Genomic DNA, 53020 nt, shown 5'->3' with positions numbered 1-53020 from the left:
AGAGTGAGTTCCAGAACAACCAGAGCCACACGGAAAACCCTGTCCAAAACAAAACAAAAGAATGAAAGAAAAGAAAAAAATGAAAAAAGAAAATTCTTAGCATTCCTGGTACAGGGACACACAAGAATGCAATCTCCAATCTTTAAGATGTCACCTCAGGATGGCAGCGTGCATACTAGTCTTCTCTGCATCTTCGATGACTCCAAGTGTATCGATCACCTGTCTAGGTGTCTGTCTCACACATTGCACAGGACAAACAGCGAAAGGACAAACTACGTCAGGAAGCATAAAACAACTGATTTTCTGTCAAATCCACAGAACTTAATTTGGCAACATAAGAAAGAACAATATTAGCCGGGCAGTGGTGGTGCACCCCTTTAATCCCAGCACTCGGGAGGCAGAGGCAGGATCTCTGTGAGTTCGAGGCCAACCTGATCTACAAGAGCTAGTTCCAGAACAGGCTCAAGAAAAAAAAAAGAACAATATTATGAAGTCCAGAAATCCCAGAATATTATCACTGTGGTCCATGAGTAATTTGGTGGAGGAGAAGAATGGAATTTAGGGTTGGGTTGGGAGACCTGAATTATGTCCCTAGATAAGGCCCTGAGTCACTGTGTTACTTCCTGGTCCCGTGTTCCCCTCCCCCTTCTCCTCAACAGTTTTTTTTTTTTCTTGATAACTTTAAGGATGATTGTTTCAATTATTTAAAGAAATCTGCAAAATACCTAGTTCCTTCAAATAGCAATATAGGATGGGATTGTTCAGTTTATAATCACCAGTGCCGAAACTTCATATTTGTTTTTAGGGTCCCCAGAGAGGAATGAAGTGAGTAGGTGATCTGTTTCCTCTTCTTCGGCATTTCCTGTTTGAGATGACACAGCCACGTGGCTAGCACAGAGGAACCCTGGAGAGATAGTCTGAGAGATGTGACTGAGAAGCACCCAGCTAGGACGGAGAATGAGTCAGGGCTCCAGGCTTGGTACCAACTTCTCCCGCTTGGGCCAGGAAAACTCTGGGGTGAGAGAGTGATGGCAGAAGCCAAGGGGCGGGCCTGTCAGCTGCCTGCCCTGCGGCCTCTGCCTTGTGGCTTCACCCTGGGTTGCCCTGCAGCTGTAACGTGTCTGCTGACACGCAAGCCCTGAGCACGCTGTTCCTCCCCTCCTTCGCAAACCTTCCCTGGACTAGGAGTCTCCCGAAGTGAACGGAGAAGCCATGAGAGAGGGAGAGGAAAGGGAAACACAAGGCAGAGTAAAAGAATAAGAGAGGCTTTTCATGGAGGCGTGAGCTGGAAGTAACTTACCTCCCTAAAAACCAAGATAAAGGACCGAGGAGCAGCACTGTTAGGCTGCGGTGTGATGAGAGTCACTGAGGGATGAGCCGAGCCACCAGCAGCATCGGCCTCAAAACCACCGTAAGAGGATAAAATGGCAAGAGGGGCTCTGTGCTCCTGCAGACCTGTATATAACACCACGATTCCCCACCTGCAGTAGGTCAAAATTCTCCTCTAGCACTTAAATAACCCAGTCATCTGCGCTATACCGGTCACACGATCCCTATGCTATCACTCAGTGAGGTCAGTTTTGCAATTCCCATTTCACCAAGGGTATGGGGCCACAGCAGGTTTAAGCAATTTGCTCATAGAATTTGGAAATCCTACCACAAGGTCTGTATCAGTTGCCGGAACCCCCATGGATTCCGCCATACTAAGCCGCGTTTGACCTGAGATCAAATCAACTTAAAATGATGTCAAAATAGTGGAGGCTTTTTAAGACTATTTTTTAAGCTCAGTAAAGAGCAAATGAGGTGATGAGCACTAAAAAGAGCTCTGTACTTCCCAGCTCAGAGACTGAAAGGTCCCGAATTGCACAGCGATTGCGATCAGAGATCCCAGTGCAGCCCTGGTGCCCTCTAGTGGAAGTTTCCCGCATTAGCCCTCATGAAGCTCGTCGAGAGCGTCTCAAACGAATACCGTTTTCGGGAAAGTATATTTGGATGTTGGAGCTCTGTGGGTGTGGAGGATGGGGTACAGGTTAGAGAAAAAGTGTAGTAAGCACCAGAGATATCACACAAGGTCCGCAGAAGAGTCATGCTGGTAACCGCTCCGGGGATCTGGTCTTTGTGTGTTATAAATAGGAAGGAGATCCATGTACTTGGGAATCCGAGCTTTTAGGGTTCATGAGAGAAACTTTCCCCTCCTTTTTGTTAGGGCAAACTAGTGATCAGAGATGCAAAGTGACTCGTGTAAAGCCACAGGGCAAATGGAAGCCAGCACGGGGGGAGGGGGCGTGTTTCTTTGTCCTTAGAGAGCTTCTCACCGCACCACACTTACTGGTTGATGGGTTGACTCTACCCATAACTTGAGCATATAAAGTCGTGAAACTTGGAGATACAAGCAGGGACAGCGTTTACCTTCATCTGCCCACAGGCCATGAAATTTCCAGTTTTTCATTCAGTGCCTGTTATTGCCAAACCTTACTTCAGGCTCTGCCTTTCCAGCCTGTGGACCCTGGGAAGGGAGGGAGCTCCCAGGTGGACTCTCCACGCCTACAGCCCTCAAAGGCGCATCTGGAGTTTTCTCTTCACTCTAAGGCACAGAGATTTAGTTTTCTTTCCCTCTCCCTTCCCCTCCCCCTCCCCCTAAAAGTAATCCCTGAGAGTGGAAGTGGGTTAGAAACAGATTACTTTGATCCAAAGGGCTTTGGTCTCTCTCCCTATACACAGCGTGTATGCAGTGCGGTGGAGGTAGGGAGTCACAAATAGCCTGAAATTCCCTTTTAGGATGATCGCTTGATTTAGCCAGCTGGGAGAAAGTGGAGCAAGGAGAGGGATTAATTCTAAACCTCACTCTCTCCAGCAGCAGCAGGATGCATGGGGTTCTTTCCCGGCGGAGCGGGGATGAATAATATCTCTCCCTAAACATGCCTTCAGAACGAGGAATCTAGGGCAAGCACAAAGGCAAAGGCTCTGTCTCCAGCAGCAGCGGAAAGCAGAAGAATAGATGAGACAGAAAGGCAGCCTTGAGAAGAGAGTTCTGCAGCGCAGGCAGAAGAGATCACTCTGGGCCATGGAAACTTCCTGTGTTTCTGTGGTCTAGCGTCAGGAGAGACGAGAACTGTAACTGCGTGTTAGCGCTCCCCGAGGAGCCAGTTCGTGTCTTGGTCTGGAGATTTCTTGTTCAGGGGCACTGCATTGTAGGGCAGAGTGCCCCTCTCCTGTGTCCAGCATATGGGGCAGCCACACTTCTTAACATTCCACTAGGCAGATCCTTTCCAGGACTGACTCAGCAGGCTGGAGCCCTCACTAACCAGAGTGGAACTCATTTGATTTTATTGAATTAATAATTTTGTAATTTAAGAATTGGATCACCACCTTTGTATAGCTGAGAATCAGGCATGGCCAAGAAGCTGCATCAAGCACTATCGAATTCCTAAGCACTTGTGAGAGTCCCAGGGAGTCACCCTGGGTGACAAAGCAGCTCTGCTGACATCCTTAGCTTGAGAGTTGCATGCTAAGAGTCACCATTCTTGTTTCCTCTGGGGCACCTGACCTTGGATAAGTCCCTTTCTTCTCCGTGCTCCTCTCACCTTATGTCAGAGAAGCACAATGAGCACATGCCAAGCCTATTGCTTGTAATAATCCACACATTATCATGTTTAGAATCGGATTCTTCCAGTTCTCCAGAAAAAACGTTCCTGTTCAAATCCGTTGTGCTCTTCTAGATGTAGGTCACTCAGAGAAATCTCAGAACTTCCAATCTTTAAAAACCAAAGCCAGAGCCAGGCATGGTGGTACATACCTTTGATCCCAGTACTGGAGAGGCAGAGGTAGTCGGATCTCAGTGAGTTCGAGGCCCAGCCTGGTGTACTGGTGTATGAAGTGAATTCCAGGACAGCCAGGACTGTTACAGAGAGAAACCCTATCTCAGAAAAATAAATAAATAAATATATATATATATATATATATATGTATGTATGTATGTATACATGTGTCTATGTGCACACGTTGGTATGCATATGTGTGTGTGGGTACCTGCAGAGGACAGGGGTGTTGTATCCCCCTTGCGATGGAGTTACAGGCAGTTGCAAGCCTCTTGCTATGGGTGCTGTAAATAAAACTCAGATGTTCTTAACCACTGAGCCGTACCTCCAGCCCTTATAAGATTCAATCCTGATGTTACCTGCCACTGGGAAGGCAAAAATACATATAACAAGGAGTTCTATTCTCTTTAGGCCTGTGGTAGTTTAAATGTAATTGGCCCTCATAAGCTCATAGGAATTGACACTATTAGGAGGTGTGACTTTGTTGGCATGGGTATGGCCTTGCTGGAGGAAGTGTATCACTCTGGGGTGGGAATTGAGGTCTTATATATGCTCTAGTTATGCCTAGTGTCTCAGACCACTTCCTGTTATGTGTGAAAGATGGAGGACTCTCAGCTTCCTCTCCAGCACCATGTCTGCCTGCATGCTGCCTTGTCCCATCATAACAATAGTGGACTGAACCTCTGAACTGTAAACCACCATAACAAATGTTTTTCTTTGTAAGAGTTGACGTGGTCATGGCTGTTGGGTCCAGGGTGGGTCGCACAAAGATGGGGATAGACCACTGAAGTCTAATAAACCTGAATAAACCAGATTCAAGGAAAACCAGAAGAAAACTTAAAAAGAAAAAAAGAAAAAGAAAAACACTGCGGGGCACAGAAGCTTATCAGCTAGCTGAGACCACAGCCAGAGATGGTGTTTGTTAGGCTGTGGCAAAAGGCCGGTTTCTTGCCGGGCGGTGGTGGTGCACGCCTTTAATCCCAGCACTCGGGAGGGAGAGGCAGGAGGATCTCTGAGTTCGAGGCCAGCCTGGTCTACAAGAGCTAGTTCCAGGACAGGCTCTAGAAACTACAGGGAAACCCTGTCTCGAAAAAAAAAAAAAAAAAAAGCAAAAGGCCGGTTTCTGAACCCACCTTTTTATAGTACGGGTACCAAGCATTAGGTCTGACAAAGGAATTTTTATAATCTTGTCCCAACCCGCAGGTCAGTCAAGGGAGACCCTAAGGGGAGGAGTGAGAGTTGAAAGGGACAAGAGATACAAGAGATGGAGACAAGATTCTGATCAAGTTTCATTTATTTGGGGAGTAATTGAGGTGGATATAGGGTAATGGGAAAGAGGGAGTGGGTTCTAACATCAGTGGGTAACTAGACAGCTATCATGAAATAAGTTCCAGAGGAGAGTACAGCAAAAGTCACTATTGCAAGGAAACGGATGTTTTTAGCAATTAGTCAGAAAAAGGGACTGCTAGTAATATCAGAAGGTTAATAAATCAGAATAATTGGTTCTTAGGCTTGGAACTTAGAAGATAGCAAAAGGCTTTTCACACAATCTCAAGGTAAAACTCAGACATAGATTGCCTTACTTTACAATCTTCATTTTCCACTTAAACTAATGTTTGTGTTTAACCTATTGCCTTCCTTGGTATTCCAGATAGTGTTTACTGAAGCCCTATGCCTTCCCTTTGATGCTGCCAGTTTCACATAGCAGGGATAATGCGTAACCCAGAGGCCATATATCTATTTCCTAAAAGTTGACTCAGCTCATATCCGTAGGCTAGCTCTCAGTTTGCAGAGAGGTGCTTTGGCCTTGTAAATATAACTGTGGGTTGTAAAGTGAAGTAACCCACTGTTAATAGTTAATCCTTAAGCTACTGAGAAAGACAGTCTGTTCTCATTCTCCTAGGCTTAAAACTTTATATTTCTTTATTTTTACATTCCTATTTCTGGAATCTACATTTTTTTTTTTTTTTTTGGTTTTTCGAGACAGGGTTTCCCTGTAGTTTCTAGAGCCTGTCCTGGAACTAGCTCTTATAGACCAGGCTGGCCTCGAACTCAGAGATTGGAATCTACATTTTTATATTCTTATTTTTGGATCCTTTCAATGGTGTCTCTTCATGGCAATAATTAAGACAAGGTTCCATTTGAAAGTTGAAAAATGGACTCCAGGAATACTTTGTGTGTTGATAGATCTGAGGAAGAAACTTCTGCCGCATGGTATTTCCTTTTCACTGTTGTTGAAGATATTTATTTTATTTTTATGTAGATGTGATGAGGGATTCCCCTCTTTATTCTGTGAATACCATTGGTGAATAAAAAAAATGCTTTGGCCTCTTGATAGGGCAGAATAGAACTAGGCGGGGAAAACTAAACTGAATGCTGGGAGAAAGGAGGCGGAGTCAGAGAGAAGCTATGTAGTCCAGCCAGAGACAGATGTCAGAACTTTACCCAGTAAGCCACTGCCATGTGGCGATATATAGATTAATGGAGATGGGTTAAATTAATATATAAGAGTTAGCTAATAAGCCGGGTGGTGGTGATGCATGCCTTTAAGCCCAGCACTTGGGGGCAGAGGCAGGTGGATTTCTGTGAGTTTGAGACCAGCCTGGTCTATAAGAGCTAGTTCCAGGACAGGTTCCAAGCCACAGAGAAACCCTGTCTTGAAAAACCAAAAAAAAAAAAAAAAAAAAACAGTTAGCTAATAAGAAATTAGAGCTAATAAGCCAATAAGTTTATAACTAATGTAGACCTCTGTGTGTTTATTTGGGACTAAATGGATGTAGGACCTGGTGGGACAGAAAACTCTCTCAACAAATGGTACCCAACATGTGGACAACTGGATCCACAGAAAACCTGAGAGAGCTTGGGAAGTAATTCTAAACAAATAAAAAAACAAACAAAAACAGCATTAAGCATAGCTTCTTGGTAGCAGCAATTTCTCAGATTTACTCTCTTTGCTAGAGGCAAGCACATCTCATTTAAGAGAGGCTTCCTGACTCAGCTTTAGCTGAGAAAGCTTACAACTCTTATAAAAGTCCCTGTCACCAAACACTTAAATGGTGTTCCGACAGCATCTTTCTTGAGGGTGGCAGGGACCTTGAAATGCCATAGAGTTGTGAAAATAAACATGGCTCTGGTGGTTCCTCTGCCATGAGGCTAGACCCTCAGAAAGCTAATGGGCTGGATCCAGTCATCAATGCCACAGCTTTAATCCTAGCCATACTGCTTAGCAAATTAAAGACTCATGTGGTGAGAAAACGAAAAATACAGAAAAAATAGTTTCAGAAGAAAAAGCCTCTAAACATTTTACAATGTGTTTAAAAATATATGTAGGCTTGGGAGAGAAAAGAAGGATAAAGTCCTTAAAATAAAAAAGAAAGAAAGAGAGTAGTTGGGTATGGTGGCACACACCTTTAATCCCAACATTTGGGAGGCAGAGGCAGACAGATCTCTGTGAGTTCAGGGACAGCCTAGTCTACAGAGTGAGTTCCAGGACAGCCAAAGATACACAGAGAAACCCTGTCTCAAAAAGCCAAAAATTATAAATAAAAGAAATAGAGTTTAAAATAAAGCCACGTAAAGATGGAAAATACACAGAGTGTCTGGATATGTATGTTGTTGTGTTGTCTTTGAATTGTTTGATGGCTGGGGAAGGAGCAACAGCTGTTAAAAGACATTTTATTATAAATGCTGCCGCATTAATTCAAGATAGGGATTTTTTGGGGGGGGGGTTTCGAGACAGAGTTTCTCTGTGGCTTTGGAGCCTGTCCTGGAACTAGCTCTTGTAGACCAGGCTGGTCTCGAACTCACAGAGATCCGCCTGCCTCTGCCTCCCAAGTGCTGGGATTAAAGGCGTGCGCCACCACCGCCCAGCTCAAGATAGGCATTTTGAAAATGCCTTGAGGGCTGTAGAGTTGGCTCAAAGGTTAAGAGCATTGCCTGCTCTTCCAAAGGTACTGAGTTCAATTCCCAGCAACCACATGGTGGCTCACAATCATCTGTAATGAGGTCTGGTGCCCTCTTCTGGCCTGCAGACATATGCACATACAAAATATTATATACATAATAAATAAATAAATATTAAAAAAAGAAAGAAAATGCCTTGACTTCAAAATTGAAGTCAAAAGATACATTACTTTGGAGAAGAGGTTTTGCTTTTGTTTCCACAGGAAATAAGAGACTATGGACTCATTCCAGGTTAAGAAAAATCAGGTTTGATCAAGGAAGACACCCTCCCCCCCCGGGAAATCTCTGATAGTAGTGGATGGCCCAGATGTATGAGTTCTACATCCAGAACAGTTTCAAGACTTCTGACTGAGATGATCAAGCCTCACAGGATACTCCAGTCAGGACTTAATAGTAATTCTAAATTTCCTTTAGGTTCCCATAAGATTATCAGTACCCCCAATCAGCAGGAAGTAGCCTAGAAAACTATGCTCACATTCCTAAAAAATGGATTATGGATATTCATCTTTGTTTAGTGTGTTGGTTACAAGATATTATGGATAATGATCTGGACAAAAAGCTAAACAAAGGATATTAGATTCAGAGTTCTTGTTTTAAAAGAATAAAAGGGGGGAAGTGCTGTGGGACAATAGTCTTTTATCCTGTCACTTGTATTATTTTTAATAAGACGCTGATTGGGCAGTAGCCAGGCAGGAAGGATAGGAAGTGACCAGGCAGAAGGATGTAGAGGCGGGGCAATGAGAAGAGGAGAACTCTGGGAAGAGAAAAGATTCAGTCTGCAGTCGTCACCCAGACACAGAGGAAGCAAAATGAGAATGCCTCACTGAAAAAGGTACCAAGCCATGTGGCTAACGTAGACAAGAATAGTGGGCTAATTTAAGATGTAAGAATTAATTAATAAGAAGCCTGAGCTACTAGGAAAACCAGTTTATAATTAATGTAGACCTCTGTGTATTTCTTTGGGACTGAATGGCTGCACGACCTGGCAGAACAGAAATCTCAGTTAACATAGATGAGTGCTTGTCTGAATGTTTCTATATGCCCCACATGCATGTAGTGCCATCAGAGGCCAGAAGAGGGCATCAGACCCCCTGGAATTAGAGATACAGGGGGCTATAAGTTGCTATCTGAGTTCTGGGAACAGAACTTGGGACCACTGAAAGATCAGCAATGGCTCTTAACCCCTGAGCCATCTGTTTAGCCTCTATTTCCATTTTTCTGTCTTTTTTTAAAAGCAAATAACAAAGACTTGGTTTACCAGCTTTTTAAAACCAAAGCTTAATGGTACCTATTTATTTATTTTGTTTTATTCATTCATTCATTCATTCATTCATTTATTGTGAGAGGTAGGGGTATGAGACAGGGTTTCTCTGTGTAGCTCTGGCTGTCCTAGAACTTTCTTTTTAAATGAAATTTAACTTCTTTTTTTAAGATTTATTTATTTATTATGTATATGATATTCTTCCTGCCTGTACACCTGCACACCAGAAGAAGGCACCAGATCTCATTATAGATGGTTGTGCGTCACCATGTGGTTGCTGGGAATTGAACTCTGGACCTCTGGAAGATGAGCCATCTCTCCAGCCCCTAGAACTTTCTTTGTAGACCAGGCTGACCTTGAACTCAGAGATTCTCCTGCCTCTGCGTCCCACGTGCTGGGATCAAAGGCACGAGTGACAATTGCCCACCCCAACAGTACACATTTAAACAATTATAGAACTGGCAAAGTTGACAGCATTTGTGCACAATTTTAAAACATGAATTGAAGAAAGAAAAAATATAAGAAATATTTCTGTAAAAAGTTCGTCTTGGCGATGAAAACTTGGAATGCTTAATGAATGCCTGAAGGCCAGAAGAGGGCACTGGACCTCATTACAGATGTTTGTGAGCCACCATGTGGTTGCTGGGAATTGAACTCAGGACCTTTGGAAGGGCAGGCAATGCTCTTAACCGCTGAGCCATCTCTCCAGCCCCGACCCGCAGCATTTTAATGCCATCAGCCAGTCTCCTTCAGTGGGAAAGCTCGACATGCACAACCCGTAACTCCTAATCTATTGCAAAATATTGTAGACGAGTGCTCAAGTAACAGTAATCTACAGAATATGGAAAACCAAGAGTATAGACAGTCTTTGTTTCTCGAAAGTGTTTATGGCACTGGAGGTTCCACGATAACCTGAACATCATATCGCGACTCCTTTAGTAATGACTGTGAGGCAGTATAGGTTGTTTCCGCTCCATGGGCCCGAATTTCAGTTCTGCCAGTTACTAGTTGTCTAAACTTAAATTACATATTTAGTATCTCTGGCCCAATCACTTATGTAAAATAGGAATATTCCTGGGTTTTTTGTGGTGAATGTTTGATTGAAAGGGAGACCCCAGCCCCCTGACACTCCTATATCCAAGGAGTCTGGGATGATTGGAAGAGTCACCCCAGTCCCTGGCATCCATCCTAGGGGCTCCAATGGAGCGCCAATGTAGCAGAAGGCTCCATCTCAAGCCCTCTTTCCCCCTGCCGCCAGTTTCCTTGGGCCTGATTCCACCTCCAGGAAAGCCCACCAAGCACTGACCCTCAGATCCACTCCCACAGGCTATTTAGGCTCGTGCCAGAAAAAGGAATACGTGGTCTCCAGGGTTTGCGTGGGCTCCTCTCCCCGTGATACTGTCCTGGTTCATCCGGTAGTGCTGCATTTATTTAACGTAGGCATCTTTGATTTGATCTAATCTGGTCTGATTGAAATTGTTCGCTTCGGCAGAAAGGCTCTTCTTAACAGTGAGGATTAAGTTGATATATGTAAATCGCTTAAATTGTCAGGCGCCTATTAAACAATTTTGAAAAAACGAGCTATTACCAAATTTGGTTAGTGGGTTTTTTCTTTTCTTTTTTTTTTTTTAAATGACCAAAACAAAACAAAAACCCAGATAGTTGTTAATCCACGTGCCCGTTTGCTTTTCAGTAACCACAGGGATCAGTTTCTCTAATGGAACAAGAAGAAAGAATTTTCATGTAGAAAACTAGGTGGGGCTCAAGTTTAAGGTTATACAGCATTTTGCGGTCAGATACACACCCAGAAACTATCATTTTCGCCCTAAATTCCTCCAGTGTATTCCAAGTATGAAAGAAAAACACTAATCTCAAAGTCCTCTGATTTCAGAGAGAACACTTTTCATTCTTTTAGTGAAAGCAAACAAGGTGTAACAGTGTGCTTAGCAACCAGGAATGCAGCAAGCCGGTTCCCCACAGAGAGCCTCACGCGCAGGCGCAGCTGGTTCTTCACCGCGCTCCGGCTGGCGCGTGACAGCCGTGCGGTCTACCCTAGTCCCAACGTGTTCTCACTGCGCACGCGCAACCACATTGCGCGCGCCTGCTCCCCGCCCCCCCCCCCGAACGTGCGCGTGCGCGCGGCTCACCTTTTGGCCGAGGGCGCGCGCCCTGGAAAATTCCACTCCCGAGCTCGCTCCACCCTATGCGCCTTTTCTCCTGCTCAGAGCTCTGCGGCTCAACCGGCATCCCAGCGGCCTTTGCGCGGACAAAATGGCAGCCCCCATACCGCGGGGCTTGTCCTGCTTATTCAGGGCTTTGGGATGGTGGTCTCGGCAGGTGGGTAGGGACGAGGCGAATGAAATTTTAGAAACTGAAGGAGGAGGAGAAAGTAGAAGGGCATAATCGGACAGTGGCCATTGATGAGTTTGGACAATACGGGTCTGACTTCGTCTGGGGGAGAATTGGAGGTGTCTGTGATCCCTCTCTCTGAGTGAAGACAACCTGGGCGGGGCCTTAAGCTTCTCCGCATTAGTCCCAGTCTCTGGCGAGATGTTAGGAAAGAAGTAATGGTTTGGAAGGTGGACCGGCTTCTTTTACATTCTTAAAAAAAAACCTGCTAAGGATAGAGGTACAAGGTCGGTTTTGTCTTAGCCTGGAGCAAAACTCATGATCGGAGAAAAAGGTCACCTGGCTTCTCAAATTTTATTGTCCAGTTTGGAGCTAAAAGGACAGAATTAAGTCAGTGAGACATTGCCCGGGTAGAAAAAGAAAAGTGGGGAGAAAATGCCCACGAGATCTTGCTTTTTAGTATTGGGTTGATCCTAAGGTTCACCATCAAGCTAAATAAAAGGTGTTTGAGAGTAGGACTTCCGCTTTGCTCATCTCTGCACACAGCAGCACTGCCGCGTGTGTCAAAGGAAAGCTTTTAGTAAGTGTTGACTGATGTTAATAAAGGTTATTAATTGGCTTGTGGTAAGAGCCATCTCTAGGTGATCGAGTAGTAATGTAGTTTCGCCGTAACAGTTGTTTCTTAACTTCTGAAGCGTTCTTTGGATATGTCCATTCTGTAAGACTTTGCGTACAGTTGCTCAAGATAGGTTTTTCTTTCCAAATCACTTCTTTGCTAACCTTTCCTTTACCTCCCAGCCCATTCTGGTGACTCAGTCCCCAGCTGTAGTTCCAGTAAAAAACCAAAAGCCGGTTCAGACCCCCCTCTTCGTGAACCAAGTACAAAACAGAGAAGGAGTTTTTGGAACATGCCAGGAAAGCAGGATTGGGTTATTCCTCCGGAAAAGCTGAGCGTCCTATACACATCTGGCCTGTACAGGTGAGGAACAGTATTTCTGGGCTCCTGACTCAATCCTCTATGGTCAGATATCTGGTGCTTAGAATGCCTTTGACTCTGATTGACAGCATTAAAGTCCCCCCTTTTTTTGAGACAGGCTTTCTCTGTAGCCTTAGCACTGTAGACCAGGCTGTCTTCAAACTCAGATCCATGTGCCCCTCCCTCCCAAGTGTTGGGATTAAAGGCATTTGCCACCCACCACCTCTGATGACATCATTAAATTAACCATTAGGTTCAAGCTCAGTAATGATTAACTTTATATATACTATAGTTCATAAAGTCAGTTTTATTTTGTTTTTACAGTACTTGGGATTAAATACAGGGCTTCATACATGCTAAACAAGTACTGTACCACTGAGTTATATCCCTAGCCTCCCTTTCTTTCTGCCTTTGAGACAGAATCTTTCTAAGTTTGTCAGAGTGGACTAGAGTTTGTGATCCTCCTGCCTGAGTAGTAAGGGCAACTTAGGGATACAGCACTAGTCCTGTGTATGTGGCCCTCCTTTGATCTTACTCTCACACAACTTCTAGAAAGAGTGTAAGTTCTTCGGTTTGTCAAAGTAGGGGACAGACTCTAGAAGGAGTTCATTATTCTTTTTTTTTCTAGAGCTGTCCCAGTAGTGCAAACAGTTCCTGGTACTTACACAAGTATGGCAAGGTTGCCTCTATGTGCAAATCTGAATAGGCTGCTTAATATCCTGTGTCCTGGGGGCTGGAGAGATGGTGGCTCAACGGTTAAGAGCACTGGCTACTCTTCCGGAGGACCCGGGTTCAATTCCCAGCACCCACATGGCAGCTCACAACTGCCTGTAGCTTTACACCAATGCACATAAATAAGGTTAAAATAAATTATTAAAAAAATATCCTGTGTTTCTTCCCAGTGTTAGCTGCCCTCAAGGTGATGTTTTCTCAATTTTCCAACAGATTTTAATTCCCTTCTCTCCTTTCAGCTGGTATATTTGATCCCTATGTTCCACCTGAAGGTGATGCTCGGATGTCGTCCCTTTCAAAGGACGGACTGACACAGAGAACCGAGCGATTAAGGAAGAATGTGGCCTCCCAGCTGGCGTAGGTGTCGGAGACAACTGGGGTTCAATATTCTAGGCTAAGAAGAACGTGTGATGTTTTATACTTATTGTGTTATGTAGTATATTACATTGATTTCCTTTTCTCTTTCTCTTTTATGTGTTTGCCTTCATGTAAGTGTACCAGAGAAAACCCTGTCTTGAAAAAAACAAACAAGCTGGACCATGGTAGTGCATCCCTTTTATCTCAGCACCCTGAAGGCAGAGGCAGGCAGGCAGATCTCTTTGAATTCGAGGCTAGCCTGGTCTATAGAGGGAGTTCTGGGACAGCCAGGGCTACACAAAGAAACCCTGTCTTTAGATAGATAGAAAAGAAAGAAAGAAAGAACCCTGCTACTACTCCCCACTTCTATTTTTTGTTTGCTTTTTTTTTTTTTTAAGACAGGGTTTTCTCTGTGTAGCTCTGACTGTCAGAACTTATTCTGTAGACCAGCTTGTCCTCGAACTCAGAGATCCAGCTGGCTCTGTCTTCTGAATTCTGGGATTAAGTAATGAGCCACCAGGACTGGCTTTTGTTCAGTTCAGTTCAGTGTTGCTATTTAGAAGCTCTCTGCTCTGCTACTTACCTGGTTTTGGTCCTCTCTTTGGTGCTGCAAGAGCTGGAGACTGAATGAGGACCTTATAGATATGCATTACCTCTAACGGACCTCCAGCCCCCAGTATTTGTAAGATGTAGATGTTTTCTTTAATCCCGGAATGCTAAAATTTCACTTTGAAAACAATTTTTCTTTGAGGTTTAAGTTATGTGTATGTGTTTGTAAGTGGGTGTGTGCACATGAGTGCTGGGACAGCGTTGGGTCCCCTGGGGCTGGGTTTCAAGGCACTTTGAGCTGCATAAGGGTCTGGGACCCAAACCTAGTTCCTCTGCAAATCACTGTGCTCCCTTAGCCTCCGAACTACTCCAGACCTAAGAAAACTTACTTCGTTTGTTTGAAGACAGGATCTTACTATGTAGCTCTGGCTGTCTTGGAATTCCTATGTAGATCAGGTTGACCTCACACTCACTGAGATCCACCTGCCTCTGCCTCCTGTCTTAAAGGTGTGTAAACCCTTTTACTACCAACCCTAGCCTCTTGTTCTTTTTTTTACAATGTTTACATTGAGAGAGAGTTGGATTTACAGCCTTGACACAGTCAAGAAATAATTATTAACTGGGTAGATGGGCATGGAGATTCATGTGAACTAAGAGTTCTAGAAACTATAAAGATTTCATAGTTTTGGGCTGGAGAGATGGCTCAGTGGTTAAGAGCACAGCCTGCTCTTCCAAAGGTCCTGAGTTCAATTCCCAGCAGCCACATGGTGGATCAACCATCTGTAATGGGGTCTGGTGCCCTCTTCTGGCCTGCAGGCAGAGTACTGAGAATACTGTATACATAATAAATAAATCTTTAAAAAAAAGATTTCATAGTTTTATGACAGTTTATTTGTTCGTTTGTGCACATGCACAGGCTGACTCATCCCACAGCACAAGTATGGAGGTCAGGGCCGCCTGGGGAGTCCCTGAGATTGAACTCAGGTTGTTAGGATTGGTGGTAAGTGCCTTTGCCTGCTGGGATGACATCTTGATGATGCTATTATCTTAATTTTACAGAATTCGAAAGATAAAAGAATTTGATGCTAATTTTAAAACGAAAGACTTCCCTGAAAAAGCTAAGGATATTTTCATTGAAGCTCACCTTTGTCTAAACAAGTAAGTGAACTCCTGTCTTGTGTATGTTCATTCTCCACAGCTATTGTTAAGTAGTAACTGAAGCCGTTTGTTTGTTGTTGTTTGAGACAAGGTCTCTCTTTGTAGTTTTGGCTGTTCTGGAATTCTCTGTGTAGACCAGGCTGACTTCCTCTGCCTCCCAAGTGCTAAGACTAAAGGTGTGTGCCTCCACAAGGTGTACATGGAGGCGGAGTTTTTCTGTCCCATCTACCCAGTCCCAAATAAAAATAGAAAAGCTTTTATTAATTGCAAAAAGCTTGGCCAAAAGCTCAAGTTTATTATTAATAGCTCTTACTTTTAAATGAACCCATTTCTATTAATCTGTGTATTGTCATGTGGCTCATGGATATTTCCTGTTCTCTAGCCTCTTGCCTCTTGGGCGGCTTGCTGGCATCTTTCCTGATTTTCCTTTCTTTACCTGAGTCCTCAGTTTGATTGGCCCCCCCTAACTTTATCCTGCCTTGCTATATATAGGCCAGACAGCTTTATTACTAACCAGTGAGAGTAATACAGATTCCCAGTGTGCAGAAAGATCATCCCACAGCAAAAAGGGGCTTGTCTTTAATTTTAGAAGGAGGATCTCACTATGTATCCGAACCTGTCCTTGAACTCATTGTATATTCAAGGTTGACTTTGAACCTTTTATTATTATTATTAAAATTATTTTGTTTCATTTTGTTTTTTGAGGCAGGGTTTCTCTATTTTACCCTAACTGCCCTGGAACTCGCTCTGTAGACCAGGCTGATCTTGAACTGACAGCAATCCACCTGCCTCTGCCTCCCAAGTGCTTAGGTTAAAGGCGTGCACCACCAGCTCCCAATTTATTATTTTTATTTTGTGTATGTGAGTGTTTTGCCTGTGTGCATGTCTGTGCACCATCTGACTGCCTAGTGGCCTTGGAGGCCAGAAGAGGGGGAGTTCCTGGAGTTATAGACAGTTGTTTGCAGCCGCGCGAGTGCTAGGAATAAAACCTGGGTTCTCTGCAAGGGCAAGAAGTATTCCTAACCGTAGAGTCATCGTCCCAGTCCCCGGCCTTGAATTTCTCATCTTCCTGCCTATATGAGAGTGGGATAATGAGCGTATGTCATCGTACCTGGTATGAGTGGGCTTTTACAAAAATGGATTTTTTTTCTCGCTAACAGGGTTTCTCAGTAGCTGTGGAGCCTGTCTTAGAACTCGCTCTGTAGACTAGCCTAGCCTCGAACTCACAGAGGTTTGTCTGCCTCTGCCTCCTGAGTGCTGGGATTAAAGGTGTGCGCCACCACTGCTTGGCTCAAAAATGATTTTTTAATGATTTAGTCCGTTTCAGTTCTAGCTATAGTTGTTGGTGCTCTCCTGAAATGGCTTCTGGTTTTGCCCTACCTGATCCCATAATCCATCCTGGTCTTCTGTGCATTTATTTTATCATGAACATTTCTGTTTTTCTTGAAAACTTGCAACTTTTTCTTCCTTTTTTTTGGTTTTTGAGACAGTGTTTCTCTGTGTAACAATTCTAGCTGTCCTAGAACTCGCTTTGTAGACCAGACTGGCCTCGAACTCACAGAGATCCACTTGCTTCTACCTTCTGACTGCTGGGATTAAAGGTGTGTGTCACCACCATCTGGCTTTTTTTCCCCCACTTTTTTCTACCAAGCTATTGTGCGTGCTGTTTCACTTTTAATTTATTTTGTGTGTGTATGCGTAAGGACGTACATGAGTGTTTGCATGCAGCATATGTGTAAAAATTAGAGAAGCGTTTGTGGAAGTCAGTTCTTTCTTCCCACTATGTGCCCTGGGGATTAAACCCAGGCCTCAGTCTTGACAGCAAGTTCTTTCATCTTCAGAGCCATCTCACTGACTTCTATGTCCCCCGCTCCCCTTCCCTTGTCTCCCCCCTCGCCCTTCATCCTCCTCCGTGTCCCCCCCTCCTGGAACTCTGTAGACCAAGCTGGCCTTGAGCACACAGAGATCTGTGCGCCTGGGCCTCCCAAGTGCTTGGGTTAAAGGCATGTTCCACCACCCTGCTCTGGCCCTGTGCTATTTACAATTAATTTTCCTGTTTCTTTTTCTCCTTTCATTTGTTGATTGGTAGGATTTCCTCCTTTTAAAAAAAGTTTTGGGGGCTGGAGAGATGGCTCAGCAGTTAAAAGTATTTCCAGAGATTAAGACCTTTTCCAGAGGTCCTGAGTTCAATTCTGAGCAACCACATGTGGCTTACAACCATAAGATCTTGTGCCCTCTTCTGGCCTGCAAGACCACATGCAGGCAGAACCTTGTATACATAATAAATAAATCTTAAAAAAAAAAAAAGTAAAAAGCCGGGCGGTGGTGGCGCACGCCTTTAATCCCAGCACTCGGGAGGCAGAGGCAGGCGGATCTCTGAGTTCGAGGCCAGCCTGGTCTACAAGAGCTAGTTCCAGGACAGGCTCTAGAAACTACAGGGAAATCTTGTCTCAAAAAACCAAGAAACAAAACAAAACAAAAAAAAAAAGTGCCGGGCGGTGGTGGCGCACGCCTTTAATCCCAGCACTCGGGAGGCAGAGGCAGGCGGATCTCTGTGAGTTCGAGACCAGCCTGGTCTACAAGAGCTAGTTCCAGGACAGGCTCCAAAGCCACAGAGAAACCCTGTCTCGAAAAACCAAAAAAAAAAAAAAACAAAAAGTAAAAAATAAAAAAAGTTTTTGTTAGCCTGGTGGTGGTGCATGCCTTTAATCCCAGCACTCTGTGAGTTCAAGACCAGCCTGGTCTACAGAGCTAGTTCTAGTACTAGCCCCATAGCTACTAAGAAACACTGTCTCAAAAACCAAAAAAAAAAAAAAACAAAAAAGCTTTAAGGATTTCACACAGTTGTGTTCACATTCACCCCCAACTTGTCCTCCTAACTCCTACCAGATCCGCCTCCTATCCCCCTGATCCCCCTTTTTTGATAACCCAAGTTGAGTTTGTGTTACCCATACATATACCTTTGTATCGGGCCATCCACTGCAGTATATTTGACCTACCCAGAAAACTCACAACTCACGTTCTCTGCCCAGAATCTACTAACTCCTTAGCTTCTCGGTTAGGGGTAGAGCTTCAGAGCCCCTTCCCCTCCATGTTAGAACGCTAACTGGCTTGATTTTGTGCAGGTGGCCATGAATGCAAAGGTCCTGGCATGTCCGGAAGACGTGGTCATGGTCCTCCCCTCCTGTGGCTCACAGCTCTCGGCCGGCTCGTCTGTGGCAGTTGTCCCTGACTAGGGGGAGGGCGTTTCCTTTCTTTACTTTTGCAGTCTTCATTTTGACTTCACACTAAGATCTGAGCTAGAAGAAACACCTCATCTGTACCCTGGTGGGCAAGCTTTCTATGCCTCCTCGGAGATGCAGGACTCTTGGAGAGACATAACATCAAAGTCCAAACTTCCTGCACTTGAAGAGTCCAGGGGGCAGGGGCAGGAAAGACACAGGCCACCTTTTCCTGGTTCAGAGATGAGAATGTGCTGCAGAGGCCAGCCGTTGGCACTATGAGGGACTCCTGCGCCCTCAGAGGAGATAAGGGACTTTTTTATTCCTGCATGGTATTGGACTTTGTTCCCCATGCCAGTGTAGAACACGGGTCAGCTCTTAGTGAATATCCTTGCCCACCTCAAAGATCTGATTTCAGAGGAACTTCTCTATGCTCCAGAAATAAACTGTTCGCCAGGCTGTGGTGGCGCACGCCTTTAATCCCGGCACTCGGGAGGCAGAGGCAGGTGGATCTCTGAGTTTGAAGCCAGCCTGGTCTACAAGAGCTAGTTCCAGGACAGGCTCTAGAAACTACAGGGAAACCCTGTCTCGAAAAAAAAGAAAAAAAAAAAAAAAAAAACAGAAATAAACTGTTCAATGCTCTTAAACATAAAGGTTTTGTGTAGATCACAAATTAATATATCATGTGGCTCACAGTGCATATGCAGAAAATGTTTGTATAAATGATTTTTTTTTTCCATTTTCAGGACCATTTTCAACTTTAAAAAAGAAAAACTTGGGCTGGAGAGATGGCTCAGTGGTTAAGAGCACTGATTGTTCTTCCACAGGTCCTGAGTTCAATTCCCAGCAACCACATGATGGCTCACAACCATCTGTAATAAAATCTGGTGCCAACTTCTGGCCTGCAGGGACACCTGCAGGCAGAACATTGCATACATAATAAATTAAAAAAAAAAAAAAAGAAAAACTTTTTTGCTGAATGAGGGTAGTGTATGCCTTTAATCCCAGCACTTAGGAGGCAGAGGCAAGTGTATCTCTGAGTTTCAGTATAGCTTGGTCTACAGAGTGAGTTTCAGGATAGCCAGAATTACACAAAGAAACCCTTTCTTTGCGGGGGGGGGGTATAAAAAACCAATCCCTTTCCTATATACTTTGTTTGTTTTGTGTATATGTAAATGGGAACACACATACCATGATTCATGTGTGGAGTCAGTACTTCTCATGTGGATTCTGGGGATTGAACTCAGCTTCTCAGGCAGGCTTTGTGGCAAGCCCTTACCCACTGAGCCATCTTACCAGCCCATTATCAGGTTTCATAGTGGGTACCATAAAAGTAGGAGTCAATGATAAATATATCTTTTTTTTTTCTAGCTCAGACCATGACCGACTTCATGCCTTGGTAACTGAACACTGTTTTCCGGTAGGTTCATTTATTTTATTTTTATGTGCGAATGTGCCTCATCTATCCTAGCCCTGATAGCTCTGGAAAATGCTCCCTTTCATTGCTGAAATGTGCGGGGGTAAAATGAAAATAAAAGAGAGAAAAACATGCACTATCAATAAAAATACATGTAGTAATTAATTAGCAGGTTCTGAATGTGTGTGAGAGGAAGTGATGGTGTGTGCAGTAGTGTGTGAAGTGGCGGTGTGTGGAGTGGTGTGTGCAGTGGCGGTGCGTGTGGTAGGAGTGCATGCAGTGACGGTGTATGGAGTGGTGTGTGCAGTGTAAGAGCAGTCAGTGCTCTTAATCACTGAGCCATCTCTTCAGCCCTGGTGGATTGAGTGGTTTTTTTTTTTTTTAATATTTATTTATTTATTATGTATACAATATTCTGAAGGCCAGGAGAGAGTGCCAGACCTCATTACAGATAGTTGTAAGCCACCATGTGGTTGCTGGGAATTGAACTCAGGACCTTTGGAAGAGCAGGCAATGCTCTTAACCACTGAGCCATCTCTCCAGCCCCAGGATTGAGTGGTTTAATAAAGATATCGTTGGGAGGCAAGCATGACCAAAACTTGATCAAACTTAGGAAATGCTGGGCGGTGGTGGCGCACACCATGAGAAGCAAAGGCACGCTTATCTGCTGATCACCTGTCTCTACCTTCCGTGTGCTGGGATTGAAGACATGTGTCACCACCGCCCAGCTATAATTCTAGCACTTGAAAGATTGAATTAGCATTACTGCCTGGGTCACAGTGTGTGTCCCTGTCTCAACCTCCATTCCCACCCCTAAAATGGGGTCGAAGCATGGACTGCAATGCCTGTTGACTGCAGGGTTGCATTTGTAGTCTCAGCAGTACCTTGCAGAAGGGAAATCTCATGAACTTTTCTCTTCTGCCCTCAGGACATGGTCTGGGACCTCAAGTACAAGACTGTCCGCTGGAGCTTTGTGGAATCTTTAGAGCCAGCCCAAGTGGTTCATGTTCGCTCTTCAGGCATGGTGAACCAGAGTAACATGTATGGCCAGGTCACCGTCCGCCTGCACACTCGGCAGGTAGAGTGGCTGTTTTATTCACTCCGTGTTAAGTACATTAATAATAACCTCAGAGACACCAACGTGCAGCAGTGTTGCTTTAAGGAATGAATATCAGACTTCCTCTTGGAGTGGTTTGACCAGGAGTGAGCCCAAGTTTGAATTCTCCACTTCTCTACCTCCTGTGTGTATTCTGTGGTTCCTGGCCTACCCATAATCCATCTCTGTTGTGCCTGCTATCTGATATCCAACTGTGTCTGTCCCTAACAAAGGACTTTCCTCTGTCTTTATTGAATAGCACAAAAAACAGGGTGTGGAAAAGGGACGATGGAGTCTGGACAGAAATCTTTGTAACAGAGTTTTATAAGGAATCAAACTTTGCTGACCCCAGCTGGCCCTAAAGCACTCAAAAACGTAAACAGCCCTGCAGAAATGTTATCAAGCGGCATCTACAGGAACGTTATCAAGGGGATTGTTGGCTGCTTCAGCCAGTCCTTGCTGCAGCACACATACACACACTACTCTGATCACAATCCTCACTGCAGCACACACACACACACACACACACACACACATACACACACACACTACTGTCTGCTTTGGGGGTATGGGGGAGTCCAGAACTGAGTCTCAGGCTAGGCTAGGAAAGCATGGGAAGGTCATGTATTGTTCTCTTAAAGGTGACTTAAACTCAGACAAGCTGACGATACCATGGGCCAGCAGGACTCAGTCTTAAGTGACCCCAAGGGTTTTAACTGGGCCAGGGGTCCAGCAAAAACATTCAGTCTCGCCGGGCAGCGGTGGCGCACGCCTTTAATCCCAGCACTTGGGAGGCAGAGGCAGGCGGATCTCTGAGTTCGAGACCAGCCTGGTCTACAAGAGCTAGTTCCAGGACAGGCTCTAGAAACTACAGGGAAACCCTGTCTCGAAAAACCAAAAAAAAAAAAACCAAAAAAAAACATTCAGTCTCTTTGAATGCAAGAGATATTTTTATTAAATTTTATTATTGCAACTCTCATGTAGGGCATCTGTCTCTGGACTTTTGAGTTCAGGGCTGTATGTTTTTCGTGGTTCTGGGGGTTGAACCCAGAGCCTCATGGGTACTAGGAATATGCTCCCACCACCGTATTCCAACCCTTGGCCCAGGACTGTAGGTTCTCAGGAAAAGTTTGTTGGTCTCTTGCCACTACTAAGTGGCATCTACACTCAGGTGTGGTGTGAGACCGCTGTTTTCCCACCTTCCCCATCCATCAAAGAACTCTGAACCAGTAGTATGTCAGCAATAATTAGTTCCAAGTTCAGAATTCTGAAATAATTTTAATTTTTATTAATTTAAATTCTTTTGTTAGGATTGTTTCAAAAATGGTTGTATGACAAAAATAGAACAAAATCCTCTGACAGGCCAGATTTTATTTCATCGTTACAGACTTTGGCCATCTATGATCGGTTTGGCCGGTTGATGTATGGGCAGGAAGATGTGCCCAAGGATGTCCTGGAGTATGTGGTGTTTGAAAGACACTTGATGAACCCGTATGGGAGCTGGAGAATGCATGCCAAGATTGTGCCACCATGGGCACCCCCTAAGCAGCCCATCCTCAAGGTAAGGCTGCTTACATGCTTTGAGACTTGAGGCTGTATGTTGTCTTGACTGCCTAAAACTATCCTCATGGGCTCCACCTAGTGGAGAGGAAGAAAGAAGCAGCACTAGGGAAGGGGAACTTTTCCTGGCTGCTAGGGGAGGGAGTGAAGGGATTCTGGGTAAACAGCAGGCTTGATTGGTAGGTAACGCAGCTTCTTGTTCTTTTCAGACATTGATGATTCCCAGTCCTCAGCTGAATCCATGGGAGGCGTATGAAGAGACACAAGGAGAGGCCCATAAGCCTCAGCTTACTTAATGGTATAAATGACTTTCGAGAAGCCTGGCGGTGGTGGTACACGCCTTTAATCCCAACACTCAATTGGCAGAGACAGGTGATCTCTGTGAGTTTGCGTCCAGCCTGGCCTACAGAGTTCCCGGATAGCCAAGGCTATCCAGAGAAACCCTGTCTCAAAAAACAGCAACAAACAAACAACGAAAAGACTCCTGAGGGCTGACTGGATGATGGGGCTGCAAAACCACCTACATCCTGTAGGCTTCCCTTGCTCTCTCCTGCCCTGCCTGGGTCTTTTCAGAAAACCCTCCCCCCTTGCATTTGCTGCTGATATCCAGCCAAGTCGATGGCTGGGATACCCAGACGTGGAGCATCTTCCTTTTAAAGTCATGTTTACCTCCTGAGGTGACATAAAAAACAGCATGTGTGAGAACATACGTGACACTGGGCTTCTCACAGCAGGAAGTGTGAGTAGGCTGACAGTGTGCTCTTTTCTATACACGGCAGAGACCAGCATTTCAAATAAAATACTATGAAAGTGTTGAACAAATCGTGGTTTTGTACTTTTGCCCTGGTTCAGACTGGGAATAGAGTGGTTCCATAATGTCAGAAGTGGAACCCAGAGTTATGAGTGACGTAACTTCCGGGGGCTCGCAACCAGAAAGAGTACTTTATGTTTATAAACTAGGGTATCTCTCTGTAATCCCATTGCTAGGGAAGTGGAGGCAAGAGGAGGACAGTAGCTCAATGTCATCCCTGGATATACAACCATTTAGAGTCAGCCTGGGCTACCTGAGATCGTGTCTCAAGAACAATGACAAAAAATAGGGTGTTACTTTACATGTATGAGTGTCCTGTCTGCATGTATGTTGTGCATTACATTCCTGATGCCCCTGGAGGTCAGAAAGAGTTGGATTCCCGGAACATGAGTTATGGATGGTGGTAAACCACCACGTAGATGCTAGGAATTGGATCTGAGTCTTCACTTACTGAAGCAGTTGTATTAAATTTTTTTTTTTCAAGACAGTTTCTCTGTATAACCCTGGCTGTCCTGGAACTTACTTTGTAGACCAGGCTGGCCTCGAACTCACAGAGATCTGCCTGCTTCTGCCTCCCTAGTGCTAGGATTAAAGGAGTGTGCCACCATGCCCAGCTTAAAATTATTTTTTATCTTATATATAAATCCAAAGGAAAAAAATTGTCTTTTAGCTTTTGTGCATTTTATTTTGTTTGAGATAAAGTCCAGACCTGCTTTGTCTGGAACTTGATAGAAAGCCCAGGCTTTCCTTAAACTTGCAGTAGTCCCTTCTGCCTCATGAACGCTGGTACAGGTATGAACTACCACACCCATCCTGCATTTTATTTTATTTTTTTGAGACAGGGTTTCTCTGCAACAGTTCTGGCTATACTGGATCTCGCTTTGTAGACCGGACTGGTCTCAAACTCACTGAGATCCACTTGCCCCTGCCTCCTGAGTGCTGGGTTTAAAGGTGTGCATTTCTACACACAGGACAAACGAGAGCCTAAGTTCTCAGACTTACTCTTTCTCAAGACTGGGATTTTCTTTGTCACTTAAAGCCAAAAGTAATCTGGTCTGACCGTGTCTAGAATAGGGTGAAAAGAAACTGGGATTGGGTCAGCCATTAGTGACCGAACTCTGGTCTCTCTAAGCCCTTTGAGCAATGCTGCAAACAGGACAGGCCTTATGGGGGGAGACTCTTGTTACTATTTATTTGTCGGTTATTTATTCATTATGTGTGTGAGAGAGTGTTTGAGTGGGAATGTTGTTGATGGTACAGCTTTCAGATAGAGGCCAGAGGATAACTTTTGCCTTCTAATGTGGATTCTAGGAATTGAACTTGGGTCAAGTTTGCATGACAAATGCTTTTACCCACGAGCCACCTCACTGACCCAGAAGGACTGCTGTTTTTCTAACGGCTCATGAGTGTGGACTGTGGACACAGACATATGAATATGCTTCGGGAAAAGAGCACTGGTGGCCAATCTCATGCTGCTTACTCTCAATCCTCTGGGCTTAAAATGTACATCGGTTTGCTGCATCGCTGTCCAGGTGGGGGTTGGGCACATCCTATTTGCCTGAGCCCTGGATTAAGGCAAAATAAGAAGTGCTTGAGCCAGATCCCTAACCGCAGAGTGTGAAGGAAAGGAGATAATCCCAGCAGGGAAGAGAAGTGGAGAAACAAAAAAAGCACACTTAGTAGGCAAATGTTACGTTGATGTCTCTTGAATTTAAGAAAAAACAGTGATTCAGATAAGCTATTTTATCCCATTGCCATGGATCTGACTCAGGGTCTCTAGATAATCTTCAATCGCAGCTAAGCAATAGCTGCCACCAGGAAGCCAGGGGATAAGTGCAATTTTCATATCCTCTGGGACCAAATCCAGCTGAGCAAATGGCCCCAGATGTGCAGGGTTGGCTAGGAGAACCAGGCAGAGAACATCTGTTAGCTGTGATTCTGGGCACTGGGAGAGAAGAAGCCAGACCACCCAAAGTCCTACCAGGCACAGGGTGGCTACCCTGGACTTGGGAGCAAGCCCTGTTCTCTCATCTGTCTGCTGTCTCTGTCGACCATTATAAATAAACGGGTGCCCAGTACGGTAGCTGAGAACAGCATTCTTTATTATTTTCCCGGGAGGCTATTATAACAGCGAATGTGGAGATAGACCACATTCCAGCTAGACCAGACCCAGTGGGATTGGCCTGGGGTGCACAGTGAAGTCTACCTTAGCTCAGAAGTTGTGGGGTTAGGTAGCCACAGCCCAGAACAACACACTGCTATAGAAACCAGCGCAGGAGGTCTGCGTGGGTAGGAGGGCTCCGTGTGCGAATGAGGACAGCTGGCCCCCCAAGTCTGAGAGTAACGGGACTGTTCATCTGCTCCCTTTTGGAAATGGAGTACTCAGCCGCTTCTTCTGTGCGACATTTGCACATAGACCCCTACTTTGCTCCCTGGGCATTTGATGTCACTTGGGGTTTCCCACCTCTTGAGCAGCATCTCTGTCTGTGTTGTTGTCTTTAATGAAGCCAGCTCCGATGCATTAGTCTGCCTGGCTGCACCCTGTCTCGCTCTCTTTGCACATCTTTCTCATTCCTAGTTTCCCTCTGATGATATCATGTAGCTGCAACCCTCTGTTATCTCACGCTGCTTAAGTGACGCTTGAGAAGAGAACCAAGGCGAAGTGGACCCGTGAAAAGGAGCCTTTGTTCACCTGGTGCCTTGCCCAGCCCCTGGGCTTCTCACTCATCCAGGAGCGCGGCTCCTTCTGAAGGTGGCAGTTGGAATTCTGACTGTGAACAGGGCCTCTTTTCTTTCCCAGGCTCCTCTGGGAAGGAGCACAAGTGAGCCAGAGTGGTTCACTTGAGAACCAGAGATCTCCCCTTGTAGTAAATGCCCCCCCTTGCATTCACTACAGAGGGGCCCTGTTGCTGACTAGAGAAAGGCTAGAGGAGAAGGAGGCAGTGTGGTGAGCTGTGCAGAGGATGAGAGAGAGCAGGGCAGGAAGATGGGAGATGGCTGAAAAAGCCAGCAGGAGGCTTACTGAGGATATCTGGAAGGGAGAATGACTTGTCCAGTGTGGGGAGGACCCCGAGAAAGTGTCTCTGTCCTGTGTTGTCACTGTGGACACCAGCTGTGATATAGATGTCAGCATGTCTGATTGTTGTTACTTCAGCCGTCAGTCAGGGCACGTATGAGAGACAACAAAGTAGAACTAGGAGATTCGAGTCAAAAGACAAGGCCCTTGAGCTGGGGATGTGACTTATTAGTATGGTGCTTGCCTAATATTGCTGAGGACCAGGGTTCAGTTCCCAGCACCACATATTCCCACAGAAACACAAAGGCTGGCCTGGGGATATAGTTCAGGTGACAGGGCTTGCCTTGCTTGCAGGAAGCTCTGGGTTCAATTGCCACCACTGAGTTCACTGGGCATAGTGATGCAGCCCTGTCATCCTGGAACTCAGGTAGATTGATACAGGAGGAGCAGAAGATTAAGGTCAGCCTCAGCAACATATTGAGTTTAGACAAACCTAGGCTCCATGGAACCATGTGTCAGGGAAGATGGTCTAGATCTGTCAGGCACATACTTTGTCTTTGTTTTTCCTCTGATTTATCTGTGTGTGTGTGTGTGTGTGTGTGTGTGTGTGTGTGTGTGTGTGTGTGTGTGACAGGGTTTCTCTGTAGCTTTGGATCCTGTCCTGGAACAGGAACTAGCTCTTGTAGACCAGGCTGGCTTTAAACTCACAGAAATCCTCTTGCCTCTGGTTCCCAAGAGCTGGGATTAAAGGCGTGCACCACTACGTGCCTGGTTTATCTTTCATCTTTTAAATAATTTTTTAATATTTGTTTGTTTATTTATTTATTTATTCATTCATTTATTTATTTATTTATTTATTTATTTATTTATTTATTTATTTATTATGTATACAATGTATACATGTATGTCTGCAGGCCAGAAGAGGGCACCAGACCTCATTACAGATGGTTGTGAGCCACCATGTGGTTGCTGGGAATTGAACTCAGGACCTTTGGAAGAGCAGGCAATGCTCTTAACCACTTAGCCATCTCTCCAGCCCTTAAATAATTTTTTAATTTGTGTGTATGTTTGTCTGTCTGTCTATGTGAGGATATGTGCACCTGAATGTAGGTGACCTCAGAAACCAGAAGAAGAAACTGGAGGATTCCCCTAGAGCTGGAGTTCCTGTGGTTGTAAGCCACTTGACTGGGCGTTAAGAACAAAGCCTAGGTCCTATGCAATAGTGCATGCTCCTAACCACTGAGCCGTATTCTAGCCCTGCCTTTCATCCTGTATTACATGGCTGTATAGCCTTCTCTCACCCACAGTTCCCCAATCACCACTGCCTTGTGTGGCTTAGTTCTTTGGTGCCTTAGGTAAGCTTCGTTTAAGTGAGAGTTTAGACTTGAATGGCTTGGGTCAGGTACACTGGACAAATAGTAGGATTCTTTAGAAGGGGAGGGTCCAGCTTTTGTTTCCTCAAGCAGAAAGAGAAATGGAGAGGATGGGATGTCCCTTAGGGTCCAAACTGCACCCCTCTTGTACAGTTCCTTTTGAATGAATTGCCTTCTGGCCTCTTGGGGAAAGGAAGTAGCCAAGCTCCTGTAGTCTTTGAGTCAACTCTTTGGGAACTGGAACATGGGACGTGTCCTGAAGGAACTCTGACCTCTCTATGGTGGTGTCATTCACAGTCCCAAGGATAAGCAGGTGGGGGGCTAAGTTCTCCATCTTGAGTTTCAGAATCCATTTGTCCTTGGTCTTCAGTTAAGGAGGAAGACTTCGGAGCCTCCACTTCTTCGAGACTGGGCTCTGGAGCTGACTTGGCTCCGGGCTCAAGTCCCAAAGGTCCTTGTTCTCTGACACCTTCCAGAAGAAAAACACTGGGTGGCTTGCTCACTTCTGGGCGGACGCTCTTGCTCGCTGGAACAAAGCTCTCCAGAGGTCTGTGTACGGAGAGGCAGAGTGATTTCTCAAGAGCAGCAGGGACATCTGTGTGGGTTGTCGGTAAAGCCAGGAGGCCAGATTCATCAGTTAGGGCTCTGGTTTCCTCCCATGGACAGATATCTGCCATGGTCCCCTTGATTGTATTTCCTTCTGGGTCTGTGACTTCCCATTGACATAGTTCTGCTGGCCTTTTCCCTGGGCTGCTTGCTCCATGGGGGCTGACCTTACAGTGGTCTGTGTCCAGGGTGTCTGCCTCAGGGAAGAGCTCTGCTGACTCTGAACCTTCCAAGGGGTAGACTGTCTCTGCTGCTTCTAAAAAGCGTCCTTCAGCCCCTCCAGCCCCCCATGACTCTCCTTCCTGCCCCTGGTCCAGTGTCCCCTCCACCACTGCTCCTGAACTTGTTTCCCAAGGGCAGAACTCTGCTTTCTTAGCAGAGGGAACCTCTTCTACTTCCCAAGGACACACTTTTGCCACCCTGGACCCCACAGAGCCCACTTTCTCAGAACCGCCTTTGCTTCCATCGGAAGCACCTGTGGCTGGTTGCACCCCAAAGTCCTGACTCTCCCTGGGACACATAGCTTCCTGCTTCCCAAGGCTGCTGATCTGTGGTGTTTTCTGATCTGCCACCCTTTTGTGCTCTGGTTTTTCAGGGACCCTTTCTTGTTCCTCTTGAGAGTCCTCCTTTTTATCCAGTCCTGTTGTCTGTGGCTCCATAATTCTCCCAGTCACCTTCCAGGGACAGAGCTCAACCTTGGCGTCACTGTCAGATTCATTCTGTTCTGGGATAGGAGCATCCCATGGGCACACCTCAGCAACCCTCCTGCCAGCACTGACCGGTGTCTGGGGGCTGGCTGGCTCCTTGCTTGCTCCTCCCACATCCACCAGGAACTGAGATGTCAAAGCTGCAGCTTTTCCCTGGATTGTGTGCTCTGGGAGGGAACCCGTCTCTGGACCTTCCCTCGGGACTCCCACATCTGTCGCCCTGTCACTTGCTTCCGAGGACTGCCCCTCTGCGACCTGATGGCTGATGCTGCTGGGCAAGCCTGAGACCTCAGTGACCTGGGCTGCCGCCTTTTCCAGATCCTTTGGCCCTTCCTCTGCTGGCTCACTCTCTGTCTCTCGCTCCAGGCCTTTCACCCTGGTTCCCGCATTCACATCCCAGGGACACATCTTGGCTTTTTCACTGACAAGAACTTCCTCTACTTCCCAGGGACACACCTCTCTTGGCCTGGAGATCACACCGTCCTGGAGCCCATCTTTTGGTTTCTCGGTGCTCAGAGTGTCTGGCTGCTGACAGGAGTCCCCTGGGCCCACACTGTCCCACGGACAGACCGCCTCCTTCTCCAGGCCTGGCCTCTCTGACTTATTTGGAGTAGTAGCCGCTATCTGCCTGGGACCAGAATCTGCAGAAGTCTGGCCTGTGTCATTCAGAGAGATCCCAGAGGCTCCAGCTCCCACAGTCCTCTCCTCTCTGGCACCAGCACCCACTTCCCAGGGACAGATTTTGGCCTTCTCAGCGGTCAGGCTCTCCTCCATGTCCCATGGGCAGATCTCAGCAGCTTTGCCTCCCATACTGCCTTGCCTCTGGAGAATGGCTTGGGGTTTCTCTGTGTCTTTTTGTGGGGTGCTACCAAGATCCGTACTCTCCCAGGGGCAGATTGCTTCCTGCTTTTGGATCTGCCTCCCAGTCTTTTCCCATGTTTGGATTCTTGCTTTTCCAGGTATTTTTCCCCCGTCTTTTTGAAATTCTCCTCTTTTTGGTGTGTGTTCTGATGTCCTGTCCCCGGTTCTTCCATCCACTTCCCAGGGACAGATTTCTGCTGTTGAAGGCTTTGCCTGATTTTCTTCTGACTTGAGCTCTTCCCGGTGACACACTTGCAAGGCCTGGCTGGCCCCACTGCTTAGGAACTGCCCACCAGCCTTGGAGGAGAAGCCGTCTGGATGCGGGCTGGACTGCTCAGGGGCTGCGTCCTCCCAGGGGCACACCGACTCCTGCCCTGGATGGACTATAGCCTTTGCCCTCACAGTTTGCTCCCCCATCTCTCCGAAGTACCCCTTTCTGGGGGCGGTCTTCCCATCCCCTCCCTGATTCAGTGTGTCTGTGCCTGCTCCCAGTTCCCAGGGGCAGACCTCGACTTTCTTCTCATTAGAGGACTCCCATGGGCAGACCTCTGCAATACCACTACCCGAACTCCCTGAGCCTCCTGGGGCTTGAAATGAGACTGCTGAGGGACCCCGAAAATCGGTACTTTCCCAAGGACAGAGAGACACCAGGTCTCTGCCCAGATTCTGTTCTCTCAAGAGAGTTGCCTTCTTGGGGGATTTCTGCCTTTCTTCAGGGAGTTCCTTCACTCTCTGGGCCAATATCCCCTCCCCTATATCACTCAGTTCCCAGGGGCACAGCTCAGCCTTGGCAGCCTCAAGTGGAAGACCCTCTGGACTGCCCACTATTACAGACTTGCCCTGGGTTCTGTCAGAATCCCGATGGGCCAACTGAGGAGACAGACCTCTAGGGTCAGCATTTTCCCAAGGACACACTGCCTCCTGGCTTCGGATCAGCCTCTCTGGCTTTCTCCCAGTAATGGCTCCCACACCCCTGGGCTCTGATTCCTCTGAGGCTTTCTCCTTCTCTTCCCAGGAGCTACTTAGAACTTGTATTGATGGCATCTTCTCAAGGTTTCCTTCAGTCCCCTCCCAGGGGCAGTCTGTGGCCTTGTTGCTACTCTCTGACTGGGACATTCCTGAGTGAGGTACTTCCCAGGGGCAGACCTCTGCCACCCTGTGGTCAGGACTGCCTAGGGGCTGGAGGGCAGTATTGGGTGCCTCTTGTTCACCCACAGAGGATTCCTTCGCTTGTTCAGCATTTTTGTCCCCAAAAACTTGCCTCAGTGTAGCAAGCCCTAGCTTACCGGTTCTCTCAACTCTTTGCTCCCCTGGGCCCTGTGACGTCCTGCTGTTTCTATCGTCCTGTCCTCTGCTGCCCTCTCTGTGACAGCCATGGAGCATTTTGCTGGTGTGAGCATTCTGTTGGTTCTGGAGGGACTCCTCATCTTCACAGGGGCTGAGGGCAGCCTGTTTGCTCACTGCCTTGGGCCAGCCTAGCCTGGGAGATCGGGGTGGAGCCCCCATGCTCACCCCTGTAGGCTTTCCCTTCTCAGTCTCAGGGCTGTCCTCCCCACCCTCTTTCTCTTTGTAGGTGCTCCTAGAACGGGTTAGAGCTTTGATGGCCAGGCCCAGGCTGCGCACAGAGCCCTGCTGCAGGGGGGTTTTGAGGCTGTGGGATTTTGAGAAGACCTTGGGCTTGTCCTCATCCACACCATCGCTTTCCCCCTGGCTGTGTCCATCCTCGGCGGGCCTCTCGCTCTCCCCAGCCCCCCGTTTTTCCACTGCTACAGAGAGGGCCCTCCAGATCCTGGTTCGAGCTGAGGCAGGTAGGTGGCTGCTGTGCTCTGACCCCGTGGGACCTTCCTGGACCACATTTTCTTTCTTGCCTGGCAGTTCTGCGTTCTCCCAGGGGCAGATGAAAGTGAGTAGGGGAGGGCTTTGGGGGGACAGTGGGATTGGTGCCAGGACAGGGGTAGAGGTTGGGGCCAGGGTTGGCAACAGAACAGGAGCCAACGTGGAGGTTGGAGTGGGAGACAACATTCTTGGCTCTCCCAGGCAGGCCCCAGACAGAGCCAAGATGGGTGTGGAGACCTGGTGCCGGATGGGTGGGTGAGGTAGCCTTCTCCCAGCCTCCTCCTGAGGCCTCCCCGGGGTATGAGAACTGTCGAGGCTGCTGCACTTGGCAGGGGATGGCGGAGCTGACAGAGGAGCCCTTAGAGGCCTCTCCAACCTCCTGGCAGATGGCCTGCGTGCTGGGCTCAGCGCTGGGCTCAGAGCTGGACTCACTGTGACTGCCTCAGCTTTCTTTCTCTCCTCTCTCTCTTTTGCTTGTAGATAGGTTTCCTCCAGGTAGGCCTGACTGGCCACAAGCAGAGCCCTTTCCCTGGAGCCAGCCACAACACTAAGTGACTTCTGCAGGGAAATGGGCCTGGCTCTGGGGAGCCTTTCTCCTACCGTCAGGTTGTGAGCACTGGCTGACCTGAAGCCCAGGGCTGGGGGCCCCTCTGCTTGGCCCTCTGATGGCGAGGCCTTCTTGGACAGGGTCCTCCTCAGTGTGGAGTTAAGGAGGGGTGTGTTATGCTCCCTGTGGTGGTCATACGTGCTGCGGGTCTTGCGCAGAGCTGGTGGCTTCTCAGTTTCTTGAAGGCTGGAGCTGAGAAGCCGGCGTCGAGAAGAGCCTGGCAGGCTGCTGTGGCCTGGAGAGCCGGAGTCCCGGGAGTGCTGCCTAGCCAGGGCCTCTGGGAACTCAGCCAGGTACCTCATGAAAGAGCGCCCCAGTCCCTGGCGGCTCTGCTTCTTGGGCAGGTGGGGGTTGTTGGTGGTCATCTCCTTGGTCTTGCAGACCTCCAGCTGGGCATAGAGCTTCTTCAGCTCATCCTGCAAGGAAGGGGCGGGGCAGTAGAGCCACCTCTGAGAGACGGAGCCTGCCCCCCACCAACAGTGCTGCTCTCTTCCTTGGGGCCTCGCTTCTCCCGGAAGCTGCCCCCTTTCCTGTTCCTAAAATGCAGAATTCACCACTCCACTCCTGTGAGACCAGAGCCAAGTTGGTTCTGAGTTGGATCCACTCAGCCTTGAGGGTTCAGAGTGCCCTCACTTCTTTGGAGCACAGTGATCTGGGAAATGACCAGCCTGTAGCTCAGGGTACGGCTGACTTTAAGATTGCTGACTCACGTGTATCTCGAAGCTATTGTATTGACCTCTCTGGGCCTCTGCATCTTCTTCAGTTTTGGGGTTTTGTTGTCGTGGTGGTGGTAGTGGTTGTTTGGGGAGAAATTCAGAGCAGAAAAGGTTTCATGGACACTGACATGTAAGGGTCTCCATCTACTAGTTCCGTCAACCTCCTCAAATGTGCTAAGGAGTGGACACAGGTTACATGTAGATGTAGAGGTGCCCGGTGTGGTGGTGCACACCCTTAATCCCAGCACTCGGGAGGCAGAGGCAGGCGGATCTCTGAGTTGGAGGCTAGCCTGGTCTTTAAATGAGTTCCAGGACAGCCAGGACTACACAGAGAAACCCTGTCTCAAACAAATAAATGAACAAACCCAAACAACAACAAAATCGAAGAAGGAGCAGAAACACAGGCGTGGGGACACTTTCTAGACCCCACAGCTGACTCTTAGGGTCACTAGCCATCCCATCTTGCTAGGAGCTCAAGGCTTTTCTAGCCTGCCCCACCCCCTGATGAGGACATGGGATTAAGAATGAACTCTTGGCTGGGCCTGGACCTTCAGGGCCTGGGCGTCTGGGTTTTGGGTATTCCTTTCAAGTGGATGGTATGTGATCAGGGAAGGTAATTCTGTGGTTTGTAGTCCCATGGCAGCCCAGCTGTGCTCCCTTGATCAGACCTTAAACACTGATATCAAAGGAACTGGGGTGGGGGAGAGGGACCTACCCGAATATCCCCTGGGTCCAGGCTTCGCTCGCTCCAGGCTGAGGCGATGCTGCTGTTCAGGTAGGAGCCTGAGCGCTGCAGGTCCAGCTCGTCCTCATACACCTCATCCAAGATCTCCTCTCGGGGAGGCGCCCCTGGCTTCCAGAACTAGCCAAGATTGGGGGAGGTATGGGAGACACAATGGCATCCTGCTTACTCCTGTCCTCACCTACTCGGTCTCTACGTCAGAAGTCTTCACCCTTCTCTGATTTGGTATCCAAAGTCTCAGAGAATTGTATTCCCTTTACTCGTCTTTCTTAGGAACCAGCACAGTATCCGTAGGCACGGCCTTCAGCTCTCTAACCTGCTCCCCACATCTTCAGAGTCTACTAGCTGGGCTGAAAGAATGCAAGACATGGTGGCATATGCTTTTAATCCCAGTGCTCAGGAGGCAGAGGCAGGAGGAGCTCTGAGTTCGAGGCCAGCCTGATCTACAGAGCGAGTTCTGGGACAGTGAGGGCTACACAGAGAAACCCTGTCTCAAAACAAAACAAAACAAAACAAAAAACAAAACAACAACAACAAAAAACAACCAACCAACCAAAAACAAAAAACAAACAAACAAACAAAAAACCCAAACACAAAACACAAAACAGAATAAAACAAAACAACCCAAACCAAACAAAATCTTCCTCTATCCCTAGCTCTCTATGTTGTTTGCATGGGAACTAGAAGCAGGGAGTAGCTTCCTTTCTCAGCCAAGTCCTTGCTCAGGATGCTCATTGTTTTTTGATGTGGAGAGGGTACTGAGGTGGCAGGGCCACAGTGTTCTTTTTTTTTTTTTTTTTTTTTTTTTTTTTTTTTTTTTTTGGTTTTTCGAGACAGGGTTTCTCTGCAGCTTTTTTAGAGCCTGTCCTGGAACTAGCTCTTGTAGACCAGGCTGGCCTCGAACTCACAGAGATCTGCCTGCCTCTGCCTCCCGAGTGCTGGGATTAAAGGCGTGCGCCACCACCGCCCGGTGGCCACAGTGTTCTTTACCAAGGGACTGAGGACCTGCCTCACACAGAAGAGGAAAGACCTTACCTTTGGGATGAAGAGCAGAGCCAGCGTGGCCGTGACTGTACTATGGGTATGGAGGAAGAAGAGGAGAAGGGTCCAGTCTGGGTGCAGGGAAGGAACCAGTGCAAACCTAAGGGCCAGATGGGACAGGGTGGTCAGTGCAGGTGGCATCAGCCTGCCTGCCTCACCTCACTAGGTGTCCGTGCCAGCCCAGTCTGGCACTCTGCCAGGAGGACACCCTTCCTACCTTCTCTGGATCAGAGGTGTAATCTCAAGGTTCTCGTTAATTAATTCTGAGAAGACTGCCTAAATGATTTCACCCCACCACTTTTGCTTGTCCGGGTTACAGAACAGAACAGTGCCCAGGACTCTATGGGGAACGGCCCGTAGTTTGCTTCTTCCTCCGCTATAGGGCCAGGTTCTCATAAACACATAGCAGGCCTGCTGCTCTGAAGGCTAAAGGGTAAGGAAGGGGTCAGGGCTCGAGGGAAAAAGCTCAGGGATGACAGGCAGGCAGTTAGGAACCAGACACACTTCCTGTGGGTTGGGTATCTCTCCTGAAGGAGATATGAGATAGAGGAGTGGTGTATGTGCAGCCCTTCTGTACCCTGCTGGGCATCACAGCCGTGCAAGGATCGCTGTTGGATGGACCCCTTCACCAGGAGGTGGGGAACAATGGCGAGGCGGGAGGAGTCTTAGGAAGGGGGCCAGTCCTCACCTGACTGTGTGGAAGACAGTAGAGAGTAGCAGCTCATTGTGCAGGGCGATGCTCATGTAGCGTGGTTCATGGAAGGCTGAGGGGACAGCCCGGGTGGCGTAGCAGAGGAAACTACCCCCACACAGCAGCAGCACTTCCGCTGGGGGGGGGTGTGAGAGGGAGAGAGAGAAGCCCTCACCATTTCAGCAGCCTGCTAACCCTCTCCAAAACCAACTGTGTTGGGCAGCACAGACCCTGGGGAACCAGCTCATGAACAACACGGAGGCAAACAGCCTGGGCCAGCAGCAGGCTGGGCCCAGAAGAAGCAGCTCACCCACAACCATGATGTAGTCCCAGTGGTCATGGTGACAGAGGTAGAAGTGGCGGCCGGTGGGAGTGTGGCCTCGGGTCACCAGAGGCGTGTGTTGGATGCCTGGCTCCAGGACACCAGCTGTCCACACGACCAAGAAACCCAATACCAACAACAGGAGCTGTCCCAGGCGCTGCAGCAGCTGCCCGCTGCTTGGGTGTGGGCCTCGCTGGGCTGTTCGAGACAGAAACAGCTGGAGCACCCTGAGGGAAGTAAGGTACATGTGGGAAGTCGGGAGGACCGAGTGTGAGCCCAGAGTCCTAAGTAGTCTGTCCATTGCTTCCCAGCCCCCCGCATATTTACCTCCCCCCATCTTTCCAAAAGCTACATAGAAGGAGAAGGTCAAGTGATTGAGACTGGGCTAGGGATACAGGGAAAGGACTGGCTTCAAAAAACTTCACTGGGTGAATGAGCTGAGTGGCCAGTGGCGAGGCCGGCAAGGGCCTACCTAGACAGCTTCAGTATAATGGTCCCGTAGACGACGGCAAAACCCAGCAGCCGGACCCAGCGGAGAGCGATGCAGCGGAACACGCTGGGCTTGAAGTACAGGATGAATACCTGACAGCAAGGAGACAGAGACAGCTGCCCTCTGCTATGCTTTCCTCCCCTCTCCATCAGTGTCCTGCGCCTACTAATCTTACCAGCAGCCCCACAGCGGGGGCCTCACACTTCCCTTTCCGCACTGTTGGAGCAGCTTAAGTATCAGGAAGGGGAGGTAGACAACTTGCCTTATTGCACCAGCAAGTCAGAAATTTCTTTATTTTTTTAATTTTATTTATTTATTTATTATGTATACAGTATTCTACCTGTAGAAATGTCTGCAGGCCAGAAGAGGGCGCAAGATCTCATTATAGATGGTTGTTGATGTGGTTGCTGGGAATTGAACTCAGGACCTTTGGAAGAGCAGCCAGTGCTCTTAACCCCTGAACCATCTCTCCAGCCCCCAGAAAATTCTTTTCAATCTGGGTGTCTGCCTCCAGAGCTTACTAGGCCAGCATGCCATTTGTGGGAATAGGTAGAGGGAATTTAACTTTTTTGTTGTTGTTTTTTGAGACAGGGTCTCTCTGTGCAGCCTTGACTGTCCTGGAACTTGCTCTATAGACCAGGCTGGCCTCCAACTCACAGAAATTCACCTGCTTCTGCTTCCTGAATGCCGGGATTAAAGGCATATGCCACTGCCATGCTGGTAGGGGGAATTTAAAGTCACTAAGTCTTCCTAAGAGACAGAAAAGAATTCTGGAGGATGGGGACAGTTTGGGAGTAGGGGATACTAAGAAGTAAGGTCAGCTACTGGTCGCAGACTCACAGGAAAGTAGAGAAGTAAGGATCCAAAAAGGATGGTCTCCAGCAGGAAGATTCCAGATGCCCGGATCCTCTGTAAGCCCAGGGGAGAAAAGTACAAGCAGTGCTCTGAGGACACCAAGCCTGGCCTGCCTGGAGCCCTGGGCTCCTCCAACAGTTCTAGATCCACCCATCCCCACCCCTGTTCACAGCCAGTCTCCAGTCTCACCACAGTATCTACCTATGCTTGCACCAACGGCCCTGCCGGGCTCACACTGAAGGTTACTGGAGCTAGGAAGGGCCTCTGGCATTCCTCTAAGCTTTGGGGCAGACTGCATCTTGGTCTAAAATAAGATTCCTCTTCTTTGCCCAGATAAAACCGATGAACCTTTGAGCCTGGCCCCAGTAACACTTTTTCTGGAAATTCTCTCCAATGCCATCTCCTCCAGAACAACTGGGTCTCTCCTCTGAGCCCCCATGGCGCCTGAAAGCCACTCCCCTCCTTGCCTCTGTCTCATTGCTCCCTCTATGCCTTGGGAATCCAGAGTACTTCTGTTGTAGAGTGCCTATGTAGTAGTTTGCTCTGAGCAGACATTCAACTAGTATTTGTTGAGTTGAATACAATGTTGCAGATGAAGAAACAGATCGAAACAGGTCTAGAACAGTCACTGCCTAATGTCACACATTCAGATGGAGAAGCAAGATTGGCACCCACTCTCCCAAGACTTGGTGCTTTGTTTGAGATGGGTTGGATCTGTGCATAGAAGAGAGATGGGGGCCGTCTTGCCTTGCTCCTGCGGCATCGGTAGGCGACCAGCATACTCAGGAAGACGGCCAGCATGCAGCAGGCCTGGCAGGCCAGCACTGCTGTCCTTAGTGCCAGGGCCTCCTCCACCAGGCATGGCGTGGCATCCAGACAGCTAGTGCAGCCCTCAGGACATGGCTGGCACCTCAGCAGCTTCCCTAAGCTGCCTTGAGGGGACCCGAATTGCCCAGCAGTCTGAGTTGCACTCTCTTCTAACCCTACGAAAGACAAGATGGGTGTAAAGAGAACTTGGCTAGGGATTTCTGAGGTTCTAGCCTTGGGTCCTGAGGGCCACATGCCCTCCTGTAACTTATGGCCCCAGGAATAAGAGGGAAGGGTTGTCTCCCAGTAAGGCACAGTAACAGGAGACACCAGGCTAAGGTTTATTCAGAGGCTAACTTGCCTCATTCCTGTGTGTCAACCCCACAGATATTCCATCCCAACTTTCCTTGGCTAGCAAAACCTCTGCTTAGCCCTCCCCACACTTACGCGCACCCCCAGCACTGCTAGCCCCGTAGAATCCAGGTCGGCAGCGACAGAGATAGCGGCCAAGGACAAAACCCTGACTCTCCAGAGGGACACACTGTGGGGATGACAAATGGCATTTGTTTGTATGATGTTTTTCTCCGAAAGCTTTCCCTGCTGGGAAGAGTTCCCTCCCTCCATGACTTCTGGGTTTACTATAGGAGATTTCACCAGAAGCTTTCTTCGGTTCTTGCCCAGTCACCCACTCCCACCCCCACCTCTGCAAACGTCCCCATTCCCTGCTGTTAGGTCTTTTCAAGGAGTATCCAAGAAAAGAATACAGAATACATAACCAGGATACATAACTCTTTTATTCTGGCTGGCAGTAACGGGAGCCTCATGTCCCATTTCCTGGTGCCTAGCTGTTGCTAGGGCTAGGTACAGGGGGAGGTGAAGACAGGGAGAACTCAGAGCCCAATCACACCTCTTATGTGCCTACCCCCTGCTTCAAAGGGTTCCCACAGCTGCCCCACTTGGCATATAGGTGTCTGGCTAGTTTTATGTCAACTTGACACAAGCTAGAGTTATTGGGAGCAATAAGAGCCTCAACTGAGAAAGTGCCCTCATAAGATCCAGCTGTAGGGCATTTTCTTAATTAGTGATTGATGTAGCCCAGCACACTGTGGGTAGGGCCACCCCTGGGCTTTTGGTCTTGGGTTCTATAAGAAAGATGAGCAAGCCAGTAAGCAGCACCCCTCTATGGTCTCTGCATCAGCTCCCATCTCCAGGATCCTGCCCTGCTAGAGTTTCTACCTTCACTGCTTTTTTTTTTTTTTCCGGTTTTTCGAGACAGGGTTTCTCTGTAGCTTTGGAGCCTGTCCTGGAACTAGCTCTTGTAGACCAGGCTGGTCTCGAACTCACAGAGATCCGCCTGCCTCTGCCTCCCGAGTGCTGGGATTAAAGGCGTGCGCCACCGCCGCCCGGCCCTTCACTGCTTTTGATGATGAATTGTTGTATGGAACTGGGAGAGAAATCAACACTTTCCTCCCCATCATCATGGTGATCCACCACAGCAACAGTAGTTCTAAATCAAGACAGGTAAGCTAGGGACTGGAGCAATAACTCGGTGGTTGAGAGCACCAGCTGTTCTTCTCGAGGACCTGGGTTCAATTCCCAGCACCCACATGGCAGCTTATAACTGTCTGGAACTCCAGTTCCTGGGAATCTGATACCCTCACACCAATGCACATAAGTGATTTTTTTAAAAAAAAAAAAAAAAATCAAGTTGCAAAAAAAAAAAAAAAGACAGATAAGTTAAAAAGATTCCCATGGCCGGGCAGTGGTAGCTTGGGAGGCAGAGGCAGGTGAATCTCTGTGAGTTTGAAGCCAGCCTTCTCTACAGAGAGAGTTCCAGGACAGCCAGGGATACACAGAAAGACCCTGTCTCGAAAAACCAAAAACTAAAAACCAAGCAAAACAATAACAACAAAAAGACCCCTGTGGAGGGGTAACTTTCTCTGTCAGGACGTATCTGGCTTTAACACAGGACTACTTTCCTCAGCGGAAGGCCAGGCTGGTGGGATGCCAAGGTTAGCTCTCTATTCTACCTCTTCCTATTGATGTCTGCTCAGCAGGGAACAAAACATGGCCTCAGAGCCAGGCAGGGTGTTAACCTGAGGTCAGTGGCTGAGAAGAGATCTCTGGGAGGCAAAGGGCTTTGTCTGGGCCTGTGGCTCAGCATTCGTCACCTTCACCAGTCCCAGACCTTTCCAAGCTTTGGTTAGGCTCCTCCTACACCCAACCAGCAATTCTTTTTTTTTTTTTTTTTTTTTTTTCGAGACAGGGTTTCCCTGTAGTTTCTAGAGCCTGTCCTGGAGGTCTAGCTCTTGTAGACCAGGCTGGCCTCGAACTCAGAGATCCGCCTGCCTCTGCCTCCCGAGTGCTGGGATTAAAGGCGTGCGCCACCACCGCCCGGCCCAACCAGCAATTCTGTTGACTTGGGTGATTACCACTGGAGCATCTTCTGTGTGCCCTGAGGAGCTCAGAGCTGTGCTGATGTGGCGCATGCAGCCCAGAAAAGGGAAAGCAGGCAAGGCTCAGAAGTTTCCCTGAAGAGGGACCCTGGAGTGCTGAGTACCAGGTGAGGGCAAACAGGAGGCACATTGAGCTTTCCCGGGCATGCGGAGTAGCTTTCTTGGGAGAGATGGGAGGTATGAGATAGGCTGTACATTAGCCTCTCTGTTATTTCACCTCGACGATCAGTTAGGAGGCTCTTGAAGCCCTGAGAAAACCCGGTGAAAGGGTGGCTTTGTCGACTGCTCCTGGGAGCTGGATTTGGGGGAGGTGGAATCAGGGGAGTGGGACCGGGGCCGGTGAGTGAAAAGGAATGAAGGCAGGCCTCAGTGGACCCATCCTCCTTGCCTGAGTGCTGTTGAGGTCACACAGGTGGGTGTTGGAGTACCAGCCTGGGCCGCTTGCACACTGATTGATGTCCACGCTTTGGAGGTCGATGTCCATCTGCACCTGGCCCCTAGGGCAGCAAATTGGCAGTTAGGCGCCCAGCGGGGGTGCGGAGGCAATCACTACATTATTGGGCAGTGCCGTCTTAGCGCAGGGGCAGGATTGCACACATCCAAGGCAGACCTCCGGTGCCATTAGCCCTGTCTCTGTGGCAACAGTCCCCTCCCACTAGTGTATTCCCCACCTCACCAGTCAGCATCTTATCATTTTCTGATTCTCATCAGTGGGGAGAAGGGATAGGCATGTCAAGACATGCAGGAGCCCGGGGCTCGGGTGATCACCGTGAAGGGATTTTTTTTTCGCCCTTGCCCATTGCATTTACACACAACATATGCAGCCCCGCTGGTTACCACTACTTTCCTTTGCCCAAATCAGGTCTGAACTAATCACAGCGAAGGAGTCTGAGAATGGACGAGCCCGTTGTGACTGAATTGGGAGGGCTCTGGCAAGGAGCCAGGATGCCAGTTTACCGGAGGGGGAGCCCTGCTGGGAACAATGTATGGGGGCAGAGAACTGAGAAAGCAATGCTGGCAGCAGCATGCCTGGCTGCGCTGTGTTCCTTTGCTCCTGCTTCCCCCAGCTGAGCGTAGAGCCAGTTCTTTGAGGAATATCACAAAGTACTGTGGCAGGAGAGATAGGATAATGGGTCTGCTCCGCCAAGAGCCTGGTCACTGGGAGTGACACTGGGGACTCAGCCAACTCCTGTGCAAAAAGGATGTTAGTTCCACGCCCCTGTCCTGGAAAGCCTCCTGAACTGTCCGTGTGGTTCCTCTGAGAAGTCAGGAATATGGATTATTACTGTCATTAAGTTCTCTATCTCTCTTTCTCTTTTTGTTTTGTTTTATTTTGTTTTTTGAGACAGGGTTTCTCTGTGTAGCTCTAGCTGTCCTGGAACTTGCTCTGTAGACCAGTTTGGCCTCAAACTCACAGGGCTCCACCTGCCTCTCTGCCTCCTGAGTGTTGGGATTAAAGGCATGCACCACCACTGCCTGACTATCAGTTTCTCTCATCTCTTCTGTCTATACCTCAGACCTGCGAGCCATGAGAGCCAAGACCTGCCCCTATCCATACCCACCCACCTACACACACATACATATGTTTAATACCCGTGTTTGCCCAAGAGTGAAAGTCTTTTCACTCATTGTTCTCAGCATATAAACAACATCAAGAGATACCCAGGCACATGCCTGTCATCCCAACACTTGGAGAGTAGAGGGAGGAGGACCAGGATTCCAGGTTAGCCTTGGCTACATGAGAAACTGTCTTGGAAAACAAAATAAGCCAGGTGGTGGTGGCTCATGCCTTTAATCCCAGCACTCAGGGGTCAGAAGCAGGTGGGTCTCTGTGATTCTGTGATTCTGAGGTCAGCCTGTTCTATGGTGTGAGTTCCAGGACAGCCAGGTCTGTAACACAAAGAAAAAGCAAAAATAAAAAATAAAAAAAAGAAAAGAAAAAGAAACAAAATAAAGCTGGGCAATGGAGGCACATACTTTTAATTCCAGCACTCAGGAAGTAGTGGCAGGTGGATCTCTATGAGTTCAAGGCCAGCCTGGTCTACAGAGTTCCAGGACAGCCAGTGCTACACAGAGAAACCCTGTCTCAAAAAACCAAAATAAATAAATAAAATAAAGTGAAGACATACAAACAGATGTTCAGATACATATGTATAAATTGACTGGTTCACATACATCACAAACACACCTGAGAATGTTAATAGTATAGGTATGCGCAGCTGAATGCACACACACATCTGTACCCCCTGCAGACACATGTTCTGTACACAGTGCAATAGACTCGTGTCCCCCTCACCCTCACAGATCCATCGAGTCACTTACCTGACTTCTGGGGTGAGGTCTGGCTTGAGACCATAGAATGTGGCTGAGGCTGTGACTAGCCAGCCAGGACGGAGCTGGCCCTCGTGGCATTCCAGGAAGGGAGGAGACAGCTTCACCTGCTGTATGTCCCCCACGTACCCATCGCCTTGTGGCCACTTGGGGCTTTCAAGACTCCTTAGATCATTGGTCAGTACTCGCTTCTGCAGAACAGGGCTGTCCATGTCCTCTTCTGGATCTTCTTCCTGTACCCTGTTCCCAGAGAGGTCCCGGAGGATGGTCTCATCCCCCATCCGGGTGGCCTGCAGGGCCAGCTGAAGGTGGCTGGCCCCTGGTGGAGGGTTAAAGGTCAGTAAAGCCCTGTAGGCTTTTGGATCCCCCTCTACCACACTTCGGACAAGTGCCTGGTACCACTCAATGTCCTCTTCCACACTCGACTCCCGGATGTCGTTGGCTTGTAGAAGCATGTTGAGAAAATTGGCAGCTTGGGCCAGGGTGCCCGCGGCTCTCTGTAGGACTGGGGGGATCCCTACACTGCCTTCTGTTCCATGGACTTCATAACTCTCACTACAATTAGCTCCTGACAGCTGTTGAACATCTCCGGAGTAGAGAAAAGCCAGGGCTGCTTTGGCCCCCTGTGGGGGCTTCCAAGTGGGCCCAGGTCCTGGCTTGGCTTGGGAGGATAGTGGAGGCAGAGAGCGGAAGGACCTTTGGCTCCCCAGAGCCCAGCTGCAGAGGAAACAGCAACTTAGCAGCCCCCAAACAAGAGAAGGTGTGATCACTGCTGTGGTGCCCATTCTTCAGTAGCTCTCATATCCCTGGAATCCAGGCTGCCTGGAGGTTTGGGTGGCTCAGAAGAACGCAGGCAGAGGCTGACGTATAGTCTGTCTCCACACCTCTTTCCCTCCCTCCCTCCCTTCCTCCCTCCCTGCCTATTTCCCTCCCTCTTCTCTCTCATGCTAATACCATCTAGCCTATTTTTCCCCCTTTCTCCAATGTTATCGGTTAGCTTCTGATATAGGTATGATGGCCCCGCCCCCATCACTCAGTCTGCCCCCTCATCTCAAAAGCCTCTTAATCCGGGCATACTACCCTTTTCTCTACCTCTGATCCAGTACCCCCACTCCAGACACATACACCCCACATCTGCTCCAGAGATAAAAGAGGGAAAGGGAGGAGACGGGTTGTTCTCTGAGCTCTGCCTCCCTCCTTCCTCTACCCTTTGCTCCATTAGCAGAGATGGGCAAATCTGGCCTGGAGCACCATAGCAACCACAGATGAATCCATGTCCCTCTCTCCATCCCTCTGCCCCACTTGGCCTCCTGGCAGCAATTGCAATGGGCATAATAAAGGGTTAGCCACGTGTCTGGCAGGGCGCTACTGATGCCTGCCCCTCTCCACCTTTCTGTATCCTAGCATCTCCTGTCCCTTTGTGACAAGGAGCAGCTCTCATTCTCCCCTACCCCCCTTTCTGTTTATTTTGTTGTTTGGTTTTTGAGACAATGTCTCATTCTGTACCCTTGGCTAGCCTGGAACTATGTAGACCAGGCTGGCCTTGAACTCACAGAGATCCGCCTGCCTCTGCCTCTGAGTGCTGGGATGAAAGGCAACTCTTCCCATTTTTAAAGTTTGCCTGGTGTCCCAGGAGGCCAGAAGAGTGTCAGAGCCCCTGGAACTGGAGTTACGAATGGGTGTGAGCTGACTGGGGTAGGTCCTCTGGAAGAACAGTCAGTGCTCTTAGCTGCTGAGCCACCTCTCCAGCCTCAGGCTGTCAGGTTTTGACCACAAGCATCTTTACCTATTCAGCCATCTTGCCAGAATTCCAAAGATTCAAGGAGAAAGACCACTGACCCAAATCATCATGACCAAGCTAACTAAAGCAAGCAATGTTTAAAAATTTGTACGCACAGGTTGTCTCCCCTTAAAAGTGGGGTTCAAGAGATTAACATTTTTTTTTTTTTTGGTTTTTCGAGACAGGGTTTCTCTGCAGCTTTAGAACCTGTCCTGGAGCTAGCTCTTGTAGACCAGGCTGGTCTCGAACTCACAGAGATCCGCCTGCTTCTGCCTCCCGAGTGCTGGGAATAAAGGCGTGCACCACCACCGCCGCCAGGCTTAAGAGATTAACATTTTAAGACAAGGTTTTTTATAGCTCAGGGATAGGAGTTTTCCAAATGTGGGGTTATAGAAGCCGAACATACAAAGTGGTGTTGGCACATTCCTTTAATCCTAGCACTTGGGAGGCAGAGGCAGGCAGATCTCTGTGAGTTCAAGGCCAGCCTGGTCTACAGAGCAAGTTCCAGGACAGAAAAACCCTGTCTTGAAAAACAAACAAACAAACAGCAGAACATAAGCAGAAAAAAGTAGTCCTAGCACCTCTGTAAAACAGAGGCACAGTTGCTGTTTCCCCGAACAGGCAGTACACGGTCATGTGTAGTTAAGGTTACAGGTGGGGGCATAGCCCAACCCTTGAGAAACAAAGGTTTAATCATAAATGAGGGGCTGGAGAGATGGCTCAGCAGTTAAGAGCACTGGCTGCTTTTCCAGAGGTCCTGAGTTCAATTCCCAGAAACCACATGGTGGCCGGGCGGTGGTGGCGCACGCCTTTAATCGCAGCACTAGGGAGGCAGAGGCAGGCGGATCTCTGTGAGTTCGAGGCCAGCCTGGTCTACAAGAGCTAGTTCCAGGACAGGCTCCAAAGCCACAGAGAAACTCTGTCTCGAAAAACCAAAAAAAAAAAAAAAAAAAATATGGTTAACTTTTGGGGCTGGAGAGATGGCTCAGAGGTTAAGAGCATTACCTGCTCTTCCAAAAGTCCTGAGTTCAATTCCCAGCAACCACATGGTGGCTCACAACCATCTGTAATGGGGTCTGGTGCCCTCTTCTGGCCTGCAGGCATACACACAGACAGAATATTGTATACATAATAAATAAATAAATATTTAAAAAAAAAAAAAAAAAAGAAACCACATGGTGGCTCACAACCATCTGTAATGAGATCTAGTGCCCTCTTCTGGCTTGCAGGCATACATGCAGACAGAACACTGTATATAAAATAAAATCTTTAAAAAAAATCATAAATGAGAATGAACCTAGTAGTCTTTAATAAGATGGCTTTTAAGTCCAAGATGGAGGCAGGCTGGTTCATTTTAAAGTTTTGCTAGGTATGGTGGTAATTGCCTTTAATCCCAGCACTTGGGAGGCAGAGGCAGGCAGATCTCTGTGAGTTTGAGGCCGGCCTGATCTACGTAGAGAGACCCAGTCTCAAAACAAACAAACAAACAGATAAATAAACAAACAAAGTCTCACTATTATCTTTCCTGTACCTCTCTGTGTTGAAGATGTTTATGCAGGGAGCAAAGGTCAGCAGTAGGTATCTCCCTCAATCTTTCTTTACCTAATTTTTTTGAAAGTCACCGAACCCGGAACTCAGCAAGGCCAGCTGGCCAGACAGCCCCAGAGCTCCTTCTGTTTCTCTCGGTGTCTGCACCTGGCTTTTCCCATGAGTCCCAGGGACGGGAACCTAGGTCTGCGTGACTACACAGCAAACACTAGCAATGGAGACATCTCCGCAGTGCCCTACCTGATTTGCTTTTACATTTGTTTATGTATTAGAGAGTGGGACATGTATCTGCTACAGCATATCACATGTGTGGGGGTCAGAAGAAAGTTGTGGGAGTCGGTTTTCTCCTTCTGCCCTGTATGGACTGGCATTTGAACTCAGGTTGACAGACTTGGTGGCAAGTGTCTTTACCTGCTGAGCCTTCTTGCTAACCCTGTACACAACCCTGTATATGTTTGTGTATGCTTGTGTATATATTCATGTTCACTCTATAGCCCAAGCTGGCACTAAACTTACAGTGATTCTTCTGCCTCAACTTTCTGAGTCCTGGGATTACAGGTGTGAGCCACCAAGTCAGTTTTCCCTGTTTTATACTTCATATGCTCCCCCCTAAAATTTTTTAAAATCATCACACTCACTTATTTCTTTTTGGTTTTTTGTTTTTGTTTTGTTCTTTGAGACAGGATTTCTCTAGTTTTGGAGCCTGTCCTGGAACTCGCTCTGTAGACCAGGCTGGTCTCGAACTCGCCTCTGCCTCTCAAGTGCTGGGATTAAAAGTGTGTGTCACCAAACCCAGCACTATTATTAGTTTTGAAGTGGACCTTGCTATGTTTCCCAGGCTGGTTTTGAACCCTTGGACTCAAATGATCTTACTGTTTCAGCAGGAACACCAATGCATGGATGGTCATATATCTCCAAGTCATGATATAGTTAGAAATAAATGAAATACAGCATTTAGAGGGACAGGGACAATGTCTTTGAACATTGTCAAAGGATTAAGTAAACCTCAGAATTCTTAGAGGGTCTCTAAATCATTCTTCTTAAACCTTTTTCTTTTTTTTTTTTTTTTTTTGGTTTTTCGAGACAGGGTTTCTCTGTGGCTTTGGAGCCTGTCCTGGAACTAGCTCTTGTAGACCAGGCTGGTCTCGAACTCACAGAGATCCGCCTGCCTCTGCCTCCCGAGTGCTGGGATTAAAGGCGTGCGCCACCACCGCCCGGCACCTTTTTCTTTTTTTTGGTTTTTTCGAGACAGGGTTTCCCTGTAGTTTCTAGAGCCTGTCCTGGAACTAGCTCTTGTAGACTAGGCTGGCCTCGAGCTCAGAGATCCACCTGCCTCTGCCTCCCGAGTGCTGGGATTAAAGGCGTGCGCCACCACCGCCCGGCCTTTCTTAAACCTTTTTCAATAAAGTGCTAAGATTCTACACCTGTAGGACACACACCCCAGTCTCAATTTATAGTTTAGGTTGGCATAAAACTCACAATTCTCCTGTCTCAGCTCTGTAAATGCTGGAGTTACAGGCATGTGCCACCCTCTCAAGTGTATAAGAATCTCTTTTACAGCCTTTAATGAAAGAGACGTGAAGGTGTGATGCTTGCTTTTAATGTCAACATGCCCCAAATTAGAATCACCTGAGCGGGGAGCCTCACCTAAGTCATTGTCCTGGTTGCCTTCATTGCTGTGGGGAAACCAACCCCACCCAGAAGGAAGATTATTATTATTATTTTTTTTTTTTTTGGTTTTTCGAGACAGGGTTTCTCTGTGGCTTTGGAGCCTATCCTGGAACTAGCTCTTGTAGACCAGGCTGGTCTCGAACTCACAGAGATCCGCCTGCCTCTGCCTCCCGAGTACTGGGATTAAAGGCGTGCGCCACCACCGCCCGGCAGAAGGAAGATTATTTGCCTTTGGTGCAGTTGGTCTCCTCTTGTGTCGCTAAGTTAATTTCCTCTGTTGTTGCAGCTGCAGCTGTTTCATGGCTGAATTAGAACCAGCATTTCCAGACTTCTATTACTGACTGTGGACCAGCAGATCTTCTGGTTTTGGGTGCCAGATTGGGATTGCTGAGGTACCCAGCTCCATGGACTGAGCCACGATGGGGTTCTCAGCCTCTCAGGTGTGCTACTATTTAGGTATAAGCTTATTTCACAAACTATTTACTGTACATTAAATTTCTTATAAATATAGTCAGCTGGGCGGTGGTGGCACACACCTTTAATCCCACCACTCGGGAGGCAGAGGCAGGAGGATCTCTGTGAGTTCAAGGCCAGCCTGGTCTACAAAGAGGTGGTTCCAGGACAAGCTCCAAAGCTACAGAGAAACCTGTCTCGAAATATATATATATTTCTGACCAGGCATAGAGCCACTCCAAGCTGGGAGGCTTGAAGGCAGGAGGCTCAAGGGTTCCAAGCCAGTCTAGGTTGTATAGGGAGACCTGTCACAAAACAACCAACTTAACTGGAGTCTAAGTCACACAGAGGTTTCTTTCCACTTTATTTGAAAATTTATTTATTTTTGATACAGGATCTCACTATGTATCCCTGGTTGTCCTGAAACTCACCATGTAGACCAGGCTGACATCAAACTCACAGGAGTCTTCCTACTTCTGCCTCCCTCCTGAGTGCCAGTATTAAATTAAAGTTCCTTTTTCATATTTTTCCCAGACGTGGGGTATAGGTCTGGACTATTAAGTAAATAGAAAGAGGTAATATTTCCTTTCTCTATATTTTTTCTTTTTTCATTTGTTCTTGTCCTGGCTCTATCTTACCCGCAGCTGTGCCCTATACCTCTGTAATTTACCCCATGGCTGACCTAAGTAGCTTCTTCTCGGGGCAAAAAGAAAGCATCTGAACAGCAGAGGGCGCTGCAGAGCTATAGTTCTTGCCTTTGTGGAATTATCTCAGGGACCAGAGAGTTTCCCTTAGAGAGCCAGGGATCTTCCAAAGCTGGTTTCTATTTAAGGCAGCAAATGTTCTGGGATCTACAGCACCCAGCTTTCTTCCCCTTTCTCTGTCTCTCTGTCTCTTTCGCGCTCTTTCTCTCCTTTTCTTTTCTTCCCTTCTAGAAATCTGAGTGACAGGAGAAGTGGCTGAGGGGGAGAAAGGATAGAGAAGAAAAACTTTTGTAGCCAGACGGCTAGTTTTAAACTCCACTGCATCTTTTGAGCGGATTGATCATAGCTGAACAACTCACTGTGTATGTCTGTTCGTTTATGAGAGAGGCTGTTGATTCTGTTGTACAGAATTGAGGTGGATTTGAATCAGGGATCTTTCTTTTATGAGACTTAAGATTGCCCAAGGGCCTAGTCCATGTCAGACAGAGTCTTTGACTTTAGAGAGTCAGGGGGACAGAGAACAAACACAGTTTTCTAGAACTTACATTTTAATAGGAGACACAGGCTTTGTTGTTGTTATTGTTTTGTTTTTGTTTTTCTTTTTTAAAAAATATTTAGCCGGGCGGTGGTGGCGCACGCCTTTAATCCCAGCACTCGGGAGGCAGAGGCAGGCGGATCTCTGTGAGTTCGAGGCCAGCCTGGTCTACAAGAGCTAGTTCCAGGACAGGCTCTAAAAAAAAAAAGCTACAGAGAAACCCTGTCTCGAAAAACCAAAAAAAAAAAAAAATTTATTTATTTATTTATTATGTATACAATATTCTGTGTGTATGCCTGCAGGTCCCATTACAGATGGTTGTGAGCCACCATGTGGTTGCTGGTAATTGAACTCAGGACCTTTGGAAGAGCAGGCAATGCTCTTAACCTCTGAGCCATCTCTCCAGCCCCCTTGTTTTTGTTTTTAAAGACAGGGTTTCTCTGTGTAGCTTTGGAGCCTATTCTGTAAACCAGGCTAGCCTCGAACTCACAGAGATCCACCTGCTTCCCAAGTGCTAGGATTAAAGACATGTGCCACCACCACCCGGTGAGATGCAGATTTTTTTAAACATAAATATTATTATTATTTTGTTTTGTGTTTTGAGACATGGTCTCACTATGTATGTAACTCTGGCATCCTGGAACCTACTATGAAGATCGGGTTGGCCTGGAACACACAGAGATCCACTGGCCTCTGCCTTGGAGTGCTGGAATTAAAGGTGCACACTGCCACAACCGGCTATTTATTTTTTAATGTATATGATGGTGTTTTACTTGCATGTGTGTCTCTTTACCATGTGTGAGTCTGGTGCCTGAGGAGGCTGGGAGAGGGCATCTGATCCCATGGGACTGGAATGAGACATTAGTGAGCCATGATACAGGTGGTGGAAATCAAACTGGCATCCACCGGGAAGAGCAGTCAGTGCTCTTAACTGAGCCCTGTCTCCAGCTCCATGATTTAGTTTATTCTGAATCATCTGTGTGTGGGTATGTGCACGCAAAAGCTAAAGGGATGGGATTCCCTGGCACTAGAGTTACAGGTGGCTGGGAGCTGCCTGATCCCGGAGCTGGGAGTTGAACTTGAGTCTTCTGGAAGAGCAGCCTGTGATCCTACCTGCTGAGACATTTCTCTAGCCTGGACAGATTTTTAATCCAGTCACACATATGCAATTAAGTGCAACAAGGACTTGGTCTTCAAGCCCAGCGAGAAGGCACGTCTCTTGGTGTAGGGAGGAGAGTTCTATCCGAAGGCTGGCTATTTCACTAAGCACTCCTTTAATCCCAGCACTCAGGGAGCAGGGGCAGGAAGAGCTCTGTGAGTTCAAGGCCAGCCTGGTCTTCAACAGCCAAAGATACACAGAGAAACCCTGTCTTGAAAAAAAAAAAGCCTAGCTTTTATTTTGTGCTAGAGATCCAAACTCCTGTTCTCATATCCAGTCCTCTACACTCATGTACACCCCTGTGCACACACATACAAAAGCATCTGATTGCTTAGGTGCCTACATGGAGTACACAACATAGTGACTCCTTCATCTTCCCCTCAAAGGTCCTGAGGATACTAAAATTGCTCAGTTCTGCTAGCTGCTCCTTCCTCCTTATCCCCTGTGAACTTCAACATCTCCCACAGGACAGGCGCAGTGAGTTACTGTCTGGCCTCTCCACCTCCAGTTCCACCGCCACACAGGCTTGGTCTTATTTGGTCCTCACAATACCCTTTCCACGTAAGCAAAGCTACAATGCTTGCCTTCCTTTTCCTGATGCGGAAGTGAGGTTTAGCGGTGCTAGAGGACACACTTCTGGCTGCTTCTGAAATTCAGTTCTTAAAGTTTCTGGATTTTTTTTTTTTTTTTTGGTTTTTCGAGACAGGGTTTCTCTGCAGCTTTTTTTTTTTTTTTTTTTTTTTTTTTTTTGAGCCTGTCCTGGAACTAGCTCTTGTAGACCAGGCTGGCCTCGAACTCACAGAGATCCGCCTGCCTCTGCCTCCCGAGTGCTGGGATTAAAGGTGTGCGCCACCACCGCCCGGCTTGGATTTTTTTTTTTGAGACAGGTTTTTTTTTTTTTTTTATGTTAACAGCTCTGGCTGTCCTACCTCTGTAGACCAGACTGGCCTCGAATTCAGGGATCTGCCTGCTTCTACCTCCCAAGTGCTGGGGTTAAAGGCGTGCACCACCGCTACCCAGAAGTTTCTGGCAATTTGTAAGCCGGTGGTTACACATAATAACTTCTTGGCCTCCTGCCTAAGATCAAGTGCTGTGAAACATAGGTGCTGGCTGGAGAGATGGCTCAGTGGCCAAGAGTGCTGGTCGCTGCTCCAGAGTACCTTGTTCTGGTCCCAGCACACGTGGTGGCTCACAACTGCCTGTAACGTTAGTCCCAGAAGATCTAATACCCTTTTCTGGATTCTGAGGGAACCAGGCAGGCATGTGATACACAAACAATACGTGCAAGAAAATCACCCATATACATTTAAAAAACAAAACCAAAAATATTAAATTGTATAAACTTATAGGACTGGAGGTATAGCTAATTGGTAGAATGTTTGCCTGGCATCCATAAGGCCCTGGGTTCAATCCCCAGCAATATATATGTATGTATATATATATATATAGTTATATATTATGTTTTATATATATATATATATATACTTACATATCAAAAAATGAACATACATAGCTGGATGGTGGTAGCATACACCTTTAATCCCAGCAGTCAGGAGGCAGAGATAGGAGGATGTCTGAGCTGCAGGCCAATAGCAAGTTCTAGGTCAGCCAAGCTATGTAGAGAGACTCAATCTTACAAAAACCCAAAACAAACAATAACAAAAAAACCAAAACAAAACAGAGGTACTACATCTTTTTTGTTTTGTTTTGTTTTTTTGTGACAGGGTTTCTCTGCAGCTTTAGAACCTGTCCTGGAGCTAGCTCTTGTAGACCAGGCTGATCTCAAACTCACAGAGATCTGCCTGCCTCTGCCTCCCGAGTGCTGGGATTAAAGGCGTGCGCCACCACTGCCCGGAAAGGTACTACATCTTTAAAACATGTAAAATTTATTACATTTATTTATTTTGTGTGGTTTGTGTGTCTGCATGTACCATGCCTGTACATGGAGGTTAGAGGATGACTTTAAGGAGGTGGTTCCTTTTTTCCACCATGTGAGTACCAGGGATAGAACTCAGGCTTAGCAACAAGTGTCTTAACCCATTGAGCTATCTTGGCGACCCCAAACTCATAATTTTACCTATGCTCTTAGGATTATTTAAACTCATTGTATGTAATGAAACCACCACAGAAAAGATGGCACATTAAAGCCAATGTCTTCCTTAGTTAGAAAGATGATTATGTGGACATTAGCCACTGCGCAAGTGCTACAAGCCAGTGCTTGCTTTGTTGTTTGCTAGTCACCTTGACTTAAAAAGTGATGGAGGAGCCAGGCAGTGGTGGTGATGGAGGTAGCACCTGCTTTTAATCCCAGCGCTCAGGAGGATGAGACAGGCAGAGTTCAAGGTCGGTCTCGTCTATGGAGGAGTGAGTTCCAGGACAGCCAGGGCTGTTACGTGGAGAAATCCTGTCTTGGAACTGCGCCTCCTTCCTTCGTGGAGGAAGCTG

The 53020-nt window shown here is 47.5% G+C and overlaps 2 protein-coding genes across 2 annotated transcripts; one reads left to right on the top strand and one right to left on the bottom strand.

The window, feature by feature from the left end:
* The first annotated feature begins 11221 nt into the window (after positions 1-11221).
* Mrpl45 (mitochondrial ribosomal protein L45) lies at positions 11222-23279 on the top strand. Its single transcript, XM_038329067.2, is given in 10 exon segments — positions 11222-11379; positions 12190-12228; positions 12230-12352; positions 12355-12370; positions 13339-13456; positions 15065-15163; positions 19756-19804; positions 20730-20879; positions 22285-22458; positions 22667-23279. Coding segments are annotated over 10 exon segments (921 nt in total). The 5' UTR covers positions 11222-11313; the 3' UTR covers positions 22754-23279.
* A 4071-nt stretch (positions 23280-27350) lies between these two features.
* On the bottom strand, positions 27351-43590 carry Gpr179 (G protein-coupled receptor 179). Its single transcript, XM_038325359.1, has 12 exons — positions 42717-43590; positions 40783-40891; positions 38392-38479; positions 37879-38114; positions 37117-37185; positions 36259-36368; positions 35775-36013; positions 35462-35600; positions 34768-34873; positions 33706-33852; positions 29766-32690; positions 27351-29717 (listed from the first exon to the last, which is right to left on the bottom strand). The coding sequence occupies exons 1-12, from the start codon at positions 43508-43510 to the stop codon at positions 27945-27947; spliced, it is 6735 nt and encodes a 2244-aa protein (XP_038181287.1). The 5' UTR covers positions 43511-43590; the 3' UTR covers positions 27351-27944.
* Between the last annotated feature and the right edge of the window lie 9430 nt (positions 43591-53020).

Source organism: Arvicola amphibius, chromosome 4 (assembly GCF_903992535.2).
Source record: "Arvicola amphibius chromosome 4, mArvAmp1.2, whole genome shotgun sequence".
Taxonomy (NCBI): Eukaryota; Metazoa; Chordata; class Mammalia; order Rodentia; family Cricetidae; genus Arvicola; species Arvicola amphibius.
This window is presented reverse-complemented; position numbering and strand designations above follow the sequence as displayed.

Coding starts and splice junctions, on each gene's coding strand:
- Gpr179 (XM_038325359.1), bottom strand. CDS start 43,510: ATGGGCACCACAGCAGTGATCACACCTTCTCTTGTTTGGGGGCTGCTA. Junction 35,601..35,774: donor GGACTACATCATGGTTGTGG/GTGAGCTGCTTC, acceptor ACCCCCCCCCAG/CGGAAGTGCTGCTGCTGTGT. Junction 34,874..35,461: donor ACTGTCTTCCACACAGTCAG/GTGAGGACTGGC, acceptor TCTGGCCCTTAG/GTTTGCACTGGTTCCTTCCC.